At 42.6% G+C, this 55630-nt stretch overlaps 3 protein-coding genes across 3 annotated transcripts; 2 read left to right on the top strand and 1 right to left on the bottom strand.

Moving 5' to 3' along the window:
- Positions 1 to 12974: 12974 nt before the first annotated feature.
- On the top strand, positions 12975 to 17055 carry LOC109871291 (T-cell surface antigen CD2). The gene is made up of 5 exons (XM_020462115.2): positions 12975 to 13102; positions 15378 to 15656; positions 15759 to 16004; positions 16095 to 16247; positions 16575 to 17055. The coding sequence occupies exons 1-5, from the start codon at positions 13051 to 13053 to the stop codon at positions 16808 to 16810; spliced, it is 966 nt and encodes a 321-aa protein (XP_020317704.1). The 5' UTR covers positions 12975 to 13050; the 3' UTR covers positions 16811 to 17055.
- A 10868-nt stretch (positions 17056 to 27923) lies between these two features.
- klhl6 (kelch-like family member 6) lies at positions 27924 to 36340 on the bottom strand. The gene is made up of 8 exons (XM_020461958.2): positions 35865 to 36340; positions 35594 to 35759; positions 34478 to 34729; positions 34166 to 34363; positions 33814 to 34051; positions 31932 to 32134; positions 31565 to 31778; positions 27924 to 31439 (listed from the first exon to the last, which is right to left on the bottom strand). The coding sequence occupies exons 1-8, from the start codon at positions 36131 to 36133 to the stop codon at positions 31141 to 31143; spliced, it is 1839 nt and encodes a 612-aa protein (XP_020317547.1). The 5' UTR covers positions 36134 to 36340; the 3' UTR covers positions 27924 to 31140.
- Positions 36341 to 37662: 1322 nt separating this feature from the next.
- LOC109871208 (immunoglobulin superfamily member 3-like) lies at positions 37663 to 47166 on the top strand (the record flags this gene model as incomplete). The annotated part of the gene is given in 11 exon segments (XM_031806035.1): positions 37663 to 37696; positions 38435 to 38814; positions 38917 to 39435; positions 39784 to 39925; positions 39928 to 39952; positions 44725 to 45059; positions 45550 to 45861; positions 45951 to 46101; positions 46103 to 46338; positions 46473 to 46835; positions 47005 to 47166. Coding segments are annotated over 11 exon segments (2652 nt in total), but the record flags the coding sequence as incomplete, so codon positions are not given.
- Positions 47167 to 55630: the final 8464 nt, after the last annotated feature.

The raw sequence follows: 55630 nt of genomic DNA, 5'->3' as shown, positions 1-55630 counted from the left end.
TTCTAGAAAATGTTACTTTTTCGACTAGAGAATCATGTCAGTGTGTTGTAACCTCATGGATGGTGCCATCCTTCCTCCCGTAGGGGTCGCCTTTGAGGGAAACAATGAGTGTTAAATGAGTGTTAAAGTAAGAGTTTGGAAGTAGAAAGGGAGGCATGGGGAGATAGACAGCAATTCCAGTCAGGAGTATGAAACACAGGAACAGAGCTCTCCTGCTGCCTGCAAGACAGCAACAAGATCTCTGAATAACTGTATCATGACCCCCATCTGCAGTAGCAGCCACCCCTACTCCACCTCTAGCCCAGCTCTGCTTCTCCAGAATAATTCAATATAATAAAATTCCCCCGGTATTTGTTGTGAAACCACAGAAACCCGATAGTGTTCATTCTCATCGAGTGCTCTGGACCCAGGGGTCAGCTGGTAGCAGACCAGAGGCCCCTCTCTGACTCTGGGGTTAAACTTATCAGGTCTGACCGTTAAAGATACCTATTCCCTTTGGAAATCTAGACCAGTTGGGCATTCTGTTTGAGATGAACCTGTTCTCTTGTTCTTTTTTGTGCTCTTTTAGTATTCATTTCATTAGTTACTGAGCCGCAGTCTGTTTTAAAGGCTGATTTGCGTATTTGTGTATTGTTTGGGTTATGAGACATTCACTGTGTTAAGAAATTCTTTACTTGGTCTGTCAGACAGGCATGCTTTGGATATAAGATGAAAACAATTAATCATGTGTTGTAGCTTGGATTTATGCATAATCATTGATCAGATATTGTTTATCTGATTGTGTCTGATGAGTTCTAGAATAAGACCTCTTTAAATGGTCTGGTTAAATTTGGCATTGGTCTGGAAGCAAAGTGTTTCCGACGTTGAAGGGTGTTGCTTTTTGTAGTTCACCAGTTTCTCTCGTTCTCTGACCAAAGGAATTGGCTTTATGCGATGACACTCAAAAAGGATCAAACATAAACAGACAAACATTTTTGTTGTATGTATTCACAACAACTATCACAGCACCGTATCTACACTGAAATAACAATGTGATGTCATAAATAACAGTGGCGTCGTAAATGAAAATGCTATGGAACACTTACCCCTACTGGTACAAAGAGGGTGTTACAGTCAATTTCAAATCACTCCTGAGAGATGCATTTCATTTCATATCGCTGTACTGTAATAAGTTATGAAATAATGGATTATGCGTGACAAGGCCTTTACAGTTTATTTTTTAAATGTTTGTATTGCACATTATTCAGTTGCCAGAGCCAATGGGGTCGTTCTATGTTATTTCAGCAAGCCATGACACCCACCATCTCAGATTGTTTTGAAATCATTTCTGTAGTTAGAAACAGATAAGATAACCTTTACTGCAACATTATTTTGTTGAAATATCATTTGATCTTTGAGAAACTAAGCTAATTGAGTGCACCCAAATTGGCCATTTTAATTTAAAAGATTAATATCACATTAAATAAATATAGTACGTAACATCCGATTTGGACAAAACTTGTTTCTAACTATGAGTAAGAAATGAGGAATCCAAAGAGATTGTGAAAAGCCACCCATGGACCCCCCACACCCCACACCAATTCCACCCCAAGAACGAGAGTATAGTATCAGTTCTCTATGTCTAACAAGTAGTATGGAGCTGCAGTTCGAGGAACTGTTTCTTCATCCTATGTAATGCATTCTCAGTGTATTTGGTTGGTGATGTTTTTCTTCTCCCTGTTCAGAGAAATTTGTTTTTGAAGTTGTTAGATTTCTGTCCTGTCCTACATCCTGATATTACCAGGTTCTGACCACGAGATGGTGCAGTTCCTACTATACTGAACAACAATATATATCGCAACATGTAAAGTGTTGGTCCCATGTTTCATGACCTGAAATAAAAGATCCCAGAAATGTTCCATATGTACAAAAAGCTTATTTCTCTCCTATGTTGTGCTCACATGTGTGGCAAATCAATAAGCTTATTAAACAGCATGATCATTACACAGGTGCACCTTGTGCTGGGAACAACAAAAGGCCACTCTAAAATGTGCAGTTTTGTCACACAACAAAATGCCACAGATGTCTCAAGTTTTGATGGAACGTTCAATTGGCATGCTGACTGCAGGAATGTCCACCAAAGCTTTTGGCAGAGAATTTACTGTTAATTTCTCTACCATAAGTCATCTCCAACATCATACATTTTACTGTCTCAGGTGAGTTCATCTCTGTGCATTCTTCCATGTAATGTTCAGCATGCAAAGGAGAACGTGACAGAAAGTCTGCATCAGTGTTTACCTTTCCAGGATGATACTTCAGTGTGAGATTGAAGTTAGACAGCTCCGCCACCCACAGATGACTGGTGGCATTCAGTCTCGCTGTAGTTAGTATGTCAAGGGGTTATTATCACTGTACACTGTCACAGAGGGTGCATAAAAGAGGAACTCCTCAGTCACTGTCCATTTGAGGGCCAAAAATTTAACTGTGAACTCTGACAAGGTCAGAAACAAGGTCGAATCATGACATCAGTGATCTTCAGGTCGGAGCTCTAGAAAGAGGCCCTAGTTCCCGACTTGGAATTCTCAGTTGGATGACTGTTCAAAACTTATTTTCCCAGTCAGAGCTCATTTTTTCCAGTTGTCTTGAACTCACTGACGTCAGAGTTTTCCCAGTTCCGAGTTTCCAGTAGTTTTTAACGAGGCAGAAATCATGCTGGATTGACAGCATGGCCAACGTTGAATGTTTATCCTTTTAAGTTTGGAAAAGAGACCCTTAAAACCCAGATTTGGAGCAAACACCCACTCCACTGAATAGCAGGCTAGTGATTGCTTTGCAACACTTGCAGTTAGCCACTGATTCCTTTCAAACCGCTTATTGTTGAGTTTGCGATTTCCAACTTGTTGTGTAATGTTTATGTCCAATAGCCAATGAGCACCGATACGTTTTATCTATAATTTCTCTTCATAATTTCTCTTCATATGACAATGATTGAAAAGGATTTGCCAGTAAATTGTTGACTTGATTCATAATGATGACTGCTAGCTTGTTAGCTAAGATTTTGAAAGTATGTTGTCATGATCAGTCCAATCAACGTTACCGTAGATATAACGTGATTTGACGTCATTTCTTTGGCAAATGACCTTGAGCCTTCTTGGATGGGCACTTCTAATGTAACTCTATGGCAGCACCGAAGGGGCTTGAATTTTTCATAGATTTTGCGGTGACATAGTGTCTCCATGAGTGACAGATCGCAGATTCAATCCCGGTGCAACTAGAGAACATTACCAATCCCTACACTCCATATTTCCTGCTGGCTGCCCCACCACCACAGAAAGCACTGAACTAGGCTGAAACACCTGCATTTTGGAGCTGCCTTACTCAAGTAAAAAAGAGACCATGATTCTATGTGGCTTTATTAACTCAATTATCTTAAAAAAAACTCCATCTGCTGGAGGCTGATGCTGAATTTATTTAAACATTTATTTAGCTAGGCAAGTCAGTTAAGAACAAATTCTTATTTACAACCTACCCCGGCCGCATTGTGCGCCACCCTATGTGACACCCAATCACAGCCAGATGGGATGCAGCCTGGCTTCAAACTAGGTACTGCAGTGACACCTCTTGCACTGAGAAGCCGTGCCTTAGACCGCTGCGCAAAATGACACAATGTGTTACTACTACCAATTAATAAGGCCTAAGGGATATGAATAAAATGCACACTTTAATGATCCATTGTTCTTCTTTTTGTTCACCCGCAGCTGCCCGCAATTGCTAATAACTCTTCCACAAGCACCTGACTATATGTGATTAGTTAAACATCTGAGGCCTGCACCCAATATAGAAAATGTACTGTATGCTTGTCAGAGAAGGCAGAATTTTTTTTTTGACAGAGGGTGCAGGATTTTCTTAATATTTCTCCACTCCTGTTCCCGAGAAAAGATGTAGGCTACATTTGGTGTATCATTTTACTGCAATAAATGCTTAATTCTGCAGGAGTTAATATTAGGCTATGGCTATGTCAGAGATTATAGACCTACAGTCAGTGTCCAGATTTCAGTTGACATTTAACCCACAATCATCACACATAACACAGCCAGCACTGCTATCATCCTCACTTACCACTTGACCAAATCTTTCCCAAACATTACTTTTCTGTCCCTCCCTTCTCTTTATTTTCAACTCTCAATTTTGCAGCTTTTCTCACATTGAATTAAAGCAACATTGCCCTTTGGATGTATCGTGGATCGACATTAACTTTTTCTACCTGTTCCCGAAAGCATTTGACAATTGGACAGACTATTTGGCGCGTGTACAGTTAAGCACGAAAACGTTGGCTTACACACTAATGCCAGATAGCCCAAAATAATGAAGGAAAAACATGTAGTCTATAGATGTCAATTACATATTTATGGATTTTTTAAGGTATTGTTTTATCTTTATTCAATCTGCCCACCACTCATTTGTCCATCCTCCACACAATATTTCATGACACTAAACCTGCCGCCCGCAGATATAACCATGTGGACTGGGGGTTATGAGTCAACCCTCACATCACTAGCACGCTTACCAAAAAAAAGACTCCCGATTAGGATTGTAAAGAAATACTGAGCAGCCATTGCCTCCAAACAGTAGCCTTATCCACTTGTTGAAAGGGAATGTTTTCTCTTCCCAAGAGAGTAATTCCCGGTGGTCTGAATGAATCTTAATTGAACATGTTCGAACATAAAGATCCATACAGCCTATTCTAGGTTATTGCATCTGGAAGCTCATGGAAAAAATAGATTAAGCATATTAACCGGTAATTGAGCAGGTGAACACAGGCAGAGGCTTCAATTTGCTAAGGGCTCTGGGCACATACACACAAAAGTATGTGGACACATGCTCATCGAATGTCTCATTCTAAAATCATGGGCATTAGTATGGAGTTGGTCCCCGCCTTGCTGCTATAAAAGCCTCCGCTCTTCAGGGAAAGCTTTCCACTAGATGTTGGAACATGCGGGACTTGCTTCCATTCAGCCACGATTTTTAAGTGCTACACGCTTCAGCACTCGGTGGTCTCGTTCTGTGAGCTTGTGCAGCCTACCAATTCATGACTGAGCCGTTGTTGCTCCTAGACATTTCCACTTCACAATAACAGCACTTACAGATGACCGGGGCAGCTCTAGAAGGGCAGAAATTTGACAAACTGACTTGTTGGAAAGGTGGCATCCTATGACTACTGCCAATGTTTGTCTATGGAGATTGCATGGCTGTGTGCTCGATTTTTATACACCTGTCAGCAACGGGTGTGGCTGAGATAGCAAAATCCACTAATCTGAAGGGGTATCCACATACGTTTTGTATACATGGTGTAGGTGTCGACTTTTGAACCCAATCTCGTTGCAAACCAAGTGAGGGGAAACGAAACACTGTGGTAGGCTATACACAGCTACATTCATTATGGTCATTAGAATAATCTATAAGCCTATAAGAAGTTAAAAACGTGTTCCCGCATGGGGCATAAAGAATCATTCAAATTAGAAAGATGAAATACTTAGTTATTGAGATACATTTTACAGGTTATAGCAGACTTTATATGAGAAAATAAAACTCATAGAATTAAACAAGTGTTTTACATCTTCCTAAATCTGAGGCTGGTATTAACCTTCTAGACTTCGAATTGTATAAACTTGTGTCGAGGCACAGATATGGGGCAGGGTACCAAAACCTGGAGATTATAACAGAACATGGCCAAGATGTTCTTTTTTTTTTACCCCTTTTCGTGGTATCCAATTGGTAGTAGTTACAGTCTTGTCTCATCGCTGCAACTCCCGCATGGCACGGGAGAGGCGAAGGTCCGAGAGCCATGCGTCCTCCGAAAAACAACCCCAACCTAGCCGCACTGCACATCCAACCCGGAAGCCAGCCGCACAAATGTGTCGGAGGAAACACCGGCAACCTGTTAAGCGTGCTCTGCGCCTGGCCCGACACAGGAGTCGCTAGTGCATGATGAGACAAGTATATCCCTGCTGGCCAAACCCTCCCTAACCCGAATGATGCTGGGCCAATTGTGCACCGCCTCATGGGCCTCCGCGGCCGGTTGCGACAGAGCCTGGGCTCGAACCCAGAATCTCTGGTGGCATAGCTAGCACTGCGATGCAGTGCTTTATACCACTGCGCCACCCGGGAGGCAGGCCAAGATGTTCTTATGTTCATAGATGAACAGCAGGGTCAAATAATAATAATCACAGTGGTTGTAGAGGGTGCAACAGTTCAGCACCTCAGGAGTAAATGTCAGTTGGTTTTTCATAGCCGATCATTCAGAGTATCTCTACCGCTCCTGCTCTCTCTAGAGAGTTGAAAACAGCAGGTTTGAGACAGGTAGCACGTTTGGTGAACAGATCAGGGTTCCATAGCCGCAGGCAGAACAGTTGAAACTGGAGCAGCAGCATGACCAGGTGGACTGGGTGACAAAGTTTGATAACAAAAGTTTCCAACGATGGACCACCACGCCACCTTCCTGTTAAAGTGAGCACAGCACAACAAGGTGAGTCCAAAAATGTATTGTATGCTGCTGCATAAATGATGTAACATGCCAGGGAGATAAAGTATGTATACTGTAGCTAAGAAAGTTAGACTAAGTGTATGTTGGGTAGTAAGCTGTTAGCTGTTGGTGGTGCACATGTAGCCTGTATTAGAGAAATGCCATCATTGAATATTGTAAGAGCTTTAATTTTCTGCTTATATGCCACCTGTACTTAGCATACGGTTCAGACTTGGTGTACAGGGAGAATACTGTAAGAACAGCCAATGTTCTGAATTCTGTCTCTGTACATTTAAAAAATGCTGAACAAATAGTTAAATTGACCACGTCCGTCCTAGCTCACTCATTAATGTCTTCATGAAAATGACGGACTGCCTCTTATCCGCTCGTCATCCCTTGCCATAGTTTGTACATCTGAATTGTCAGTAGAAACCACGTGTTTAAGCAAGTCAGCCATATCAGCTCTATTTTTTTAAAGGCTGTAAATGAGGCTGAATGAACTGTTTCGCTGCAAGACAAGCTCCCCTGATAGCCAGGTTTAGCAGTGGTAAGAATTCACTCCGTGGTGCTAAAAAGAAAGCTCTTCCGTTGGGACAACTTTTTGTAGGACCTAACAGTTTGTGGACACAGTTTGTCACCGTTATAGTGCAAGTAATGTATGTTTAGTGTTGTGTAGTGACTTTTCTGGCATCCATCAAGATGTACAAGCTAAAATCGCCACTAATAATGTTTACACACAAACCTCACATGCATGCCTATAGACCGTAACATTACACGCACTTACCAATAACCTCCACCATAAGCTGTGAGTACTGCAGCCTCCCTTGATGACAGTCTCTAACTCATAGGATCCACCGCCTGCATCAGTGAGACCTTTGATTGTTACAGTTGAAGTCGGAAGTTTACATACACCTTAGCCAAATACATTTAAACTCAGTTTTTCACAATTCCTGACATTTAATCCTAGTAAAAATTCCCTGTCTTAGGTCAGTTAGGATTCACCACTTTATTTTAAGAATGTAAAATGTCAGAATAATAGTAGAGAGAATGATTTATTTCAGCTTTTATTTCTTTCATCACATTCCCAGTGGGTCAGAAGTTTACATACTTCCACAAGCTTCCCACAAAAAGTTGGAATTAGTATTTACTCAATTCGTTTTTGGTAGCATTGCCTTTAAATTGTTTAACTTGGGTCAAAAATGTTGGGTAGCCTTCCACAAGCTTCCCACAATAGGTTGGGTGAATTTTGGCCCATTCCTCCTGACAGAGCTGGTGTCAGGTTTGTAGGCCTCCTTGCTTGCACACACTTTTTCAGTTCTGCCCACAAATTTTCTATAGGATTGAGGTCAGGGCTTTGTGATGGCCACTCCAAAACCTTGATTTGTTGTCCTGAAGACATTTTGCCACAACTTTGGGAGTATGCTTGGGGTCATTGTCCATTTGGAAGACCCATTTGCAACCAAGCTTTAACTTCCTGACTGATCTTGAGATGTTGCTTCAATATATCCACATACTTTTCCTCTCTCATGATGCCATCTATTTTGTGTAGTGCATCAGGGGTGGCAGAGTAGCCTAGTGGTTAGAGCGTTGGACTAGTAACCGGAAGGTTGCAACTTCTAACCCCTGAGCTGACAAGGTACAAATCTGACATTTGTCCCCTGAACAGGCAGTTAACCCACTGTTCCTAGGCTGTCATTGAAATCATTTGTTCTTAACTGGCTTGCTTTTTTTAAAGTTCCTCCTGCAGTAAAGCACCCCCACCACATGATGCTGCCACCCCCGTGCTTCATGGTTGGAATGGTGTTCTTTGGCTTGCAAGCTCCCCCCTTTTTCCTCCTAACATAACGATGGTCATTATGGCCAAACATTTCTATTATTGTTTCATCAGACCAGAGGACATTTCTTCAAAAAGTACGATCTTTGTCCCCATGTGCAGTTGCAAACCGTAGTCGGGCTTTTTATGGCGGTTTTGGAGCAGTGGCTTCTTCCTTGCTGAGCGGCCTTTCAGGTTATGTCAATATATGACTCGTTTTACTGTGGATATAGATACTTTTGTACCTGTTTCCTCCAGCATCTTCACAAGGTCCTTTGCTGTTGTTCTGGGATTAATTTGCACTTTTTGCACCTAAGTACATTCATCTCTAGGAGACAGAACGCATCTCCTTCCTGAGTGGTATGACGACTGCGTGGTCCCATGGTGTTTATACTTGTGTACTATTGTTTGTACAGATGAACGTGGTACCTTCAGGCGTTTGGAAATTGCTCCCAAGGATGAACCAGACCTGTGGAGGTCTACAATTATTTTCTGAGGTCTTGGCTGATTCCTTTTGATTTTCCCATGATGATGCTTGAGCAAAGAGGCACTGACATTGACATTATGTCAATTAGCCTATCAGAAGCTTCTAAAACCATGACTTCATTTCGTCATGCTGTTTAAAGGCACAGTCAACTTAGTGTATGTAAACTTCTGACTCACTGGAAATGTGATACAGGGAATTATAAGTGAAATAATCTGTCTGTAAACAATTGTTGAAAAAAGTACTTGTGTCATGTACAGAGTATTAACCGAAGGACTAAAGTACTAATGTCCTAACTGATTTGCCAAACTATATTTTGATAACAAGAAATTTGTGGAGTGGTTGAAAAACAAGTTTTAAGGATTCTAACCTAAGTGTACGTTAACTTCTGACTTCAACTGTAGCTCTCCAGAGCCCCAGTCCCTAAGTGTACGTTAACTTCCGACTTCAACTGTAGCTCTCCAGAGCCCCAGTCCCTAAGTGTACGTTAACTTCCGATTTCAACTGTAGCTCTCCAGAGCCCCAGTCCCTAAGTGTACGTTAACTTCTGGCTTCAACTGTAGCCCTCCAGAGCCCCAGTCCCTAAGTGTACGTTAACTTCCGACTTCAACTGTAGCTCTCCAGAGCCCCAGTCCCTAAGTGTACGTTAACTTCCGACTTCAACTGTAGCTCTCCAGAGCCCCAGTCCAGGAGAGTCCTGCCTTTATACCTGCCATACACTCTATTCTGGCTCCCATCAAACTCCACCACCTTGTTTCCATTGTGTTTCCATAGGATTTCATAACGCTGTTCTGAGATCTTGGGGGTCAGCTTGATCTCTCCACCCAGGCCACCATACTGCAGATAACCTGGTCCCCTTCACTGGACACAAAAACAAGAGGATCAGGTGAAAACACTCACTAACTTATGTGACTTATGTACAGTACTAACTAGGCTTGTGTTTCCCATTTGAGACCGCTGATCTGAGGACAGTTCAGGTGACAACAGTGTCAGACATTCCAATAATTACAGTTATTAATTTCCCACCATACTGTTCTCTTCAATAGCCCACACTGCTTTCAAGTCAACAGTCACTGGCCACAGGGATTGTAGTGTAGACCTTGTACCTTGATAAGTCATTAACTTGTCCCTGACCACGCTACTTGGAGAGAGTACATATTCTTTAAACTGTAGTAAAATAAACTAATCAAATGTTTCCTATTAAACGTAGGCCTATGCCTATACCATGCTATCTGCTGTACACTCAAAGCAGTGTGATATATGCTTTGTAGTGTAACACCAAAACTAGTGGAACTGAGCTGCCACCTATGTGAAGGAGACAAAACCTTAACTTTGCTGGATTATTGAAACATTCCATAGTGTGTTGTAACACCATTTAGTCAATTATTGTGAAACACCTTGCCAGGGTCTGGGAGCACTACTGGAAAAGGTTGAAAACACTAGTTTGGTGTTTCTAGTTGTGTTTGTGCATATTTAGATACCTTCTCTTTTGGAGACATTTCCTCCCTCTTGAGCTCCTAAACACTATGATGGTGTTGCAAATCATTGAAACGACTTGCATTCTTTTTTATTACGTATATTTTGTTTGTTTTTGTTTTGAGTCAATTTCAATTTGCCCAATAATATATTTTTTACAGTTGTTGAATATGTAATATTCCTTTGCCTTGATGACAGCTTTGCACACTCTTCACATTCTCTCAACCAGCTGCATGAGGTAATCACCTGGAATGCATTCAAACTAACAGGTGTGCCTTCTTAAGTTAATTTGTGTCATTTCTTTCCTTCTCAATGTGTTTGAGCCAATCAGTTGTGTTGTGACAAGGTAGAGGTGGCATACAGAAGACATAAGTCCATATTATGGTAAGAACAGCTCAAATAAGCAAAGAGAAACACCAGTCCATCGTTACTTTAAAACAGTCAATACGGAAAATGTCAAGAACTTTTACATTTTCAGTTGCAAAAATTATTAAGCGCTATGATGAAACAGGCTCTCATGAGGACTGCCACAGGAAAGGAAGACCCAGAGTTACCTCTGTTGCATAGGATAAGTTCATTAGAGTTACCAGCCTCAGAAATTGCAGCCCAAATAAAGGCTTCACAGAGTTCAAGTAACAGACACATCTTAACATAAACTGTTCAGAGGAGACTGTGTGAATCAGGCCTTCATGGTTGAATTGCTGTAAAGAAACCACCCCTAAAGGACACCAATAAGAAGAAGAGACTTGCTTGGGCCAAGAAACACGAGCAATGGACATTAGACCGGTGGAAATCTGTCCTACAAATTGGAGATTTTTGTTTCCAACCGCCATGTCTTTGTGAGACGCGGTGTGGGTGAACGGAAGATCTCCACATGTGTATTTCCCACTGTAAAGCATGGAGGAGGTGTTATGGTGTGGAGGTGCTTTGCTGGTGACACTGTCAGTGATTTATTTAGAATTCAAGGCACACTTAACCAGCATGGCTACCACAGCATTATGCAGTGATACGCCATCCCATCTGGTTTGTGCTTAGTGGGAATATAATTTGTTTTTCAATAGGACAATGACACACCTCTAGGCTGTGTTAGGGTTATTTCACCAATAAGGAGAATAATGGAGTGCTGTGTGAGATGACCTGGCCTCCACAATCCCCCGACCTCAACCAAATTGAGATGGTTTGGGATGAGTCAGACCGCAGAGGAAAAGCAGCCAACAAGTGTTCAGCATATGTGGGAACTCCTTGATGGAGACTGTTGGAAACACATTCCAGGTGAAGCTGTTTGAGAGAATGTCAAGAGTGTGCAAAGCTGTCATCAAGGCAAAGGGTGGCTATTTGAAGAATCTCAAATATAAAATTGTTAGTTGAGAATTATCTGTTAATTGAATGATTAGAATATTCCACCCTGAAACATATAATTGTATGGAATTGATTACAATGTATAAAATCATAATCAGTTAATGTGTAGTCCTAGTCAGAATTAGGGTAAAGCAATGTCTTTATGGTATTTTAAACACAGACTGTCTGAGCTTGGTGCCGATCTGACTAGAGATTTGGGAGAGAACGGGGAGTACGTCTCAAGGACAAGGTCACAAATCTCTGTCGGCTGGGTAGTGAGACAGACAATGTGTGCGTAGTAGGACATTGCGTGCGTCTGTTTGTGTGTATGTGTGTGCGTCTGTTTGTGTGTATCCTGTTTGTGTGTATGTGTGTGCGTATTGTTGTGTGGGTGTGAGAAGTCAGTATAAAATGAAGGTCTTTGTACTGTGCACGCCAGAATGTTCCCGTGAATAAACCTTTTTGACTATTTAGCTGGGCCTCCGTCTGTTTCATTCCACCAGGATCTTACCAATTCTGGTTGGCAGACTGAGAGTAATATAATTAAATTGGGTGATGTACCTGGAGAACATAATTCTCTTATCAAAAATATTAGTTTATTTGTATAACACTGTCACACCCTAACCTTAGAGAGCTGTTTTATTTCTCTATTTGGTTAGGTCAGGGTGTGATGTGGGGTGGGCATTCTATGTTTTGTTTTCTATGTTTCTTTATTTCTATGTTTTGGCCTGGTATGGTTCTCAATCAGGGACAGCTGTCTATCATTGTCTCTGATTGGGAATCATACTTAGGTAGCCCTTTTCCCCTCCTTTAGTGTGGGTAGTTATCTTTGTTAGTGGCACTTAGCCCTCCTAAGTTGGGTTTCTTGTTTTGTTGGCGTCATTCCATAATCTATAAATGTGACATGTTATTACTGAATGAATAAACTGAGTGTAATAAACTGAACCAGCTTAAGCAGAGGTGCCAGCTCATGAAACAATGTGCAATGTCTGTGTCAAGCAATGTCTACGTCACGGACAATTGACTTTGTTACAAATCAATAACCGGTCAAAAGTATAGCTTACTTACCAATAAAATAAGCCCAAAACTTTATGATAACTATAAAAAAAACATTGGACTGCCATTTCCTTCAAAACTAGCTACAGAAGGGTGTTGAACTCCCTCGGATGACAATCCTGGAAGGGCGGAGACACTGAAAAACACACACACACACACACACACACACACACACACACACACACACACACACACACACACACACACACACACACACACACACACACACACACACACACACACACACACACACACACACACACACACACACACACACACACACACACACAGACAGGATGTCCCCTCGCTCAGAAATATGATGAACAGAGCGCTCACAGACACACAGACACAGTCTGGAGCAGGTGCAATCACTCCTTGAGAATGTCAGTGGTGATGCTGATATCTCTCATCCTCCTCGCTCTGGGGTTTGCAGGTGAGTTAAGAATTAGAATCAGACTATATTTTCATTTGGATCTATATTGTTGTGTTCATGGTGAAGTTTAATTCACTCTGTCCCCCTTTACGGCCTGGATTTAAGGCTATTAGCCTGGCTTGGTTAGGGTGATGCCTTGGGTAAAACTACAAATCAAAGAAATCATTCATTTGCCTTCTAAATCTTTTCAAAAAGTGTAAAAAGAAAACAAGACATGGATATGGTCTTATTTTTAATCAGTGATCCATTATCCACTGGACAGAAAACCAGAACCTAATTGTGTAATAATTGATTTGGCTGTTTTCAGTTTAGCCTACTTCTCAGGACCACATCAAATGAAAAAGATCATATGAAATAATAACCATTTCACTTAGTTGATGTCATTGTGATATTTCCATTAAAACTACAGTTTATGTTGTTGATCCCTGCTTCTATGCTTGACCTAGATAGACAATAGAAATGATGGTGCTTCGTAAGATGATTCTTACCGACACCCCTCTCAATCCTCTGAACTTAAATTTGCCATATCATATATTCTGGGTTGTACTAACTAACCTCTTCTTTAGTATGTAGACTTACAGTATTTTCTATAAGTTGAAATGATTTTCTCATTAGTAATTCAAATGTAGCTTCCCCTTTTTCTGCTCACTCATTTTCTGACACTACTCTTAGAAAGAAAATGGTTCCAAAAGGGTTCTTTGCGGAGGGATAGGGTTCTTTGCAGAGGGATAGGGTTCTACCAAGAACCATTTTGATCAGAAGAATCCTTTTTGAAAGTCAAGTAAAATAAAATCAAGCTTTATTTATACAGCACATTTCAGACATGGAATGCAACACAATGTGCTTTACAGGAAGAAAAAAAAATATGACAATAAACAATGACAATAAAAACAGAAATATTTACTACACAACAAATAAAAAAACAAAATAATAACAATAAACACTACATTTCTCAAAAGCACCCTAAGGAAAGGCAAATCTAAAAAATATATGTTTTAAGGTTTCGGCCCTCCTCAGATTTTCTGGCAGTCTAATCCAGAGGCTGGTGGCATAGTAACTAAAGGCTGCCTCTCCATGCCTCTTGGTCGTAGGCTTTGGGATAGTTAAAAGGCCAGTACCAGAGGACCTGAGGGACCTACTGGGTACATAACTTTAGAGCATGTCTGACATGTTTTGGGGTGCACAATCGTGGATTGATTTAAAAACCAATAGAATACTCTTAAAATGAATTCTAAAACTCACAGGCAGCCATTGCAGAGACCATAAAACCAATGTAATGTGTGCTCTCTGTCTGTTCTTGGTCAGTACCCATGCTGCAGCATTCTGTATGTTTTGCAGTTGACCAATGGCTTTATTGGGTAGACCAGACAGGAGAGCATTACAGTAGTCAAGCCTGCTTGTAATAAAAGCATGGATGAGTCTCTCTGTATCAGCCTGAGAGGGAAATGGCCACACCTTGGCAATGTTCCTCAGGTGGAAAAAGCTATTTTGGCCACAAGGGTTCTTTGTAAGGCAAAGGGTTCTACATATAACCATATTATAATATTTCCCAGCATGCTCTACTGCAGGGAGACTTTCAGAATGGTTTGTTTTACTGTAATATCTGTGTTTTTGTATAGATTGTTTGATTCATTTTATGCAACACAAAGATAAATAATGTATATAAACAAATCAAATCTGTTAGTAATTAGATTTATTGCACCCGGTACTGAGATGGTTGTTCATGCTTAGATGATTGAGAGAGTCTCAATTTAAACTTCCCTACCCTGGCAGTCATTCTGAATGCAGGTTGTGGGTGATTAATAATTTCACTTGTTGGATATCCTAACTCTGGCTGGATCCCAATAGGAATTACACATCACTTTGCAAGCCAGCATAGTGTGATTTGCAGTCCTGATGTGGCCTGTAAACCAGGAGATTCCTAACACCCCTGTATTAGGGTATAGTTAGGCCCTCATAGAAAGGCCTTATATATGTAATGTCATTTTAAAGGGTAATAAGGCCGGTTCATAGACGGTTCTAGGATGAACTCTCCAAAGATAAAAGGGTTCTCGGGAGAACCCTTCATAGACGGTTCTAGAAAGAACCTTTAGATGATAAAATGGTTCTAGGTAGAACCATAAACAGAAGGTCATTTGAAGAATCCTACATAGAGGGTTCTAGATAGAACCGAAGAACCCTGTATGGTTCTACTAAGCATCTTTTTTTTCTGACAGTGTAAAAGTCATCACCAGCTGTATCTGATGTTAAAATGTGCATTTCACTGTATGTTTAGGTGCCGAGGAGTGTACTATGTATGCTGCTGTTGGGAAGAACAAGGTGATTGACCATGGCCTGGAGTTGCTTGGACAGTCATTTCACTTACGGTGGTCCCATGACCATAAGATAGTTTACGACACCAGGAAGAATACTAAGCCAATACCCCAGACCACACCGAATGGTTCTCTGTTACTAACTAACCTACAGCTGAATAATACAGGGCCTTACCAGGTCACCATCTACGACAACGCGGGAAAACTCGTGTTAGATAAAACAACTCACCTGTGTGTGCTCTGTAAGTAGGCTACACAAACAGAAAGCATACATATGCACGTACGCACGTAGCCAGTGTTAGGGAAAATATGTCCTCGTTACAGTGTGTGTTTTGTGTTCTTAGTGCCTGTGTCTAAGCCACGTCTGACACACACCTGTACGGATGCATCTGTCAGTCTGAGGTGCGATGTGGGGAACTCTGTGGATGTTAACGTGGTGTGGAGCCGTAACAGACAAACACTGACAGGATCCACTGACAAAACTCTGACAATAACCAAGGCAATGCTGAAATCTGTAGACCTCTACGTGTGTACAGTGAGTAACAAAGCCAGTGAAGAGAAGAGTGACGATGTTAACCCTGAATGTGCAGGTGTGTAGGAGAGACTAAATGAAATAAACATTTCTGACGATGATGATGATGATGATGATGATGGTGCTGATGATGATGATTCTTCTGCAGAGGATTCTTCCTCTACAGTGCTCTTGTTTGGGATGAAGCTATGGCTGATGGTGGCGATTCTGGCTGGTGGAGGTAGTCTGCTCCTCATCCTCTTCATCATCACCTTGGTGTGTGTCTGCCAGAGCCGCAGGCGGCGCGCGAGTCGCATAAAAGGTACTGAACACACATGAATAAAAACACAGCAGTTATCTACATGATGATAAAACAGTACTATGATAAAGAAGTACTATGATAAAACAGTACTATGATAAAGAAGTACTATGATAAAACAGTGTTATGATAAAGAAGTACTATGATAAAACAGTACTATGATAAAACAGTACTATGATAAAACAGTACTATGATAAAACAGTACTATGATAAAACAGTACTATGATAAAGAAGTACTATGATAAAACAGAAGGCTACTCACATTACATGTAGTTACCAACATCTAACTCCCTTACCCATGAATCCTAATCTCTGATGTTCCCCATGTAGAAGAGGAGGAGATGAGACTTGCGCCCCTCACCCAGCCCACGCGTCAAGCATCCCTCCACCACCACCATCACCCACACAAGTCCCAGAGCCGAACCCGGCCGAAAAACAGAACTCCGTCACAGGCCACCCAAAACTCCAGACCAGTGCCTCGACCCAGGTCTCCACAGCCTAAACCAGATGATGCACCGCCCATACCAATTCCCAGGCGGACAGGACCCTGGAACCACAGGAGTTAGGTGTGTGTGTGTGTGTGTGTGTGTGGGGGGGGGGGTGTAACCATAACAACCCCTGTAGTCACACAATGGTTCAAACTTTGATTGCTTTTTCTTCCTCCAACCTGACCTTATTAGAATTGCATTAGAACTATGGCATGTTTTAAAACATCTATAGCATCATAATCAGTGAGCTGTACTTGAGGTGTTTGTTTTTAAAGATGAATGGTACTTGATACTTCAGAAATTAAACTCAGTGTTATAAGTCATCTTGTGTTTGCTGTCTGTAATATAATACTAGATTTGTAAGTCTGTAAGATTTTGACTATTGTGTGTGTGGTTTGTGTTCCTGGGGTCTTTCTGTTCTAACTCAATGTTCAGTAAACTGGGGCCACAGTTCAGCCTCAGACACATACCACATCCTGTCCCTTCACTGCACTCAACAGACTGATTCCCCTGAATGTATATAGAGATCTTTACCACAGCTGCAAGACAAATAAACAGCATGCTCTGCAGTTACACTACTGCCACTCATCTTTGGACAAGAGTGGGAGTGAGCAGTGCAGAGACAGAAATGAGTATGTGTGTGCATGTGTCTGAGAGAGCGTGTGAGAGAGACACTTTCACATTTTAGTCAGTAAGCAGACACTCTTATCCAGAGCGACTTACAAGTACAGTTAGGGGCAGATCGAAATTTACTGGGGGGACCGTCGATGCCACGCAGGGCTATTGGCCAGAAGGTTGAGGGTTCACGCTCTCTGCCTGTCTCATTACACTACGATCAGAGCCGGCTGCAGACAATGATCAGTTAGGGGGAAATCAGATTTTCAACATTTTGATGTCATATTTATAATTATATAAAATATATGCAACAAATTTTCCACCAACAGGTTCCTGTGTTAATGCATCACACAACCAATAAACAAAACATACCGACTTTGGGCACTTCAATATCATGGTTTGCGTTTTCAACACCAACCAGTATAGAATGTCATTAAACTTTTTTTTGTGTTTTGTAACAGATGTCTCTTTCAATTCATCAAATTGCTTCTGCACAATTTGGTTTGATTAGTCATGATCGAACCCTCGATCCTGACTAGTCTTCCAGTCCCTGCCGCTGAAATACATCTCCACAGCATGATACTGCCACCACCATGCTTCACTGTAGAGATGGTGCTAGCTTTCCTCCAGACGTGGCGCTTGGCATTCAGGCCAAAGAGTTCAATCTTGGTTTCATCAGAACAGAGAATCTTGTTTCTCATAGTCTGAGAGTCCTTTAGGTGCCTTTTGGCAAACTCCAAGCGGGCTGTCATGTGCCTTTTACTGAGGAGTTGCTTCCGTCTGGCCACTCTACCATAACGGCCTGATTGGTGGAGTGCTGCAGAGATGGTTGTTTTTCTGGAAGGTTGTCCCATCTCCACAGAGGAATTGTGTTAATCTGCAAGAGTGACCATCGAGTTATTGGTCACCTCCCTGACCAAGGCCCTTCTCCCCCGATTGTTCAGTGTGGCCGGGTCCCTCTGATGGAGCTACAAAAAATTATTTCATCCATTTTAGAATAAGATTGTAACGTAACAAAATGTGTACCTGTTTCCTCCAGCATCTTCACAAGGTCCTTTGCTGTTGTTCTGGGATTGATTTGCACTTTTTGCAACAAAGTACGTTCATCATTAGGAGACAGAACGTGTCTCCTTCCTGAGCGGTATGACGGCTGCGTGGTCCCATGGTGTTTATACTTGCGTACTATTGTTTGTACAGATGAACGTGGTACCTTCAGGCATTTGGAAATTGCTTCCAAGGATGAACCAGACCTGTGGAGGACTACAATTTTTTTCAGAGGTCTTGGCTGATTTCTTTTGATTTTCCCATGATGTCAAGCAAAGAAGCACTGAGTTTGGAGGTAGGCCTTGAAATACATCCACAGGTAAACCTCCAATTGACTCAAATTATGTCAATTAGCCCATCAGAATCTTCTAAATAATTTTCTGGAATTTTCCAAGCTGTTTAAAGGCACAGTCAACTTAGTGTATGTCAACTTCTGACCCAATGGAATTGTGATACAGTGAATTATAAGTGAAATAATCTGTCTGTAAAAAATTGTTGGAAAAATGACTTGTGTCGTGCACAAAGTAGATGTCCTACCCGACTTGCCAAAACTATACTTTGATAACAAGAAATTTGTGGAGTGGTTGAAAAACGAGTTTTAATGACTCCAACCTAAGTGTATGTAAACTTCCGACTGTATCTATATCCACAGTAAAACAAGTCCTATATTGACATAACCTGAAAGGCCGCTCAGGTGCTCCAAAACTGCCATAAAAAAGTCAGACTACGGTTTGCAACTGCCCCACGGGACAAAGATCATACTTTTTGGAGAAATGTCCTCTGGTCTGATGCAACAAAAATATAACTATTTGGCCATAAAATGATTGTTATGTTTGGAGGAAAAAGGGGGAGGCTTGCAAGCCAAAGAACACCATCCCAACCGTGAAGCACTGGGGTGGCAGCATCATGTTGTGGGGGTGCTTTGCTACAGGAAGGACATTCATTCTCACACACATAGTCCCAGCTCTCTGTCACACCGACACGGTTGCAGGTGCTATCCTGTGTATGTACGTGTAGGACTTGTGGAGTGTGACGCTTCCGTGGTGAGAGACACCAAGCGGTAACACACATTCCTCTGTCATTGTGGTTGTGACTGGGTCCCAGCACATCACCATGGAGATGACCTGGTTCTTGTCGTCACGGCCACCAGTGATTAATAGTTTGTTGTTACAGGCTGCGATGGCGCTGCTCGCCCTCTCGCCCAGCCGGGTCACCATAGACCAGCTGTCTGACTGGGGCGAGTAGCAGTACAGAGCATGCATGGCCCGCCTGGGGAGAGGGGAGGATTGTTACAACAGATACACACACACTGACACACAAATGGACACACACACAAACACACTCAATATGATTGCACAGGTGAACTGAGAGTAGAACAGGTTTAATCCACTGACCAACTACATAGATGCGTTCCCTGAAGGTGACAGCATTAGTACATTTAGCCTCGATGGGCATGGGCGACCGCAGGCCCCAGCTCTCAGTCCCTGGCTCCCAGCACTGCAGCCTATCAGTGGCCAGCTTCCCGTTGGGCCCTCCCCCGATCGCAAAGATCCACTTATTGAAGCTTGCTGACTTATGCACTTCACAAAATAGATGGCATCATGAGGACGGAAAATGATGTGGCTATATTGAAGCAACATCTCAAGAAATCAGTCGCAAATGGGTCTTCCAAATGGACAATGACCCCAAGCATACTTCCAAAGTCATTGCAAAGTCAAGGTATTGGAGTGGCCATCACAAAGCTCTGACCTCAATCCTATAGAAAATTTGTGGGCAGAGCTGAAAAGCGTGTGCGAGCAAGGAGGCCTACAAACCTGAATCAGTTACACCACTCATTTATAGCCTCTGTCTCTTGTATAATGATACAATATACATCACGTGCATTTTATATATTCAAAATTTTTATCAAATTTCGCCAGCCTATAATTGTACATTTGTTGGCCGCATGTTCTGCACCAGCATCACATGTTCTCTCCCAGGTTCATGGTTTGAAAGAGGGGTATAATTCCATTCCACGTGATACAGTATAATACAATACAGTAATACAGTCAAAAATAATATCTTACTGGAGGTTTTTTAATGTATTTACCCAAGATAGCATAGCTACATCTATGGGCTTTTATGTTTTTCTGTTGTGTTGAAGTTTGCAGTAGCCTATCATAGGCTTTATTGGATAATGGCACAATCATTTGGGATTTTTTGGGGCTTGGGATCATACAATGTCTTTAAAACCTTTTGTGACTAGGGGGCAGTATTTTCATTTTTGGAAAAATAATGTTCCCGTAGTAAACGGGATATTTTGTCAGGACAAGATGCTAGAATATGCATATAATTGACAGCTTAGGATAGAAAACACTCTAAAGTTTCCAAAACTGTAAAAAATATTGTCTGTGAGTATAACAGAACTGATATTGCAGGCGAAAGCCTGAGAAAAATCCAATCCGGAAGTGCCTCATGTTTTGAAAGCGCTGCGTTCCAATGCGTCCCTATTGAGCAGTGAATGGGCTATCAACCAGATTACTTTTTCTCCATATTCCCCAAGGTGTCTACAGCATTGTGACGTAGTTTTACGCATTTATGTTGAAGAATACCCGTAAGCGGCTACATTGCGCAACTGGTCACCTGATGGCTCCCAGAGTGATTCTCGCGTAAAATAGCCATTATTCCAATCGGTCCTACTGAAAAACCAATTGTCCCGGTGGATATATTATCGAATAGATACCTTGAGGATTGATTATAAACAACGTTTGTGTCAGGCATATGTGTATAGGTGGCAGGGAAGTCAGGCTCAGGATAGTCAAACGGAGTGTAAAATGGAGTCTTTTAATAATGTCCCAGTAACATGCTCCATAACACTAAACAGGAAAAGAACAATAAACAAATATGGGTACGAAGACCCGTCGCGCACCTATACAACAAAAAACACTCCACTGACAATAAACAATCTCTGACAAAGACATGAGGGGAAACAGAGGGTTAAATACACAACAGGTAATGAATGGGATTGAAAACAGGTGTGTGGGGAGACAAGACAAAACCAATGGAAAATGAAAAATGGATCAATGATGGCTAGAAGACCGGTGACGTCGAACGCCGAGCACCGCCCGAACAAGGAGAGGCAACGACTTTGGCAGAAGTCGTGACAGTTTGCCATGTTTCTGTCGATATTACGGAGCTAATTTAGAATATTTTTCGGCGTTTTCGTGACTGCAATTTCTGGGCAATTTCTCAGCCAAACGTGAAGAACAAACAGAGCTATTTCGCCTACAAAAATAATATTTTTGGAAAAAAGGAACATTAGCTATCTAACTGGGAGTCTCGTGAGTGAAAACATCCGAAGCTCATCAAAGGTAAACGATTTAATTTGATTGCTTTTCTGATTTCCGTGACCAAGTTACCTGCTGCTAGCTGGACAAAATGCTATGCTAGGCTATCGATAAACTTACACAAATGCTTGTCTAGCTTTGGCTGTAAAGCATATTTTGAAAATCTGAGATGCCAGGGTGATTAACAAAAGGCTAAGCTGTGTCTCAATATATTTCACTTGTGATTTTCATGAACAGGAATATTTTCTAGGAATATTTATATTCAGTTCTGTGGCACTCACAGACAATATCTTTGCAGTTTTGGAAACGTCAGAGTTTTTGTTTCCAAAGCTGTAAATTATATGCATAGTCGAGCATCTTTTCGTGACAATATATCTTGTTTAAAACGGGAACGTTTTTCATACATAAATCTGGAAAACAAAGGCAAAGTCTAGGTATACAGATCTACACGATATTATTGACGAAATTGATATGAAAAGTGTGACTGACTTACTTCAAGATGAGTCAGATAGTGAGAACAGTTTTGACTCACAAACTGAAGAGATGTTTTTGTACGGAGAGGATGTACTTTTGGACTGGTAAGTACTTCTCATGCCATTGTTTGAAATTAATAATATCACATATTATTCATTTGAGTTGTTTTGGAGATATTTGCATTTTATTTGCCATATATATATAAATACAATTAGTAATGAAATGTGTAATGCAATGTGTAAAGTACACATGGCTCTACATTGTGGGTGGGTGGGTGGGTGGGTGTATGTATGTATGTATGTAGGCATGTATGTATGTATGTGGTATGCCAGCAGCATACCACCCTGCATCCCACTGCTGGCTTGCTTCTGAAACTAAGCAGGGTTGGTCCCTGGATGGGAGACCAGATGCGGTAGAAATGGTGTTGGAGGGCCAGTAGGAGGCACTCTTTCCTCTGGTCTAAAAAAATATGATTGATTGGGAAGACTGCTCTGTGTATGGTGCCATCTTTGACTGGGAGCCCCCACTGCCAAAATGCCCATCTCCCACTGAAGCTGGTTCATCCAGCTGGACCCCTGCTGTCTCCACCTCCACACCTACCCCTGCCTGGCCATCTAGAGGTGTGAAGTCAGTGACAAAGAAGCAGAGGTGGGGAAGAGACAAACCTGCGAACAGAGAGGCAGAGGGTCATTGGCACTCTGTGCTGGAGGAGGATGTGGAGCCACTTCCTCCAACATTCAGACTGAAAAGGCCACCAGGACCTTAGCTGGACATGACCTCAAAGTACAGCCCCATTCAACTTTGTCAGCTGTTTTTCACCTCGTCAGTTGTTGATTCCTTGGTGCCTAACACTAATAAGTATGGTGCTAAGAAGCAGGCAGGCAAGAAATATGCATGGAAGCCCATTTCCATGTCAGATCTTTTTTGTTACCTTTCAATGGTCATTTACATGGGTCTTATGAAGCTAAAAACCCTGAAAGTGACCCAGAAGTTGATGAGGACAACGAGAAGAAGCGAGGCACAGCAAGGTTTGATAGGCTCTGCAAAATAAAAACTCTCTACCAAAACAAACCTATTTTCAGCCTGCCCAGAACCTTTCCATAGATGAGAGGATGGTAGCCTCAAAGGCCAGACTTTGCCTAAAACAAGACATGCGTAACAAACCAACTAAATGGGGTTACAAACGGTTTGTTTTGGCTGATTCTGCGTGTGCACACAAGTGCAATTTTTTTGTTGTTGAGGGAAAGAGCAGTTGTGCGACCGGTAAGGGACTTAGCTATGATTCCGTTATGGAGTTATTCGATTTTCAACTGCTGGGGAAGGGCTACAAACTGTTTGTGGACAACTTCTACACAGGCCCTACCCTGTTTACAGACCAGAGGAAGCTGGATGTGTGGGCTTGTGGCACTATTCGGCCCAACAGAGTGGGCTTTCTGAAAACCAAGGTGAACGAAATGCCTAAGCGGGCTGATCGGGGTACCAGGAGATGGATTCACCAAGATGGCCTGCTCTTTGTGAAGTGGATGGATACCAAAGAGGTGGTCATGTGCACCACTATCCACAAGTCCTTCAGTGGCAATCACGTCATCAGGCGTGTGAAGGACGCTAATGGGGCATGGACCACCAAAAATGTACCCATTCCTGCAGCTATAAAGGATTACAACAAGGGCATGAGAGGTGTGGACCTGTGAGACGCCCTGATAGGTTACTACAATGTTCTCCACAAGACAATGAAATGGTACAAGACATTGTTTTATCGACATTGCTGTGGTGAATGCCTTCATCCTGCAGAAGGAAATGGCTAAGAGCTGTGGACAGCCCCCCATCTCACAGCTAGTCTTCAGGGAGCTGCTCATCTGGGAGCTTGCTGCACCACTTGTTCAGTGACCCTCTGTTTTATACCCGAAAGAGACTGCTATGGGCTATGGCATCAGCAGCACAATATTGTGTAGTGGACTGAGGATCTTCACAATATTGTACATTATACATTGAAAGTGTGTAAATAGTTACCCTTGTTATTTTTTTTCTTCACATTTTCAAATATATATATATTTTTACATGTAAATAAATAAAAAAATTTGGGGGGGAGTGTTAGAATAACATTTTAGTATTTTGTATATAGTTATTTGCATCAAAATGTATCACTGTACCAATTCGGCCACTTGGGTACATTTGGGCAACTTGTGTGGGACACCTGGGTGACTACATGCTCAATGTCATGTAGCTCGCTCATTCCTGATGATATCTGTCTGAAACTTCTGCTCGAATACTGTTGCCCTCGTCTGGTCTTCATTAAAATCATCCCCAGCATCCTAACTGAATGTTTAGCTGTTCTTGTTCAGTTGAAAGACGACGCTTCAACAATAAAAAACAGAAAACGTCTGTTTATTTCCTTGTATTTTCTTCTACCAGATCTATTGTGTTATATTGTCCTACATTCAATTCACATTTCCACAAACTTCAGAGTGTTTCCTTTCAAATGGGTTACAGGCAGTTAGATTGAGAGAAGGGGACCTATCCCAAACAGGTTAATTGGAATGTATGAATAAGCACAATAGTTGATATAGACTTTGAGTAAATGTTTTATTAGGCCTACAGTTACAAATGGCAGGACTACAAGATGCAAACCTGCATAAAGCAAGCTCAGCCATTTGAGTTGTATTGTCCAATCATGTTGCTTTCTCTGTGTCTGTGTATAGGTAACCTAACGTAGCAGGAGTAGAAAGACACCAGAGTGAAGTCCCCACTTCCGTTTTTCAGGGAAAATGGAAGCTAGGTTGAAAATGTTGTATCCCTGAAAACCGGATGTTAGAGACTTCGCTTAGGCTAGGGCAGTGGTTACCAACCTTTTTTTGGTTACTGTACCACCAACAGAATTTGGCTCTGCCCGGAGTTCCCCCTCATGTGCATTTTAGCAGAAGGCCTATGGTCTCATGAGTCTTCTCAAGTACCCCCTGGTTGGGAATTAATGGGCTAGTGTATTGGAAACACCCCTAGTCCTTCTTTAATATATAATTTACAGTGCATTCGGAAACTACTCAGACCCCTAGACTTTTTCCACATTTTGTTGTTATAGCCTTATTCTAAAATGGATTAAATACAACATGTTCATCAATCTACACACAATAACACTATAATGACAAAGCGAAAACATTTTATTTGTATTTTTTGCAAATGAACTAAAACTAAAAAACAGTTATACCTTATATACTTAATAAGTCTTCCGACCCTTTGCTATGAGAATCGAAAATGAGCTCAGGTGCATCCTGTTTCCATTGATCATCCTTGAGATGTTTCTAAAAGTTGATTGGATTCCACCTGTGGTAAATTCAATTGATTGGGCATGATTTGGAAAGGCACACACCTGTCTACATAATGTCCCACAGTTGACAGTGTATGTCAGAGCAAAAAACAAGCCATGAGATCAAAGGGATTGTGTGTAGAGCTCAGAGACAGGATTATGTCGAGGCACAGATCTGGGGAACCAAAAAATGTCTGCGGCGTTGAAGGTCCACAAGAACCCAGTGGCCTCCATCATTCTTTAATGGAAGAAGTTTGGAACCACCAAGACTCTTCCTAGAGCTGCCCGGCCTGCCAAACTGGGCAATCGGGGGAGAAGGGCCTTGGTCAGAGAGTTGACCAAGAACTGGCTGATCACTCTGACAGAGCTCCAGAGTTCCTCTGTTGAGATGGGAGAACCTTCCAGAAGAATAACCATCTCTGCAGCACTCCGCCAATCATGCCTTTATGGTTGGGTGGCCAGATGGAAGCCACTCCTCAGTAAAAGGCACATGACAGCCCACTTGGAGTTTGCCAAAAGGTACCTAAAGGACTCTCAGACCATGAGAAACAAGATTCTCTGGTCTGATGAAACCAAGATTGAACTCTTTGGCCTCAATGCCAAGCGTCACATCTGCAAGAAACCTTGCACCATCCCTAGGATGAAGCATGGCGATTGCAGCATCATGCTGTGGGGATGTTTTTCAGCAGCAGGGACTGGGAGAGTAGTCAGGATCGAAGGAAAGATGAACAGAGAAAAGTACAGAGATGTCCTTGATGAAAACCTGCTCCAGAGAGCGCAGGACCTCTGACTGGGGCAAAGGTTCACCTTCCAACAGGACAATGACCCTAAGCACACAGCCAAGACAACAGGAGTGGCTTTGGGACAAGTCTCTGAATGTCCTTGAGAGGCCAGAGCCCGGACTTGAACCCGATCGGACATTTCTGAAGAGACCTGAAAATAGCTGTGCAGCGACGCTCCCCATCCAACCTGACAGAGCTTGAGAGGATCTGCAGAGTAGAATGGGAGAAACTCCCCAAATACAGCTGTGCCAAGCTTTTAGCATCATACACAAGAATATTTAATGCTGTAATCGCTGCCGAAGGTGCTTCAACAAAGTACTGAGTAAAGAGTCTGAATAATTATATAAATATGATGTTTCAGTTTTTTTAATTTATACATTTGCTAAAAATGATAAACGCCCATTTTTGCTTTGTCATTATGGGGTATTGTGTGTAGATTGATGAGGGGAAAACATGATTTAATCAATTTTAGAATAAGGCGGTAACGTAACAAATTCAAATTCAAGGGGTCTGAATACATTCCGAATGCACTGTATGTGAACAAGTACAAGTACAAGGTTGCTACAGTTTGACTGAGTTTTTTAAAACCATCTGACCTAATCCCCTTCGTAGCCCATATTAAACAGATGAATCATGTCATACCGTACAAGGTCAGATGTTTTTCCCTGGTTAGGCTACCAGATCAGGAAAAACTACAGGCCCCAGACCATTGGTGCTACCTCTGACTTACTGTGATTGTTTTAAATTAAAATGGTAAAACATTTACATATTCTTAGCAAAAAGCAATTTCTCAAGCAAGAATTTTGCTCAGACTGTTTGGGAGTGGGGAGAGTAAAACTATCTAGCTGTTATTGGCAGAGAGGCTTGGAACTCTCTTTCTTATTGATCTATTAAGAAACGGTAACGCCTGGTGATGTCACCAGGCAGGCCAAAACTCCATCCCACTAAAACAGGCTGAAATTTGAGGCGATCTTTTCAAACAGCTCTTACACTAAAAGGACATTATCATAATTTTCACAATTTCACAGTATTATTTCAACCTTATAGCGTAGAAATATATATAAAACATAGACAAATAGGGTTTTTGACTACACCGAGCCTTTAAGATGAATGCGTCAAGGGACAGATGGCAAATTACTGGGGGAGAGGGGATCCAAAATAGGGGACGGTTGTCAAACTAATTTTTTTGCTTTTGCGAGGGTTGTGTGTCTTTTTATTGAGCACAAGGGAGAGTAGTGCCTTTTTCCCTGGTTAACATTTGTTCTTTTGCATTTTTACGATATAACTTCTTCCATCCTATTAAAATGTTCTCATCTGCTTGCGTGCTTCTCCCCTATATCAAGGTGTTTTGGTACTTCCCTTACGCATTACGTTTTTTATCACTTTTACTATATGTCGGGTCACCATAGTCTACCAGTCTAACGTCTATCCTGCACTCTATCAACCCTTCATAGTGACAATAGTGATAGGTGGATTGTTTGTCCAGATCTGCAATAGGATAACTAGCGATCATACCACACATAAAAGCATTCAAAGCTGCATCAATTTTCAATAAGAATCGACAAGCACAAATAGGTAAAGCTGATAGGCAGCGGATGCCAGGAGCATCATTGTGCATGAAAGAACAGTGAAGATATGAAACACACAGCTTGAAAATCTCCTTTATTGATATTGGTTAGGGACAATTACCCTACCTAGACTATAGTAGCCTGCAACACCACAATGCAATGAATAATTGTATTATCTTTTTCAAGTGAGTACAAAATTCTAGTCTAGGCTGCAGTGAAAATGCCATTTGAATAATGGCTCAAAAGCCCTGTGATTTGAATGTTTCATTCGATTTGGATCAGTTGGGTCTACTCTCAACAGTTTACAGTATAATAGCAGACAAGTCTGGCTGTATTTTTTCTTCTGATACTGAATGTGCTGTCTGTTTCAGATCATCATTCTCCCAAGTCGTCCTAATGTGTCCACATGCAGTGTGCTCAAGGCAGGCCCAGTTATTCAGGAAATCTTAACACATGCTCATCCTCCTCTCCAATCCGAGTGGCTATTCCTCGCGCACCTAGAATCTAACACTTCAATATAACCTAAATATTTATAATTTAACTTTTTAAATGTATTACCTTTTATATGTGGCATAAACACAACCAGTCATAATGTTTTATTCTGAAGAGGCTATTTAAAAAATATCCTGTAGGCTTGCACAAGTTCATCTGAAATATTATTCCAGCATCCTCAAAAAGTCTTGACATTAACCCGTTTTCAATCCAACCTTTTTATGTGAGTAAAGTACCCAATATGTCAGATGAAAAATGTCACCACATTAGCATGCAGTTTATTAGGCTACAGATGAAATAAGTTATGATGAACTTCACAGGGTGGTGAAAGTGTACAGTGAGGAGGTTGATGCTCCTTTCAATAAATGTGGAGGGTCTTATTCTGGTGACATGACGATCGATGCTTGGCCGCCGTTTGACCAAAAAAAAGAATCTTGCACTTTCGTCCATAATAATCTCATGTAGTAGGCTATGCCTGCAATGTATCTTCAAGCCGTTGGCTAGAGCCACATGCCAATACCATATCTCTATCTCTCTATTGCTCTGGGGATAGGCCTAAACGTCTCTTCCTATCTCTCTATCGCTTTGGGGATAGGCCTAAACTTCTCTTCCTATCTCTCTATCACTCTGGGGATAGGCCTAAACGTCTCTTCCTATCTCTCTATCATTCTGGGGATAGGCCTAAACTTCTCTTCCTATCTCTCTATCACTCTGGGGATAGGCCTAAACTTCTCTTCCTATCTCTCTATCACTCTGGGGATAGGCCTAAACTTCTCTTCCTATCTCTCTATCACTCTGGGGATAGGCCTAAACTTCTCTTCCTATCTCTCTATCACTCTGGGGATAGTCCTAAACTTCTCTTCCTATCTCTCTATCACTCTGGGGATAGGCCTAAACTTCTCTTCCTATCTCTCTATCACTCTGGGGATAGGCCTAAACTTCTCTTCCTATCTCTCTATCACTCTGGGGATAGGCCTAAACTTCTCTTCCTATCTCTCTATCACTCTGGGGATAGGCCTAAACTTCTCTTCCTATCTCTCTATCACTCTGGGGATAGGCCTAAACTTCTCTTCCTATCTCTCTATCACTCTGGGGATAGGCCTAAACTTCTCTTCCTATCTCTCTATCTCTCTGGGGATAGGCCTAAACTTCTCTTCCTATCTCTCTATCACTCTGGGATAGGCCTAAACTTCTCTTCCTATCTCTCTATCATTCTGGGGATAGGCCTAAACTTCTCTTCCTATCTCTCTATCACTCTGGGGATAGGCCTAAACTTCTCTTCCTATCTCTCTATCACTCTGGGGATAGGCCTAAACTTCTCTTCCTATCTCTCTATCTCTCTGGGGATAGGCCTAAACTTCTCTTCCTATCTCTCTATCTCTCTGGGGATAGGCCTAAACTTCTCTTCCTATCTCTCTATCACTCTGGGGATAGGCCTAAACTTCTCTTCCTATCTCTCTGGGGATAGGCCTAAACTTCTCTTCCTATCTCTCTATCTCTCTGGGGATAGGCCTAAACTTCTCTTCCTATCTCTCTATCTCTCTGGGGATAGGCCTAAACTTCTCTTCCTTTATATAGGCTATATCTTTTATATTAATATCATACAGTGGACACCTAAGTCTATAGGTCTGCAGTATATTCATGCAATGCCCTGAAGCATTTAGTGCTCAAATCTCAACAGCGGAACCTGAGGTAGACAATCATTTTTTTAGGAAAGTATTATAAAAAACACTAACAAAAATAGTCTGTAAAGCTTTGCATATGCTACACATCTAAACACAAGACACAGTGTTTTTGTAATTTCTTATAGGCTGTTTTTAAGGACATTTAGGTTCTAAATGTGGCTCATTTGGCCAATTTATAGATGGTGCTGCCTGCGCCAAGTCGGATCTGAATATGGATGTCCAGTACATTTCTCAAATGTCTGGTAAATTAAAATCTTCGTTGTCACATTGTTCGGCGCCAAATGTTCTTAAAGGAAACCATGACATGCTCATATTTTGTTTTGTGCAATTTTGAGAATATTTGCATAGAAATCTGTTGCCAATTGGATGGAAACCTTGCTATAGACACCTTAAAGACTGTGGTGTCTGTGCTAGTCCAGTGTCACTTATGCCTGCCCCTCATGGTTCATATTAGGGTTGAATATTTTCCTTGGATTTTACAAATGTTCCATCCCGATAATAATACATTTTCTCCCAGGTAACCCTGGTACGAAAATTGGCATGAAAATTCAAGTCTAATGTTACATGAGGTAAATACATTTTATGATCCCTACATTCATTTTAAGATAGCTAGGTGAGAAAACCACATATCACTGTCACATTTCTCCTCAATTAAGTAATATCAGTAAAGTCAGTGCTAGTAGGAAAAGAGAAGTGTTAGTGAGAGAAGAGAAAGAGTGCGTAGATTCAAGGTAGTTATGAAACCATAATAACCACAAACTGTACATCTGCTGTGAAAGACAGAGAGGTTATAACTGGGTAATGTGGGTGTGAAAACCGTGGGTTGGGTGTGAATTCAGCACATGAATAGATGCCTCTGTGTTCTGACAGAACACTCCCACAATACAGATAGAAAGTCAACTCATGCAAATGGCATTTTTAGATGTATTTAGTGGTACCGGTTTGTATGTGATATTACACTTTTAAAAATGTTATGAGACTAAACTCAGCATTACATTTAGTTATTTCACAGACAACTTACAATAAGTAAAAAAGCCGACACCCACACACAGTCCATGCTCCTCATCCACCTATGTTTTTCTCCACACATTCATTCTCACACACATAGTCCCAGCTCTCTGTCACACCGACACGGTTGCAGGTGCTATCCTGTGTATGTGCGTGTAGGACTTGTGGAGTGTGACGCTTCCGTGGTGAGAGACACCAAGCGGTAACACACATTCCTCTGTCATTGTGGTTGTGACTGGGTCCCAGCACATCACCGTGGAGATGACCTGGTTCTTGTCGTCACGGCCACCAGTGATGAATAGTTTGTTGTTACAGGCTGCGATGGCGCAGCTCGCCCTCTCGCCCAGCCGGGTCACCATAGACCAGCTGTCTGACTGGGGGGAGTAGCAGTACAGAGCATGCATGGCACCGCCTGGGGAGAGGGGAGGATTGTTACAACAGATACACACACACTGACACACAAATGGACACACACACAAACACACTCAATATGATTGCACAGGTGAACTGAGAGTAGAACAGGTTTAATCCACTGACCAACTACATAGATGCGTTCTCTGAAGGTGACAGCATTAGTACATTTAGCCTCGATGGGCATGGGCGACCGCAGGCCCCAGCTCTCAGTCCCTGGCTCCCAGCACTGCAGCCTATCAGTGGCCAGCTTCCCGTTGGGCCCTCCCCCGATCGCAAAAATCCACTTATTGAAGCTTGCTGCAGCGAATGAGCTGACGCCCAACAGGAGGGGCGGGGCCTGGAACATGTATCAGAGCAGTTTATGTGTGTGTCTTATGAAACTCTATTTGTCAGATATCTTGTGTAACAACATGTCTCATCAGACAGTCGCTCCAATGCAGAATGACTGGAGTGATCACACCATATAATACATACAGACAGACTGACTGACCGGTGTCCAGCGGTTGTGAAATGTGTCGTAGGCTTCCACGCTGGTGAGTCTCTGAGTCCCATCGAACCCCCCCAGGGCATACACCTTCCCCCCGTGAACCGCCATCTTGTGTCTCCAGCGCCCAGTCACCAGTGGCTCAATGGGGATCCACCTGTCCAGGGCACCGTTGTACTTCCACGCCTCGTGCTGTGTCTCTTTTCCTCCTGCAGCAACAAGATGATAGTGAGAGTGAAAAAGAAACAGCAGTTGACCTATAAGAACAACCATGGTTTGTTGAAGTAAGGGAGGGGAATTTGGCAGGGAAAAGTCACGTTAGGCAGGCATGTTAACCTTTGCCATCTCACTCGCCAAGTCCCCTTTTGGGAAGTGGGATCATTGTTTTGTCATTGTTGTTCTAAACCCATTGTCCGCAAGTCGCCGTGACGCCGTCAAGTTTGCCAACCCCCACCCCTACCTCGTCCGTTGGTTGAGCCTGTTGGTCTGGCCAGTACAGAGGTTGCACATTTTTCACAGTCTGCCCTGTACTAAGATTGTGCCTGCCCGGTATACAAACATGCATGGCTTGAGATTCGATCTCCGGTAGAGTGTGTGTAGCTAGCTATAGTTTAAATATCAACAGTACTGCCACAGCAGCATAACATTTGATTAACACTTGATAACACTTGATTTACTTCATCATCAATATTCAGTCTGTTTGGTTGATACACGCCCCAGAGAGAGGCAGAAAGACAGAGAGGAGCGGCTGCATCAATGACCCTCGCTCCGACCCAACTCCATCCCTTCCTCAGTCGGCACCAGCAACACAGGTAGTCTAGACTCTAGCTAACCACTATATACTAAAATATCCACACATATGCCCTTTTTTCAGTTTAAGCACCTGCCACGTGATGTTAGGACTTAACCTAGGTGTCTGTGACATTTCACTTAGTAGAGGGAACAAAATAGAGCGGCACTTGCCTTAGGAAAGAAGGCACCTTGGTATTCTAAAATTATTCATGTCTCATTGTCTCTGGATATGGGGCTGTGTACAATCCCAATGGTGTGTGAATGAGGAATACCACAGCTGTTCTGGATTTATTCCAAAAAGTTAGCACCCCGTATTGTGCTTGCTCTGTCTCCTTCATAGATCTGATAGGACTGGATGGATATCAAAGAATCAGAAACTAAGTGGAGCTATTGCTTACATTTACCCCTTTTCTCAGATCCACAAGGAGGAGAAAGTGAGGATGCAAGATTGGGGTAGTCAACTTTTTGGAATCATACATAGCCATTGAGTGCTAACCATAGAGAATGATAGAGGACTCTAGATCCCCCAAAAACAGTTTAAGCATGGGCAGCACCATTGAGGACGTCACCATTTTGAAATAATCAACTGGGTGGGACTTCCTTAACCTATGGGTTATAACACATAATTCCATTCAGGTCATCAGTAGAGGGATCAGCCAATTCATTATATTTGTGAGCGAACATTCCATAACTGCTGGTGTCAGTAAATAACCAAACTTGGCTTTAATCCTGTTCAAACAACACACTCCTGGTGACAGTATGCACCCTTACAGTTCATTTACCAACTCATAGAAGTAGTAGAAGAAGAAAATTGACGACTTCAAAACGGAGATGGCCTCCATGGCGCTTCCTATGTGGTCAAAGATGCCATAATGGGACAGATACAAAGAAGAGTCCTCTATCATTCTCTATGGTACTAACCCCTCCCATGAACAGAAATCCAATAAATACAGCACTCTCACACAGGAAACCACAGCTGATTGTGCAAACATCCCACACAATGGCCTCCAGCAATATCGTCGCTCCATCTTAGTAAAGATGCTCTCAGGGACAAATGCTCAGATGTGAATTTAACTAAACTAGCTGCATCACTCACCGGATATGAACACTTCATTCCGGAAGGTGACACAAGCAAACTCCACCCACTTCCGGTTGTGGGACTCCTCCTCCATCTCTGTGATTGGCAGCTTGGCGACTTCCAGCCGGCTGCGGCGCAGAGGGTCAAGGCAGGTCACAGTGGCAACGAAGCGCTCCTCTTTGGTGCAGCCACCGATGATCATGAACACCTCAGATAGGTAGTGCTGTAAACGAGGCTTGGTACGCTCCGTGACCACCTACACACACACTCAGACACACACGGACAGAGACACATCAAAAATCACATACACACCAACCCAAAACTAACATTTATAAACACAAACAGGATACCAGTATGATCACACACACACCTCGTTGCCTGACAGGTGGTAGGTGCGGGCCTCCTGCAGTAGGGTGAAGGCCTCGTCACAGCGGCGAATCAGCTGGTCGGCCTCCACCGTTTCCAGGAAGTAAGCCGGCTCCAGCAGTGGCAGACGCACGTATGACAGAAGACCAGCTAGTAGGAGGCATCTCTCCTCCTCCTTTGCTCGCACCCAGCGCATCAGAGCCTATAGTAGAGTAAATATTGGATGGATTTTTGCATTCCTCATAAAGTAAATGAAAAATCTTGTGAAAGGCAAGAAAGTGATGGCTTTTTTAAGGTAATGAAATGTATACTACACCTCAAACACACTCTCCTCCCGTGTCACTCCCAGGTCGTCTCTCTTCAGAGCGCTCTGCAGCGCCCCCACTGGCAGCTCCAGGTACTCCTCATGCTGAACCACTCTGGAGAACTCTGAAACCAGGTAGTCCTGGACCCTGTCTCTCAGTGCAGGTAATGAATGGGCCTCAGCCAGACGCAGTACACCTACACAGCTCTCTGGCTGGAGAGAGTCAGCCAGGAACCCTGCACAGGCCTCCACTACACGAGGAAACTGGAGAGAGAAGATGGAGACAGAGAGGGGAGACAGACAGAGAGGCAAGAGATGAAATCAAGATGACAGACAATATTTTTTATCGAACTTAATCTAATTCACTTTTATCTGACTTCAATCGACACTCTCATGCATACTGTCATGCATACACGCACACACACACACATACACCCACACACCCTGTCATCCAGCTGTGAGCCTAATTCAGGCCTGAGTGGAAAACAGATCCTGAGAGTAAACAACAAGAATGACTTTCACTTCCCTGTCTCAACTGTCACCTGATTCAGAGTCATCTTCTGTCTGATGACAAATAAGTAGGAAATATGATGAAGTTTGTGACTGTATGCACTATTTCCAAAAGGAGGAAGACCGGGATTTACATATTCAACACTCACCTATTTAAAAGTCCCTAAGGTTGTGTTATGAGTTGACAGAAACAGAGGATAGACACGAGGAGGAGAGATAAAATGACAAAGATGAAGGAAAAAGGCTGAAATATGATTTGTTTCTGCTGCATTTCTCTGGTGTTTCAGTTAAGCAATAAGGCCAGAGGGGGTGTGGTATATGGCCAATATACCACAGCTAAGGGCTGTTCTTAGTTAGACTCAATGTGGAGTACCTGGATACTTAGCCGGGAAACATTGCCCATATACCACAAACCCCCGAGGTGCCTTATTGCTATTATAAACTGGTTACCTACGTAATTAGTGCAGCAAAAATAAATGTTTCGTCATACCCGTGGTATGATATACCACAGCTGTCATGCAATCAGCATTCAGGGCTCGAACCACCCAGTTTTTAATAGTGTTTATACAGTATTTATATAAAGTTTACACAGCGTTACGCTAGCATTAGTAGACTCACCTGGAACAGGCTGGCGGCCTCCAGTGTTCTCTGGACGTTGGTGTGTGTGATGGTGGCTCGGCTGGTATAGGTGTAGTCCAGTAGAGTCTTCATGGTCTCACTGTCCACCCCTTTAATCTCCACCTGCTTCTCATGACTCTCTCTCAGACCACTGCAGAACATCGCCCTGGACACACACATCATGTTCTCTAAGCATTATAGCTTGACAAAGTTGTGAAATAAACATCTGAGGTCATTCTACAGCTATGGAAGAGAGTGTGTGTGTATGTACCTATAGTAGTGGCTGGCGGCGGCGAGCACAGCTCTGTGGCAGGGGAAGTCCTGTTCCTGAACTCGCAGAGTCACGTCGGTCAGCTCTCCACTCACACGAAGCGTCTCCATCCCCCTCTGAAGCTCCACAGACAGGCCTCCATCTTCCCAACGCATCCCACTTCCATCACCCCCTTCACCCTCTTCCCCAGGGTCAGAGCCCTCTCTGGGGGTTTTCTCTGAGGGCCCAGGCAGAGGGGTGTCGGTGGTCCTCTCCAACGAGTCACTCATCCTCACAATGAGAGCCCCATTAACAACACACAACACAAACTCCTATCTCCGCAGACACGCACATACTGCGGGACACACTCAACACACAACTTTGCATACTTTTCCCAGAGAATGGAGACAATACACACCAGCCCTTGAACGCACATTCACCACAACACAGAACTTAACAGTGTGTGTGAGTGTGTTTATCATCTCTTCCTGTCAGGTCCTCTGTAATACTTCCCGTTCCTGGTGCTGGTGCTTTGTGATTGGTGGATGTTATGTGGTACATGATGAAACATTGTTCCTGTTCTAGATCCCTTCCTCAACTGCCAATTCCTAGAACTGGCAGTTGGACAACTCTACACTCTCTTACTCTACCTAGCACACACAAACGCACACACACATACATGTACACACACACATGCATGCACACACACTCGCACACACACATACACGCACACACACATGCACGCACACACACGCATGCACGCACGCACACACACATGCACATACTCTGCTTTGCGTTGTACCCTTGGCCGTGGTATATTTGCCATATCCCCCCTGTGGTTTTACTGTTTCATTATAGATGTAATAATCTTCCATTTCATGACCCTTGTGAACAAGTAAGTTATTGTCTCATTCAGCATTGAGGCAGTCTGAATAGTAGCAGCTGCAGTAATAGTTAAAGTCCACACAGCTGCGCTACTTAGCCATGCAGCCCAAGCTCACTAAACTATAATAGCATGTCGTAGTATGTCGTATCATCATGCCCTTTTCTCACAATGTGTTTTCCTGTTTTCCACTAGATGGCAGTGTCAGATCAATGTTGATGTGATGACAGTTTTGGATCATTTCATGCTGAGACACAGGTGCAATAATAATACTGAGATTGGTTTACAATGGGGCTGTAATGGATTGATATAGGCATCTTCTCTCTGTAATGTTATTCTGAGCCTTTGTGATAAGACTCAGAGGCAGACGGCATATAGAACACAGGTGTGCACACACACACACACGCACACACACGCACACACACACACACACACACGCACACACACGCACACGCACACACACACACACACACACACACAGACACACACACACACACGCACACGCACACACGCACACACACACACACACACACACACACACACACACACACACACACACACACACACACACACAGACATGCACACACACACACACTTACGGTAGTATGCCTGTTTAATATGCATGTGTTTCCATTGTATCTGTCCCCATAGTGCCTGCGTGTTCTGTTCATTTCAGTTGTCCCTCTAACCACATATTTTGCTACTTCTCAGTCTGTCTTTAGGAAGAAGAAAAAGCAATATTATAAGAACCCACATATTACAGACACACAGACTGACAGACAGACAGATTTAGGTAAGGCGGAGGTGTCTGACTTCAGATAACTTCTACTGGTGTGTAGTTGATACAGCTGTGTGCTTGGTGTGTAGTTTGGCCTGGCGTGTTGGTCAATTTGGGGCAGGATGGGTTGCGTCAAGCAGTACCAGTAGAGGACCAGTCTCCTGTTCTTCTTGAGTGGACTCATCCAATGGGGTAAGAGTACCATCAGGTCTACACACACCCCTCCACTCCTACCCAGGGTTACCTTTAAGTTTGCAAAATAAAGAAGAACATTATGCACATTAAAGTACATAGAAATGTAATATGTAACATTTTATACAGTCCCCTGTATCAATTTGTGAAAAATGTATCTGCATATTAAAGAAACAAAAGTTTGTGCAGATTGTCAGTTCTCTTTTACTATTAGCAAAGTGAAAAGTGTTGAGTTGCATTTTAGTGTCCTTTTATCAGATGATGGGGTGGACTGTTGAAATGGCCACAGTTCTAAATCAGTGTTTCTAAAACCTGTTTTCTACATGGTTGGTCTGCTGATGAAATGTTATGAAATAGCCTTGGCATAACAGCTAACGTCTACTGGGAATGAGTCACATGATGTTTCTGCTTTCATCAAACAGGCGCTATGAAAACAATTAATTGAACACAACCCTGGAAGATGATTTCTGTCAGATGGCAATGTTGCAGCAGTTATTACACATTTTGATTTGCAGCACATTCAAACCTCCTCTACAGCAGGTTTTAGTCTTTGAGCTGGAGCTGTGTCTGTTCTCAAACTACTACAGTTGAGACATAACTTTGGCGATATGAATGCAGTTTTCTTAGTTTATTGACAAGAGGAGAACAGTGCAGACTGAAACCATGAAAAACATTTGAAGCCAGAAATACTTGTCTGAGAATATCATCTTCCTATTTTTTCTTATGTTCTCCATCTAGGCGGGGCTACGGTGCTTGTGGAGGTGCAGTCTGGCCCTCTGTATCGTGTGATTGGCTACCCTTTCTTCATGTCCTGCAACGTGAGTGGTTTCTCTAACCCGGCAGCCCGGCAGGACTTCAGAATCTCCATCTACAAGCCAAACAGACCCACCCGTGAAATCCAGATCATCAGCACAGACGACAACAACTATGCCATGTCAGTGTACGGCGTCCGCGTCAGGGGCGGTGGCATCACTCTGGAGCGCCGGTAAGTGACCTCGGTCCTCTTCCACGGGAAGAGTCTGGAGGAGGGGGACGAGGGCGAGTATGAGTGCCACACCCCAAACTCAGAGTTAGAATATAACGGGACGTACAATGCTAATGCCACATTGAAGGGTAATGTTATTTTTTACTGCCTAAATGACAATACCTTCTTTGTCTGCCATATCTGTATAATTCACAAACCATTACTTAACTAACTCTGGTTACTTGAACTTAATCTGACAATCACATTAACCCCTGCCTACTGTAGTGTTGATATCCATCCCTCAAGTCCTGTTTCCATAGTGATCAAGGACACCCTGACCACCTCCTACACTGGCCCCGCTTCCTTCAGCCTATCAGAGGGGGGTGCCCTAACCCTGCAATGCCTCGCTTCCAGCAACACCTTCCAGCACACCCACCTGTCCGTCACCTGGTATCTCCAAGGAGACGGAGAGGCCTTGCCCCGCCCCATCATCTCTCTGGACTGTGATTTGACGGTGAGTCTGGGTCAGGGGTTTGAGGGACGGTACCAGGCAGGGTTCATTGGTCTGGACAAGCTGGAGGAGGTCACATACAGGCTGAAGATGGCCAGGATTGAGCTGTCCGATGCAGGGAGGATCTACTGCCATGCCCAGGAGTGGATCCAAGACCCAGACCTGAGCTGGTACCCATCTCCCATAAAGACGCACAGGCAACCACGTTGGGAGGTCAAAGCCATAGGTGAGAAACACCTCAGTGTGTTTTTTGCTTCCCAGCCTTAGCCTTGGACCTTGGATTATGTTTACACATCCATGCAATGCTTTTGTGTTTGTGCTTGGCTAAGAGGAATTATGGGTTAAGAGGACTTATACACGAATGCCCAGTCCTGCTTTTGTCCGATTTCCTGTAACTAAATTCTGTTTTAAGGTTTCCTGTGTCTCAGAGGTGATTATGAGTGATGAGTTTCCTTTCTGTCTGAGAAGTAGTTGTGAGTGAAATTCTGTCTCTCTCTGTCAGAGGTGGCTCCCGACCAGGGTTCTAGCTCTATGGTGGTACTTATGACCATGCTCAAAGCACAGCTCCAGGAGGGGGAGGAGCTGGCCGTGCAGTGTATTGTGGATGCCTAGGGCCTTGCAGGGCATTTTCTCTCTGTGGCCTGGGTCAAAGACAACCAGGAACTGGCCCAGATTGGGCCAACTGGCGTCCTGTCTGTGGGGCCAGAGTACGGTGGGAGAGAGAGCGGGGGCGAGCTGAGAGCTGTGCGGACGGGGAGAAGACACACCTGCTTACCCTGCGGCCCGTCAGAACCCAGGACTAGGGAGTGTACCACTGCAGGGCCTGGTCACAGGAGAGGGATAGGAACGGGGTCTTCACACAGGGACCCAGCCAGGAGTCAACCACCGAGCCTATCACCATCAGAGCTATAGGTGAGTGACCTGACACTGAGCAGAATCAAAGCTACAGGTGAGTAATCTAGTAAGAAGCCAATCAGAGTCAAAGCTACAGGTGAGTAATCTAGTAAGAAGCCAATCAGAATCAAAGCTACAAGTGAGTAATCTTGTAAGACGCAAATCCAAATCAGAACTACAGATGAGTCATCAGGCCCTGAGTCAGAGTTAGAGGGTGTGTTTGAGTTGTAAAGCTATTGAAGATGAGTACAGACAGACGTCGACAGGGGAGATGCATCCACTGTAGTGGTTTTCAAACAGCAAGGCTCAGATCAATATGACGGTGTGAACACACGTAGCTGTCTTTGTTTATGAAGGTTTTTCTCTACAATGTCGAAATAACCAGTTTAGAGCCTCCGTATCACACACTGACAAACTGTACTGTACAGGTATCAAATATCCATTCATTTGTATATACCCACTGTATACATGAAATTGCTGCAAAGTTAGTTCCAGTTCCAGCCACGTCTTTGGTAACGTTTGTGTGGGTCCAGCAAAAACACTCTAATAATTGGTTGACAATAGAGCCTCCCACAGTGCAGGCGATGGCTGCAGGATTGTTATTTATTTTATGTCACCTTTATTTATATTGACTGTACGTTTGTTTATTCCATGTGTAACTCTGTGTTGTTGTTTATTCCATGTGTAACTCTGTGTTGTTGTTTATTCCATGTGTAACTCTGTGTTGTTGTTTATTCCATGTGTAACTCTGTGTTGTTGTTTATTCCATGTGTAACTCTGTGTTGTTGTTTATTCCATGTGTAACTCTGTGTTATTGTTTATTCCATGTGTAACTCTGTGTTGTTGTTTATTCCATGTGTAACTCTGTGTTGTTGTTTATTCCATGTGTAACTCTGTGTTATTGTTTATTCCATGTGTAACTCTGTGTTATTGTTTACTCCATGTGTAACTCTGTGTTGTTGTTTATTCCATGTGTAACTCTGTGTTGTTGTTTATTCCATGTGTAACTCTGTGTTGTTGTTTATTCCATGTGTAACTCTGTGTTATTGTTTACTCCATGTGTAACTCTGTGTTATTGTTTATTCCATGTGTAACTCTGTGTTGTTGTTTATTCCATGTGTAACTCTGTGTTGTTGTTTATTCCATGTGTAACTCTGTGTTGTTGTTTATTCCATGTGTAACTCTGTGTTGTTGTTTATTCCATGTGTAACTCTGTGTTGTTGTTTATTCCATGTGTAACTCTGTGTTATTGTTTATTCCATGTGTAACTCTGTGTTATTGTTTATTCCATGTGTAACTCTGTGTTATTGTTTATTCCATGTGTAACTCTGTGTTATTGTTTATTCCATGTGTAACTCTGTGTTATTGTTTATTCCATGTGTAACTCTGTGTTGTTGTTTATTCCATGTGTAACTCTGTGTTGTTGTTTATTCCATGTGTAACTCTGTGTTATTGTTTATTCCATGTGTAACTCTGTGTTATTGTTTATTCCATGTGTAACTCTGTGTTATTGTTTATTCCATGTGTAACTCTGTGTTGTTGTTTACTCCATGTGTAACTCTGTGTTGTTGTTTATTCCATGTGTAACTCTGTGTTGTTGTTTATTCCATGTGTAACTCTGTGTTGTTGTTTATTCCATGTGTAACTCTGTGTTGTTGTTTATTCCATGTGTAACTCTGTGTTATTGTTTATTCCATGTGTAACTCTGTGTTGTTGTTTATTCCATGTGTAACTCTGTGTTGTTGTTTATTCCATGTGTAACTCTGTGTTATTGTTTATTCCATGTGTAACTCTGTGTTGTTGTTTATTCCATGTGTAACTCTGTGTTGTTGTTTATTCCATGTGTAACTCTGTGTTGTTGTTTATTCCATGTGTAACTCTGTGTTGTTGTTTATTCCATGTGTAACTCTGTGTTGTTGTTTATTCCATGTGTAACTCTGTGTTGTTGTTTATTCCATGTGTAACTCTGTGTTGTTGTTTATTCCATGTGTAACTCTGTGTTATTGTTTATTCCATGTGTAACTCTGTGTTATTGTTTACTCCATGTGTAACTCTGTGTTGTTGTTTATTCCATGTGTAACTCTGTGTTGTTGTTTATTCCATGTGTAACTCTGTGTTGTTGTTTATTCCATGTGTAACTCTGTGTTGTTGTTTATTCCATGTGTAACTCTGTGTTATTGTTTATTCCATGTGTAACTCTGTGTTGTTGTTTATTCCATGTGTAACTCTGTGTTGTTGTTTATTCCATGTGTAACTCTGTGTTATTGTTTATTCCATGTGTAACTCTGTGTTATTGTTTATTCCATGTGTAACTCTGTGTTATTGTTTATTCCATGTGTAACTCTGTGTTATTGTTTATTCCATGTGTAACTCTGTGTTGTTGTTTACTCCATGTGTAACTCTGTGTTATTGTTTATTCCATGTGTAACTCTGTGTTGTTGTTTATTCCATGTGTAACTCTGTGTTGTTGTTTATTCCATGTGTAACTCTGTGTTATTGTTTATTCCATGTGTAACTCTGTGTTGTTGTTTATTCCATGTGTAACTCTGTGTTGTTGTTTATTCCATGTGTAACTCTGTGTTATTGTTTATTCCATGTGTAACTCTGTGTTGTTGTTTATTCCATGTGTAACTCTGTGTTGTTGTTTATTCCATGTGTAACTCTGTGTTGTTGTTTATTCCATGTGTAACTCTGTGTTGTTGTTTATTCCATGTGTAACTCTGTGTTGTTGTTTATTCCATGTGTAACTCTGTGTTGTTGTTTATTCCATGTGTAACTCTGTGTTGTTGTTTATTCCATGTGTAACTCTGTGTTATTGTTTATTCCATGTGTAACTCTGTGTTATTGTTTACTCCATGTGTAACTCTGTGTTGTTGTTTATTCCATGTGTAACTCTGTGTTGTTGTTTATTCCATGTGTAACTCTGTGTTGTTGTTTATTCCATGTGTAACTCTGTGTTGTTGTTTATTCCATGTGTAACTCTGTGTTATTGTTTATTCCATGTGTAACTCTGTGTTGTTGTTTATTCCATGTGTAACTCTGTGTTGTTGTTTATTCCATGTGTAACTCTGTGTTATTGTTTATTCCATGTGTAACTCTGTGTTATTGTTTATTCCATGTGTAACTCTGTGTTATTGTTTATTCCATGTGTAACTCTGTGTTATTGTTTATTCCATGTGTAACTCTGTGTTGTTGTTTACTCCATGTGTAACTCTGTGTTATTGTTTATTCCATGTGTAACTCTGTGTTGTTGTTTATTCCATGTGTAACTCTGTGTTGTTGTTTATTCCATGTGTAACTCTGTGTTATTGTTTATTCCATGTGTAACTCTGTGTTGTTGTTTATTCCATGTGTAACTCTGTGTTATTGTTTATTCCATGTGTAACTCTGTGTTGTTGTTTATTCCATGTGTAACTCTGTGTTATTGTTTATTCCATGTGTAACTCTGTGTTATTGTTTACTCCATGTGTAACTCTGTGTTATTGTTTATTCCATGTGTAACTCTGTGTTATTGTTTACTCCATGTGTAACTCTGTGTTATTGTTTATTCCATGTGTAACTCTGTGTTATTGTTTATTCCATGTGTAACTCTGTGTTATTGTTTATTCCATGTGTAACTCTGTGTTGTTGTTTATTCCATGTGTAACTCTGTGTTATTGTTTATTCCATGTGTAACTCTGTGTTGTTGTTTATTCCATGTGTAACTCTGTGTTATTGTTTACTCCATGTGTAACTCTGTGTTGTTGTTTATTCCATGTGTAACTCTGTGTTATTGTTTACTCCATGTGTAACTCTGTGTTGTTGTTTTTGTCGCACTGCTTTGCTTTATCTTGGCCAGGTCGCAGTTAAAAATGAGAACTTGTACTCAACTGGCCTACCTGGTTAAAACAGGTAGACCAGTTGAGAACAAGTTCTCAGTTACAACTGTGACCTGGCCAAGATAGAGCAAAGCAGTGCGACACATACAACAACACAGAGTTACACATGGAATAAACAAGCGTACAGTCAATAACACAATAGAAAAAATCTATGTACAGTGTGAACAAATATAGTAAGAATAAATAGGCCATAGAGGCTAAATAATTACAATTTAGCATTAACACTGGAGTGATAGATGTAAAGATGATGCTGTGCTGGGGTGCAAAAGAGCAACAACAAAAAAATAACAATATGGGGATGAGGTAGTTGGGTGTGCTGTTTACAGATGGGCTGTGTACAGGATGGGCTGTGTACAGTATGCAGTTGGTTAAGAGCAGCTGCAGAAACTTGCAGTCAACTGATCACATGGTTTTTGTGAAGTTCAAGCAGTCGACATGTAGGAACAGGTGGGAGAAGTTTTATCCCCATAATGCAACACATTTTGACTTTGAAAGGCGACTTGACAAAACCGATACACTATAAATGCACCCAATGTAATGCTGTAGGTGTTTCATCAGCTTCCCAAATGGCTGCTACATCAAGCAACAACAGAACCTCAATATCCTCAATAACTTTAGTTTGTGCATTGACCTGACTCTGACCTCTGTTATTACACATGTACCACACAAACACTTCTCACACTCAGCACCTTCTTTTTTCTGTTCTCAGAGAGAGGTTTGGCCGTTGCCATGGAGAACCAGAAGGTGATCGTTGACGAAGGGAGTGAGTGAGCGGAGTGAGCGGGGTCAAGGGTCAGCTCACCGTCACCTGGAATTACAGATCAGCCTCCACGACAATGGGCACCTTCAGTAATGTCACCAACCTAAGCCGGATGGGTGTGATGAAACCGGGGGCAGAGTTGGGGCAGCGAAACGTTCATACCATACGTCCCACAGCAGACACATTCACCCTAGAGCTGAGTGAGGTTAAGCCCTCTGACGCAGGAGCCTATCAGTGCACTGTATCCGAGTGGACCAAGGAAACCAATGGTAATGCCAAGAAAACCAGCAGCCAATCACAAGACTGCATCGTGGAGGTCCGTCCCGTGGGTAAGAGCACTGTGTGTGTGTGTGTGTGTGTGTGTGTGAGAGAGAGAGAGAGAGAGAGAGAGAGAGAGAGAGAGAGAGAGAGAGAGAGAGCGAGAGAGAGAGAGAGAGAGAGAGAGAGAGAGAGAGAGAGAGAGAGAGAGAGAGAGAGAGAGAGAGTGTCACCCTGGTGGTCAAACATAACAGAAAAGTGAAAACTAAACATTTGTTTGCCTCATTTGTTTGCCTCATTGATTTCCATGAATATTTAATTTAACTCAGCACAGATTAATTCTTCAAGTTATTGGAGACAGTGTTGGTATATTAACTGAGACATGTAGCATGAGGTAAGCTTTCAGCTCCCACATTATCTATGTAGAAATCAATAACTTTATGGCTGACCACTGTTGTCTCACATGTCAGATGGATTCGATTGAATCTCCTTGCCCTTACAGCCACTAGTAGAGTGGCTGCAGAGTCTCTGATAAGGGTGGACCTGAAGAGTTGCGGTATTGAGGTGACAGGGGGGTTTGAGGTGGAGCTGGTGTGTGTCGGGTTCGAGGGCCCTCCCTCCCGATCACTGTGACGTGGAGCCTGCAGCGCGAGGGGGGGTCGGCCCCGGACAACATCCTGACACTGTTGCACACCGGTGACACCATGTGGCGCGGCGACCAGAGTAACTACCAGTTGAGGGTGACCACCAGCAAGGGGGAGGTGCATCACATCCTCCGCATCATCAGAGCAAGTGGCAGGGAGGCAGGGTGCTATCAGTGTGTGATCTCAGTGTTCCTGCAAGGGAGACACAGGAATCCGCAGAACTCCAACCTGCTGGCTGTGTTGGTCCAGACTCCAGGTAGGTAAGGTCAAAGGTTACAGGTCAACCTGGGGTTAGGGTCTCAGCCTCCATCACACTTTCTTTATCTCTCACTCTCTCTCTTCCAGAGGGTGTACTTACCCTGTCCTCTAGCCCCTCCCCTCTGGATCAGAGCATCAACGCAGTCATACAGACGGAATGCTCCGTTGTCAAGGCAACTTCTAACTCATCCCGCTTCGCTGTCACCTGGTTGGCCCAGAAGAAGGGGGTGGGGAACCAGACTCAGCTCAGACCACGATGCAGTGATAACACTAGGGGCGGAATTAGGCACAGAACAGCGAATCAGTATGAGAACACGTGAGAGGTGGAGCTTCGAACTAACCATCCGACAAGCCCATAGCTGGGACAGGGGGAGGTACTACTGTGTGGGGGAGGAGTGGCTACAGGATCCTCACAGCGTATGGTACAAGCTCATGTCCTCTTCTGCAGCTATGGAACTCCGCCTACAAGAGACGGGTGAATTATCCTGATGACAAGGCAACAAAATACTGCATCGGTAGAAGAACATGCAATGTATATCAGATCTATAGAGTATCTTGTTGTGCTAATTTGCAGTTTCTCTGTCTTGAGTCTCTCTCTTTCTCTCCCAGTGAGTGACCTCAGTGTTAACAAGACAGATCTGGACATGGAGGTCAGAGAGGGGAAGCGGGTGGAGCTGACCTGCACTTTGACCTCAGGTGACCCTGCCTCTCTCTACGCACTCACCTGGTACTACATGAGGCATGGCTCCTCCTCCTCTCACAGGGTTCCCCTGGTGATTCTAGGCCATGATGGCACCCTGAAATACCCAGATGACAACCAAGGGCTCCAGGCCCAGAAAGGGAGGCTGATCTTCTCCAGGAACACTCATCGTACCTTTCTGCTGGGTCTACAGGGAGCTCGTCAGGATGACAGTGGAGTTTACCAGTGCCATGTGCATCAGTACAAGTACAGTCATGACGGCAACTGGGAATGTAGCGCCTCCAACCAATCAGGCAGAGCCAACCTCACTGTATGATGTCCATGATGTCGGACTATACAAATGCAACTGAATCACAATGTGTTTTTTTTTCTTACCTTCCTCTGTTCTCTCCCTCTCCAGAACTTGAGTCTGAGTTGCTGTCTGATTCCCCACTGGATTAGTTATACTCATCTTCATCCCTCTTGTCTGTATCCTGGCAATTGTCATCATGATGCTGTCAATCAAGCTGAAGAGGCGGGGTTCAGCTGGAAACAAGAAACAAGCCAACTCTCTGTGGGTGGAGGAAAACCCACTGAAGCCATGCCCAGAAGAATGAGAACAGAGGAGAGGTGAGGAGGGAGATAGAGAGAGGATGAGAAGAGCTAAGGAAATAGGAGGAGCACATAAGAGAGGAGAAGAAATGAGGGGAGAAAAGGAGAGGATGTGAGATGGGGAAGGATGATAAGATGGGGAAGTGAGAGAATAGGAAAGGAGATAAGGGAGAGCTGAGCAGCATTCAAACTTTTTTCATTTTTATGTGATTGATTTTTAATTCCAAGCAGATTTTTACTTGTTAACACAAAAGGATTTACATTTACTTCCTTTACGCAGAATTAGAACTTGAAATGTACATTGGCACTCCTTTGAGAGAAGAAGATCAAGGCAGAAACAACATTTGATTTTGATGTAAACCGTCCAGAGCTGGTTTTAGGGGGTAATGGACAATTTTACACAGAGTGGAACAGGAGAACCCAAGAGCAGACTCAGACGAGAGGACTGGGATGAAGTAACCAAGGAATGTATTTAAACATGAGGAAGATGGAGTGCAGACCAGGGGAAGCTCAGGTGGTTTGCAGGAAACCAGGTGCGGAGGCTGGAGCGACAGGGGTTGAGACAGGGTAAGCAGGTCCGGAGGGCATCCAAGGAAGTAGTAGAGTGGGGAATCCAGAACAGAGTAGCAGGGTGACGAGACGTTGAACTGGAGCCAGGGACCAGAGTCAGAGCAGGCGGAATGAGCAGAGATTACGATCTGGCAGTATGGAAGTGGCAGGACTGTGTATTTGTAGAGGTCTTGATTATGGAACAGGTTGCAGCTGGAGGGGGTCAGCTCTGACTCCAGCACACCTGTCTCCGCCCACACAATCACACAGACACACACACACACACACACAGAGAGAGAGAGAGGGAGAGGGAGAGAGAACTGGGGGAGTGGCGGCGGGTCAAGGAGACACAGGATGAGCAGTAGAGGGTGTTGCAGGAGCAGATGTGACAAAAATAGACTTTTGGATGAAGTTTTTTTAATGTAGTTTTACTTCTCCTTTAAAATATTGAGTTAGTGTTCTCTGATGACTCAAAGCTCCAGACCCGCTGACTAGCAGATGCGCTGAAACCTTTGATCATAAATCTGATCATTAACTTTGTATGAACGAGTTGTTCACAAATATTATATTTATGAATTGTTGAAAGGTATTCCGCCATGTACTGTACTCATCAACATTTTGCCTCAAGAATGGATGGGTTTTATTTCTTAACTTGTTTGAGTTGGGAATGCTAAATAAACTTTTGAAGCACTTCTTAACGAACTCTAAGATAGTGTTTATGATATCACAAACATTTCAGACCAAAAGTCATTTATATACCATTCCTGTCAGACATGTACCATTTGTAAAGTTGCTGGTGTTTATCTGGTTTGTAATAAATATAGTTAGAATAAACGTATTCTTATTTGCCAAATACAACAGGTTTAGTGTCACACCCTGATCTGTTTCACCTGTTCTTGTGATTGTCTCCACCCCCTTCAGGTGTCGCTTGTTTTCCCCGGTGTATATATCCCTGTGTTTCCTGTCTCTCTGTACCAGTTCATCTTGTATGTTCAAGTAAACCAGCTTGTTTTTCCTGTGCTCCTGCTTTTCTATTCTCTTTTTGCTAGTCCTCCCGGTTTTGACCCTTGCCTGTTTCTGGACACTGTACTGGCCTGCCAGACCATTCTGCCTGCCTTGACGTCGAGGCTGCCTGCCACTCTGTACCTCCTGGACTCTGATCTGGTTTTGACCTTTTGCCTGTCCACGACCATTCTCTTGCCTACCCCATTTGGATCAATAAACATCTAAAACTCCAACCATCTGCCTCCTGTGTCTGCATCTCGCTTTGTGCCCTGATATGTAGACCTTACAGTGAAATGTTTACTTACAAGCCCTTACAACAATGCAGTTTTAAGAAAAAGTACGTGTAGAGTTAAAGTGACTATGCATAGATAATAAACAGAGAATAGCAGCAGTGTAAAAGAGGGGGCAATGCAAATAGTCTGGGTAGCCATTTGATTAGCTCTTCAGGAGTCTTATGGCTTGTGGGGTAGAAGCTGTTGAGAAGCCTTTTCGACCTAAACTTGGCGCTCTGGTACCACTTGCCGTGTGGTAACAGAGAGAACAGTCTATGACTAGGGTTGCTGGAGTCTTGACAATTTTTAGCTCTGACATGCCTGGAATAGAGGTCCTGAATGGCAGGAAGCCTGGCTCCAGTGATGTACTGGGCCGTACGCAATAGCCTCTGTGCCTTGTGGTCGTAAGCCGAGCAGTTGCCATACCAGGCAGTGATGCAACCAGTCAGGATGCTCTCGGTGGTTCAGCTGTAGAACATTTTGAGGCTCTGAGGACCCATGCCAAATCTTTTTAGTCTCCTGAGGGGGAATATATTTTGTCGTGCCCTCTTCACAACTGTCTTGGTGTGCTTGGACCATGATAGTTTGTTGGTGATGTGGACACCAAGGAACTTGAAGCGCTCAACCTGCTCCACTACAGCCCCGTTGATTAGAATGGGGGCGTGCTCGGTCCTCCTTTTCCTGTAGTCCACAATCATCTCCTTTGTCTTGATCACGTTGAGGGAGAGGTAGTTGTCCTGGCACCATACTGCCAGGTTTCTGACCTCCTCCCTATAGGTTGTCTCATCGTTATCAGTGATCAGGTAACATTAAATTGATCTGAAATACAGTGTAGACATTGTTAATGTTGTATATGACTATTGCAGACTATTGGAATATCTACATAGCCGTACATAGGCCCATTATCAGAAACAATCACTCCTGTGTTCCAATGGCACGTTAGCTAATCCAAGTTTATAATTTTAAAAGGCTATTATGCAATTATGCAATTATGTTAGCACAGCTGAAAACTGTTGTGCTGATTAAAGAAGCAGTACAACTGGCCTTCTTTAGACTAGTTGAGTATCTGGAACATCAGCATTTGTGGGTTCGATTAAGTCTCCAATTTACAGTAGCAACTACAGTGAAAGAATACCATGCTATTGTTTGAGGAGAGTGCACAATGTTGAACATAAAAAGTTATTAATAAACAAATGATGCATATTTGGGCAGTCTTGATACAACATTTTGAACAGAAATGCAATGGGTCCGGTAGAGGTTAAATATCCCTACAAGCGCTGCCTGAAATGTGCACTTTGGATCGTATTTTTCTTAAAGATCGGGACTTTTTTTTCAACATTTTGTAAAAAATCACGCAAAATTTCAACGTCCTGCCAGGAATATAGTACATGCATATGATTAGTATGTGTGGATAGAAAACACTCTGAAGTTTATAAAACTAGTTAAATCATGTATGTGACTATAACAGAGCGTGAGGAGCAGGCAACAGCCCAAGGAAAACTGTTCACAAAAAAAAAGGATATCCTTCCGCCAGTTGCCTGTATTGTCTATGGCAAGGGAAAATAGATAGCGAGCAGGTTACAATGCCTACAGCTTCCACACGATGTCGCCAGTACTGTCATTTGCGTTGAAGTTAATCCTTGGTCGGATGAGAAATAGGCACTTCCTGTCATCGAGCACACATCTTGAACTTTTGAGAGAGAGAAAACGGAGCATCATTTCAAGAACTGCTGCTATTGAATACAGATCGCCCCGTGATCAATTTGATCGATTATTAACGTGTACTAATACCTAAAGTTGGTTTACAAAAGTAGTTTGAAGTGTTTTGTCAAAGTTTATCGGCAACTTTTTTTATTAAAAAAAATGACATTGCGTTTTGTAAAGCTGCTTTTTCCTGGATCAGACAGGGTTCATGCTATCAGATAATAGCTTCTCATGCTTTCGCCGAAAAGCATTTTACAAATCTGACATGCTGGCTAGATTCACAACGAGTGTAGCTTTAATTGAGTACCCTGCATGTGTGTTTTAATGAAAGTTTGAGTTTTAGCGAGTACTATTAGCATTTGGCGTTGCGCATTTCCATTTCCTGTTGGCTATGTGAGACGCAGACGTCTCACCTTGCCCTAAGAGGACTGACGGACACGCCACAAATACTCCCACCCCTCCCATCTGATTGCAAGCATGCTGATGTAAGACAGGTAAATTACAGAATTACAGAGGAAAATAAAGCCCTGAATCTCAGTGAAACATCTCACTCTAGTGGAGACTTTGTGCAGAGTCGCTTTACAGAAATCAGTCTTTATATTAATTTATAATATTTGTAGTAGTTACACTATTCTACAAAATAAACCAATCACTTTATTATATCAATTATATTGGAACATGGAGCTTGGAGCATCTTAGAAATATTCTGCACTATACCTGGGAGCTGTCTGGTGTACCTTTACCCGAGAGGAGTGCTTCAGCATCATCTTTCTGTTTGTATGTGTGTGTGTACAGTACGTGTGTGAGTTTCTGAGAGTGCTGAGACTTCTAGCAGATGCTGCTCCTGCACAGTGGAATGCCGGAGGTAAGGGGATGAGAACATCACCTACAGAGGAAGACTATCAGCATGGGACTGCTCTCTCTCTCCATCCCTCCCTCTCCCTCTCTCTCTGCATTCAGCCTATCACTGTTTAACACAGCACAGCTGTGTGGCAGTGTGGGAGGGAATAGACTCCATCACTTACAGCTCTCGCACTTTTGAGAAAAAGGACTCAGACACCAGGTTCTTACATTACAGGAGATGTTCCTGGCAAATCAAATGAGTGTGTACCAGCCTGTAAAAAGTAGGGTGAGAATGTAAGGGTAAAAGTTACGCTAGGTAAAAAGATGTGTGCAACTTATAAGATAGAGTAGAGTAAAAAGGTATGATAATAAGCTGTGAATAGACTGTGAAGTGAAGTTGAAAATGTAAAACAGAACACACAACCTGCCCTACTGACACGTACATGTCTGTGCTCTATGTGCGTTTTGATGCTTGCTGTTAAAACCCTCCCATTGCTCTACAGCCCAGTAGAATAACAAGGGGAGATTCTTCAGAATAAAAACACTCCTAAACTTTCCCTTTCAACTCTTCTGCCCACTAATGTTGCTATGGCAGCTCTGACAGTAAAAATGATGCGCAGACCATTTCTCAGAGTCAGAGTCAATCGTGTGTCAGTGTGTGTGTGTTTATCCTGAATCCTTTCCACTGTAGAATACATCATTGAGAAGTGAAAAGGGTTATATTTAGAGAGGATATCTCCCCATGATGGTTGGTGTTAAAATAAAGCTATTGACAGATGGCCTAGCCAGTATGGCAGTACAAATTAAATCTTTATGGAAAAGAACATGATCAAGTCTTTGTCTCTTTCTCTCTCTTTTCCCTCCTCCCTCCATCTCTCTCTGTCTGATTCTGGATTTGTCACCTCTGTGTTCTGAATGAAGTGCAGTGAAGGTTTCAGTGTCAACTCCATGCTGTGATCCATGGGTGCAACTTTCAATGGGGACGGGGGAGACATGTCCCCTCCACATTTTGACCCCCCCCCCCCCCCCTTCCAAAACAAGGCAACAGTGTCATTTAGGACCACGGGGACGCCTCCGAGCGGTTGGGTAGGAATTTTGGAGCAACTGGATTTAGGTTTACACAGACACCACTGAGTGGGCTGACAGGCTGTGTGAAGGCAACGCTTCTGGAAGGCTGGCTAGGCCAGCACGGGAAGTACATTTCCTTGGAAAGAAAACTGTCCCATGCACCTCCCCTTATGTATACATAGGCCATAGCCTACTCTATTTCATTGAGACCACACGCGCACCTGATCTCGCAGGTATGGCTACTGAACTGGAGGCAGCATGAATGATGATAGAGACACTTGCTACATTTTGCATAGGCCTATAGGATATAGCCTACCTTTGAGAAGGACGATTTGCAGACACAGACAAATAAATGGATAATCCATACTTATTGAAAATGAAAAGCCTAACTTATGTGCGCCTTTTCCTTTTCCATCATGATCACATTTTTTGTTTGCACTTTGACTCACGTTGGTTGAGCGCCCTCCATTTCTTTTCATTGTTAATATTTATTTACAGACACTGCAGTAAACTAATCTAGTCTAATCCTATTTAAGTTAATTGCCAGTGGATTCTCCGACCATGTAGGCAGCCTAGTCTATTTCATTGAGACCACACATTACTAGGAGCACTTGAATTCTCACGCCAAACTAGGATAGGTAGGCTACTGAAGTTGAAGCAGCGAATTCTGTGTGTGAATAACGCAAAAAAGATGTGATTTTAATACAATAGGTAGGCTAAGGTAAACAAAGCAGAAAGAGGACTGTTTCAAAATAATCTGTGGGACAACCAAAATAATTTCATCCCAAAATCGTCTTTCTGACAGCCCGCTCCCTCCGGCAGCATGAAAAATGCAGACCCTGTCACAGTGATCTGTGTGGAGACCACAGGTCCAGCGGGCATCCTGTGGAATGTAGGATCAGATGGTGACAGGGGTCCCAGCAGTGTCAGGCAGCCAAAGAGGACCAGTCTGTGACAGAGGTGAGGTAAATTATTGCAGATACAACACTTTATTCTCTCTGTTGAGCAAACATGGGACAAGTCAGATTCTATTTTAAGGCAGTCTGACCAACCGCAAAAGTTTATCTCTAAACTATATCAAAGTTTGATAGAGGCTTTTCCCGATGACACAAAAGATTTACAAAAAAAATGTGAGGAAAACCTGGGAGATGCTATTGATGATGTTGAATGGATACAGATATGTTAGAATGCCCAATCATGTTCATAATGTCAGACATAAATTACTGCAGATTAACTTCTTGACGCTACCCATCCCTTAAGCGGGATAATTGTCAACAGCAACCGCTGAATAACATAGCGCCACAGTCAAATAATAAGTAAAATATTCATATTCATGAAATCCCAAGTGCAATATTGCAAAACACAGCTTAGCCTTTTGTTAATCCACCTGTCGTCTCAGATTATGCCTTACAGCGAAAGCAATCCAAGCGTTTGTGTAAGTTTATCGATCACATGAGAAAACATTAAGTACACTTAGTATCAGGTAGCTTGGTCACGAAAATCAGAAAAGCAATCAAATGAATTGTTTACCTTTGATGATCTTCGGATGTTTTCACTCACGAGACCCAGTTACACAACAAACGTTCCTTTTGTTCCATAAAGATAATTTTTATATCCAAAATACCTCTGTTTGTTTGTCGCGTTATGTTCAGAAATCCACAGGAAAGAGCGGTCACGACAACGCAGACGAAAATTCCAAATAATATCCATAATGTCCACAGAAACATGTCAAACGTTTTTTTATAACCAATCCTCAGGTTGTTTTAAAAATATACTGTATATTCAATAATATATCAACCGGGAGTGTAGGTTTTCAATAGGACAGGGAGAAACAATGGCCGCTTTACTCTGTTGCGCAAAACTCACTCTGAGAGCCCCCACCTATCCACTTACGCAATGTGATCTTTCTCGCTCATTTTTCATAATAAAAGCCTGAAACTACGTCTAAAGACTGTTGACACCATACGGAAGCCGTATAAAAATTAATCTGGTTGATATCCCTTTAAATGGAGGATAGGCATGCATAGGAACAGAGAGGTTTCAAAATAAGAGGCAGTTCCTGATTGGATTTTCCTCAGGTTTTCGCCTGCAATATCAGTTCTGTTATACTCACAGACAATATTTTGACAGTTTTGGAAACTTTAGAGTGTTTTATATGCATATTCTAGTTTCTGGGGCTGAGAAATAGGCAGTTTCAAATGGGTACATTTTTTTGCCAAAAACAAAAATACTGCCCCCTACACGCAAAAGGTTAAAACCATCCATAGAAGGTACTATAAGCCAGTGATACTGAATATCATGCACTCAATAATGCTATTATTCTGCTGGACATGTAAAGCACAAAAGGGGACATAATATTATTTGCATATGTTGTGTTCTTGTGAAGGCTGGCTGAATTCTGTCAAAGAGTATGTTTTTTTATCTCAGCATGTCTATAGCATGTCTCCCTGTTTTAGTTTTTTTCAACTTTCATTCAACTTTCGTTTTCTAAACCTTTCCCTTGAGATATATTAAAAAAAGATGGGAAGGAAGTTGTGTTGGGGAGAGAGTTGAGTCTGTGGGGGTCGGGCATGTAGGAGGCTCGGGTTGGCTGGGATGTCTGGCTGAAATTTGATTCAGACGATGTCTTAAAGACAATCAAAAGCATGTAGGAGGCTCGGGTTGGCTGGGATGTCTGGCTGAAATTTGATTCAGACGATGTCTTAAAGACAATCAAAAGCATGTAGGAGGCTCGGGTTGGCTGGGATGTCTGGCTGAAATTTGATTCAGACGATGTCTTAAAGACAATCAAAAGCATGTAGGAGGCTCGGGTTGGCTGGGATGTCTGGCTGAAATTTGATTCAGACGATGTCTTAAAGACAATCAAAAGCATGTAGGAGGCTCGGGTTGGCTGGGATGTCTGGCTGAAATTTGATTCAGACGATGTCTTAAAGACAATCAAAAGCATGTAGGAGGCTCGGGTTGGCTGGGATGTCTGGCTGAAATTTGATTCAGACGATGTCTTAAAGACAATCAAAAGCATGTAGGAGGCTCGG

This window comes from Oncorhynchus kisutch, linkage group LG26, assembly GCF_002021735.2.
Source record: "Oncorhynchus kisutch isolate 150728-3 linkage group LG26, Okis_V2, whole genome shotgun sequence".
NCBI lineage: Eukaryota > Metazoa > Chordata > Actinopteri > Salmoniformes > Salmonidae > Oncorhynchus > Oncorhynchus kisutch.
The sequence above is the reverse complement of the archived record's forward strand: the minus strand, read 5'-3'. Positions and strand labels throughout refer to the sequence as shown.

What these genes read in the sequence shown, in the direction of transcription:
- klhl6 (XM_020461958.2), bottom strand. Translation starts at nt 36,133, where the DNA reads ATGAGTGACTCGTTGGAGAGGACCACCGACACCCCTCTGCCTGGGCCC. An exon ending in GCCGCCAGCCACTACTATAG is followed by an intron (nt 35,760 to 35,864) that starts GTACATACACAC and finishes GTGTGTGTCCAG; the next exon opens with GGCGATGTTCTGCAGTGGTC. An exon ending in AGAACGCATCTATGTAGTTG is followed by an intron (nt 31,440 to 31,564) that starts GTCAGTGGATTA and finishes CCCTCTCCCCAG; the next exon opens with GCGGTGCCATGCATGCTCTG.
- LOC109871291 (XM_020462115.2), top strand. Translation starts at nt 13,051, where the DNA reads ATGTCAGTGGTGATGCTGATATCTCTCATCCTCCTCGCTCTGGGGTTT. An exon ending in CCTCGCTCTGGGGTTTGCAG is followed by an intron (nt 13,103 to 15,377) that starts GTGAGTTAAGAA and finishes CTGTATGTTTAG; the next exon opens with GTGCCGAGGAGTGTACTATG. An exon ending in AACTCACCTGTGTGTGCTCT is followed by an intron (nt 15,657 to 15,758) that starts GTAAGTAGGCTA and finishes TTGTGTTCTTAG; the next exon opens with TGCCTGTGTCTAAGCCACGT.